The 60,902-nt window shown below is 46.3% G+C and overlaps 1 long non-coding RNA gene across 1 annotated transcript; it reads right to left on the minus strand.

The window, feature by feature from the left end:
• Positions 1-26,804: 26,804 nt before the first annotated feature.
• LOC105467819 (uncharacterized) lies at positions 26,805-46,211 on the minus strand. The gene is made up of 7 exons (XR_979155.3): positions 46,073-46,211; positions 41,427-41,557; positions 32,708-32,904; positions 32,035-32,150; positions 31,233-31,336; positions 28,160-28,290; positions 26,805-27,061 (listed from the first exon to the last, which is right to left on the minus strand). It is a non-coding gene; the product is annotated as an uncharacterized lncRNA (long non-coding RNA).
• Between the last annotated feature and the right edge of the window lie 14,691 nt (positions 46,212-60,902).

Genomic DNA, 60,902 nt, shown 5'->3' on the forward strand with positions numbered 1-60,902 from the left:
ACAAGGACCTCCTGGTGGGGGTAGGGGGAGGGGAGGCTTCCCTGGGGAAGTGATGGCTGGGCTGAGACTGAAGGATGAACAGCAACCAGACGGGGCCAGGAAGAAGACGGTCCCGTGTGAGCTAAACAGTATCCCTGCGAGGGCAGTTGGGGGAAGAGTAGAGCTTCTAGGGCTGTGGCATGGGCAGTGGGTGAGGGGCGGAGAGAAGAGGAAGAAATGAGGCTGGAGGTAAGAGTGGTGGGGATGTTGTAGATTAAATCGTGTCCCCCTGAGACACATGTTCAGGTCCTAATCCCTGTACTCATGCATGTGACCGGATTCAGGAATCAGGTCTTTGCAGATGCACTCAAGTTAAGATGAGGTCATACTCACGTGAAACAAGTTCATGGATTGGGATGGCCCTAAATGTGATGATGGGTGCCTTTATAAGGCAAAGAAGAGGGAGACTTTTTAAAATTTAAATTGTAATAGTTTGGGGTCCAAGTGGTTTTTGGCTACATGGATGTTTTTTAGCGGGGATTTCTGAGAGTTTATTGCACCTGTCACCCAAGCGGTGTACGCGGTACCCAGTATGTAGTCTTTTATCCCTCACCCCCATCCCAACCTATTCCTGCCACTTAGTCCCCAAAGTCCATTATATCATTCTTTTTCTTTTTCTTTTTTTTTTTTTTTTTAAGACAGAGTCTTACTCTGTCACCCAGGCTGGAGTGCAGTGGTGTGATCTTGGCTCACTGCAACCTCTGCCTCCCGGTTCAAGCAATTCCCCTACCTCAGCCTCCCCTGTAATCAGCTGGGATTACACGCATGAGCCACCATGCCCAACTAATTTTTGTATTTTTAGTAGAGACAGGGTTTCGCCATGTTGGCCAGGCTGGTCTTGAACTCCTGACCTCACGTGATCTGCCTGGATCGACCTCCCAAAGTGCTGGGATTATAGGTGTGAGCCACCACACCCTGCCAGCCTCTTCATTTCCAACAAGCTCCCGAGTTGCCGATGCTGCTGGCCTGAGGGCCTCACTTTGAGCAGCAAGGTGTCCAAGGATCTGTGATACCTCTGAGCACATCAGAATAAAATTTACCCAGTCCTGACACTGATTGCACCCAGCCTATCTGTCCAGTATCTGGGGATGGATGGGGGAAGCTAAAAAGGAGAGCTGGGAGCCCCACTGACCTTCACCTTTAGAAGCTGGAAACAGAGAGCCCCACTCCAGGGCACAGAAGGATTTGGGAAAGGTCCCTCTTGAAGTCTTTGGCTCAGTGCGGAGTGGGAAAATGACTGAAAGGAAACAAAGGCTTCTGAAGAACCAGCTGCTCTCTCCCCACCAAATTATAAGCTCCACCTGGTAGAGCCCTGCCATCTCTCCTCACCCAGGCCCGCGGCATCTGGCCTCCCATCTCGTGCACACAGTTTTCTTTGCACTCCTGGAAAAATTGGACCCATAAATTGAATCTACCTTCAGGCAGTTTAACTTGCATGGCCAGCACTTACTCAGCAGATAACCACCAGCCTCATTAACCTTGGCTCATTCTCAAGAGTTTTTTTTAAATTTTTTTTTTGGTCAGGGGAGGGAGCTGGTTGTGGTGGTGGTAGAGGTTATGAATTATTCTTGGATGATTTCTGGAGTATGTTAGAGACACAGTCATTTATTTCATTGTGTAAACATAGTTGATGTTCCAAGCCCTCCTTGTTGGTATTGTTACGTGCGTGTGTGTGTATTGTGTGAGTGTTCATGTGCACCCATTTTAAATGCTGACTTGTTCCAAAACCTCTCCTTGAGGGTGTCTCTTACCCACCTAGTGTTGCCAAAAGACCTGCAAAACCAGTGTCTTGGGTTTTGTAAGACCCATGTTTTTCAGTGTGTGATCTTTTGGTCACCTACATCAAATCACGTGGAGAACTTGTTAAAATGCAGCTCTCTGGCTCCCGCCGTGCACTTGCTTTATTAGAATCCCTGGAACTGGGGCCCAGGATCCTGTGTTTTCATTAACTCTCCATGGTGACCCTGATGCTTAGGAACATGAGGAGCCATTGCTGTGGACGTGGCTCACAGAGTCCTTTCTGCTTGTTAACTGGGCCATCCCGCCTGTCTTTGAGTTGTTGCGTTGTTGATAGAATCTAGTTGAATTTATATCACAAAGTACTCCTGCTTCTCCGGCACCACTGGTTGACATTTTATTTTCATTTATTTATCTTTTAAAGATAGGGTCTCGCTCTATTGCCCAGGCTGGAGTGCAGTGGTGCAATCATAGCTCACTGCAGTCTCAAACTCCTGGGATCAAGCAACTCTCCTGCCTCAGCCTCCTGAGGAGCTGGGACTTCAGGTATGCCGCACCACACCTGGCTAATTTTTATACTTTTTTGTAGAGATGGGTGTCTTGCTATGTTGCCCAGACTGGTCTCGAAACCCTGGTCTCAAGCAATTCTCCCACCTTCCAAGTAGCTGGGATTACAGGTATGAGCCAACACACCTGGCCCGGGCTGGCATTTTAAATGATGATCATGGCCCAGTGCGGTGATGTTTGCTGCTCACCTGTTTCCCCATTGATATGGTTTGGCTGTGTCCCCTCTCAAATCTCATCTTGAATTCCCACATGTTGTGGGAGGGACCCGGTGGGAGGCAATTGAATCATGGGGCCAGATTTTTCCTGTGCTCTTCTTGTGATAGTGAATAAGTCTCACAAGATCTGATGGTTTTATAAAGGGGAGTTTCCCTGCACAAGCTCTGTCCTTGCCTTGCCATGATTGTGAGGCTTCCCCAGTCATGTGGAACTGTTAAGTCCATTATACATATCTTTTGTAAATTGCCCAGCGTTGGGTATGTTTTTATCAGCAGCGTGAAAATGGTGCACTCATGTACTCATGTTCTGCCAACAGCCCCCATTTTCATCTGGGGCTCCTGGGCTGAGACATGCTCTGTGTGATCTCTCTGTGTTTCCCTGTGGGGTTGAGCCCCAGTCGCCCAGAGCACAGACCTCCCTATCCCGCCTCTGGTACTGGGTTCCTCTTGTCACTGTTTCACTGCTCCTCTCCCCTGTTGGAGCCTCTTAGGATCCCCTCCCAAGTCCACGTGTACCCAAACCCTTATCTCAGGGGCTCTCCTGGGACATAACATGTTTAACTTCTCTGGAGCTCATCTCATTCAATCTTCGCATCAGCCTGGCCCCGTAGGAAACCTCAACAGCCCCATTGTATAGATTTAAAAAGGGAGCCTTGGAGAATAGAAGACATTTGGCCAAACTTAAGAGCCAAAAAAAGACTAGAACCTAGGTCTGCTGGTGCCAGTGCCCAAGATCTTAGCCTCTGCTTTCTATGCTGAGCCAGAGCGCACACCTCCAGGCCTGGCTGGCTTGTGAACAAGACTTGACAGCAACCTCAGATAAACTTGGCAAGGTGAACCCCAGCCAGGAGAGATGCTTTTGGATGGAGCCTCCTTGCCCCACCGCCCGTCCCCCACTGGCCCAGACCTAAGCAAAGCCCCATGTAAGCCGACCTCTCAGTCCCAGCAAAATGCCTTTTTCTTGGACTTTTCCTGATGGGAAAGCCTTCCAGGGTTTTTTTTTTTTTTTTTTTTTTTTTTTGAGACGGAGTCTGGCTCTGTCACCCGGGCTGGAGTGCAGTGGCCGGATCTCAGCTCACTGCAAGCTCCGACTCCCGGGTTCACGCCATTCTCCTGCCTCAGCCTCCCGAGTAGCTGGGACTACAGGCGCCCGCCACCTCGCCCGGCTAGTTTTTTGTATTTTTTAGTAGAGACGGGGTTTCACCATGTTAACCAGGATGGTCTCGATCTCCTGACCTCGTGATCCACCCACCTCGGCCTCCCAAAGTGCTGGGATTACAGGCGTGAGCCACCGCGCCCGGCCTTCCAGGGTTTTTATGTTGATTAATTTCAAGTCTGTGATCTAGTTTGCGTTGCCTTAATGTTATAGAGTTGCACTTGTACCCACAGGCCATTCTGCCAAGAGCAGAATTTATCTTTTAAAAGAAGAAGTCGTAAACCACTCTGGAACAGTGATAACTTCGTAGTCTCCTTAGGTCCAGTCTCTCACTTGTTCATCTGGTAAATGCAGAGAGTTCTTGGGTTCTGTAGGCAGGAAGAAGTGAAGTCTAACGTGTGCCTGGCAAATATTTACTGAGTGATTAATATGCACAGGCCCGTGAATGTGTGATTGCAAGTGTGGGAAGTGTATTGTGAATAATAAATGGGGATAGGAGAGAAGAACAGCAGGCCAAATCTTATAATCATGCTTTTGGTTTGTTGTACAGTCTTCTAGATTATTCTCTGTACTTACATTCATATATTAATTAAAATACATGTGTGAGGCCAGGCGTGGTGGCTCACGCCTGTAATCCCAGCACTTTGGGAGGCCGAGACGGGCAGATCACAAGGTCAGGAGATCGAGACTATCCTGGCTAACCCGGTGAAACCCCGTCTCTACTAAAAATACAAAAAAATTAGCCGGGCATGGTGGCGGGTGCCTGTAGTCCCAGCTACTCGGGAGACTGAGGCAGGAGAATGGCGTGAACCCGGGAGGCAATGGAGCTTGCAGTGAGCGGAGATCGTGCCACTGCATTCCAGCCTGGGCGACAGAGCGAGACTCTGTCTCAAAAAAAAAAAAAAAAATATATATATATGTATATATATATACACACACACAGACACACACACACACATATATATGTGTATATATATACACACACACACACATATATATATGTGTATATATATATATGGGTAAAGATGGCACTTCCTAACTGTAAAGGCAGAACTAAATTGAAGATTTTTTTTTCTCCCTCAAGGAGACCTTTGTACTGAGGACACCAACTCTCTAGACTTGAGTGAAATGAAAGCCTGCTTCATTGCCGCTGTCTGTCACTTCTAGTCCCAGTGGGAAGAAAGGGATGGGTCTCTGGACCAGGCAGGAGGGGGATGGGATTTGCTGTCCATAGGTTGGGGTAGGGTGGTCATCTCCGCAGCCCGAGAGGCCCCAGAAGGAGGGCAAGTCAGACTGTCTGGTCAGGGAGGCACAGTTGTTTTATAGGAGGGTTTCAGCAAGCCTAAGGGCCACAGAACAGGCTGGAATGATGACTTCATTTCCTAGGGGTGTTGTGACAATGATCACAACTTGATGGCTTAAAACAACAGAAATACATTCTCATTGTTTTGGAGACAAGGAGTCTGAAGTCAAGATGTTGGTGAGGTTATACACCCCCTGATGGCTCTAGGGGAGGAGGCTTCCTTGCCCCTTCCAGCTCCTGGCATTCCTTGACTTGTGGCAGTATGATGCCAACCTCTGCCTCTACCTTGACGTGGCTTTCTGCCCTGTGTCTCTGTGGTTGCCTTTCTGTCTCTTACAAGGATACTCGTCATTGGACTTAGGACCCACCTAATCCAGCATGATCCCATCTCCATCCTTAACTAATTACATTTACAAAGACCCTGTTTTCAAATAAGGCCACATTCCGAGGCTAGAGGTGGACATAGATTTTTGGAGGACACTATTCAACCCACACTGGGAGCGTCCTGGTACTTCCAGTTGCCCCAGGCAAAAGGCCAGGGCTTCCTTTCTTTTTCTGAGGCTGAATGTGTGTAGCTGTGGCAGCCAGGCAGTCACCATGTAGGCCATGGAGAAGTTACAGCACATTCACCTGTAAGTGACTGGGAACACAACTCTCAGTGGGTGAAGAATGGGATGGTCCACAGGAAGCCTGAAGAGCGGGTGGTGTTTCTGGGGTTGGTTCAGTAACTGCATGGGATCAGGGCTCTGGGTTGTGGACTCTACAATTCTCTTGGTTTTTCCTTCATGGTTGCAAAATGGCTGCTCAGATCTAAGCAGCGAATCATTACCCATCTCTAGCCAAAGGCGTCTGGAGATGGCCAGGGTGTTTGTTGTCATTGGTTGTGGTGGTGTTTGTGTGTGTGTGTGTGTGTGTGTGTGTGTGTGTGTGTGTGAGAGAGAGAGAGAGAGAGAGAGAGAGAGAGAGAGAGAAAGAGAGAGAGATTCCTATGAGGAAGGAGACATATTTCCCAGAAGTTCCCAGGAGTCCTTCCTCTGTGTCTCACTGGTCAAGACTAGGTCACATGGCCACCCCTAGCTGCAAGGGAGGCTGGGAAAACAAGCATCTCTTTTGTTCAGCCTCTGTACAGGCTGATGAGAGGGAATGAAAGAGCTCAGGAGGAAGGGGCTTCAATCACCCATGGACAAATAGCCCTCCAACTCTCCCCCATCCATCCCAAATGATCCATTATGCTCTTCCATTTCATTTCATTCAAACCCTTGCACTGCCAAGTCTCATTATCTCGTTTATCATTCAAGACCTAAGTGCATCAACTAATGCCAGGGACAGTCTCATTTCGAGGCAGCATTTGTTTGGAGGGCTTGTGCCCCATGAGAGACTTTTCTAGAGAAACCCTATTAAATCCTTTATCCCTCCCCAGTCCCAGTCCCCACTGCACAATTACAGCAATGCTGAAATGAACAACCTGGTCCATAACTATTTGTACATCCACGTCTATACTCTGGTAGGTTGGACTTTCTGGATGTGGGATGGCTGTGTTTGAAAACCCCATATATGCTTGTTGGGAGCTTTCTCTAGGATGGTGTGAAGATCCCACTTGCTGATCTTCAAGCTGACTGTAGCTTACAGTTTTCAGGCAAAATTGGGCAGGAATGTGCATTTCTTTCCCTTCCCCCTGTAATCCAATATCTCGTCCCGCCGCGCCATCCCTGTTTTGGCAGTGAGGTTCTCTGATGACTCTTGGGCTGTTGTATACATTATTCATATGTCTTTTTATATCACCTACTGGGGCACCAGCTGGGGCCAACAAATACTACAAACATGGCACCAATAAAAAAGAATGTGTAATCAGTCTTTAAAAATTCCTTCTCGTCTGCCAAGAGCAGCACGTGGGGGTGGGGAATGAGCAGCTGGCCGGTCCTGCTAATTTAGAGGCGGCTTTGCTCCGAAAATCATGGCTGCTTCACCACCAGCCTCTCCCCAACCCCTGGAAAGAGCAGATCCCAGCAGCCCTGGCAGATTTTGTGAGGGAAGGAGTGTGTATCTAATGCCACAAGGGAGAGAAAAAAATTTTTTAATGCATTATACTGCTTCAATAAGTTGGGGGGAATTATTTCTGGCTCTGTCTTTTAGAAGCTGAAAAGAGGAGGAACTTGGTGGTTATTGCTTATTTATCTTTTCCTCCCATTTTGTTTTATTTTTTGTTTCAGGTATAACCTTTATTCAGTAAAATATATTCATCTTAAAGGTGCAATTTGATTTTTTTTTTTAACCTCTGTATACACCTGTTGTTGTGGGTGGAATTTGTCCCCCCAAAACATGTTGAAGTCCTAACCCAGTGCTTCAGAATGTGACTTATTCCAAAATAGGATCATTGCAGACATAATTAGTTAAGATGAGGTCATCCAGGCTTGGTGGCTCACGTCTGTAATCCCAGCACTTTGGGAGGCTAAGTCAGGATGATCGCCTGAGACCAGCCTGGGCAACAAAGTGAGACCCCATCTCTACAAAAAATTAGCCAGGTGTGGTGATGCACATCTGTAGTCCCAGCTACTTGAGAGGCTGAGGCAGGAGGATCACTTGAGCCCAGGAGTTTGAGGCTGCAATGAGCTATGATCTTGCCGCTGCACTCCAGTCTGGATGACAGAGCAAGACCATGAAAAATGAAAAGATGAAAAAAGAATGAAAAAAAAAAAGAAAAAAGAAAAGAAAAATGAGATCATACTGCATTAGGGTGGACCCCTGGCTTAGTAAAACTGGTGTCCTTATACGAAGAGGAGAGTAAGACACAGTCACATGCACAGGGAGAATGCGCTGTGAAGATGAAGGCAGAGATAGAGGTCACGCATTTACAAGTCCAGAAACCCTAAAGGTTGCTGGACATCATCACCAGAAGCTAGAAGACGCCAGGAAGAACTTCTCCCCTAGAGCCCTCTGAGTCAGCATGCCTTTGCCAATGCCTTGACTTCAGACTTTTAGCTTCTAGAACTGTGAGATCGTAAATGTCTGTTGGCTTCAGCCACCTCTCTTGTAGTACTTTGTTACCTGTGTGAATACGCCCATGTAACCAGTGCTGAGATGCACACGTGGAACCTTTCAGAAGCTGGACAGCTCCCTTGGGCCCCTTCCCCCATGACAGCTCCTTTCCCACCCGAAGTCACTAACTGTTCTGGTTTCTATCTTCACTGATGGCTCTTGTGTAATCTTGAGCACCACATAACTGAAATCATCCAGTGGGAACTCCTCTGTCCCTGGCATCTTTGATCAATATCCCAGATGAGATTCCTTCCTTGTGTTGCCTGTGCCAGATTACTGTTGACTTTTTTCCATAAACATTGATTAATCACCTGGTTGTGTAGGTATGGTGCCAGGCCCTGGGGACACAGAGGATCTAGGGGTCCCCTGTCCAGTTTGGAAGAGAAGATGATAAAATGAGACAGGAATACTACAGGGAGGTTGCAGGAGAATAGAAAATTCCAGGCAGCAGTTTCACATGACTAGAGGCTATGGGCTAAAACCCTGAAAACCAGGTTGTGGGCCAAGCTGGCTGAGACCAAATGGACCCAACATGGTGTTGGATTCGGCCTAGGTTTTACCCGGGACCTCATGATGCATGCATTAGCATCCTAAAGCACAAGCCCACCAGCACCATGACAGTTCCGAGAACGCCCATATGTGGTATAAAAATGGGTGGCACTACAGTTTCAAGAAATCTCCATTTCTTTCCAGGAATTTCCATGAATATCCCACCCGTGGGTTAAATAAACCCCTAAAGATGAAAACCCCAAACCTCATGGCACATCTCTCTTGAGTGCACCTGCTCTCCTCTTTCTGGAGTGTGTACTTTTTGCTTTGTAATAAATCTCTGTACTTTCACTATTTTCTGCCTCATCCTTGAATTCCTTCTCACAATGGTGGTAAGAACCTGGACACCGGCATGTTTGGGACCTTCCACAGCCCACTGGTATCAAAACCACTCACCACGAGATGGTGTAGACATGAACTGATACAGCTGCAGGCTGTGGGAGCCTGCAGAGCCTGGGGAAGTCAGGCCAGTCTTCACAAATGAGGCAGGATGTTCGTGCTGGCAGTTCTGGGAGAATAGACTAGCTTGAGTCTAGCTATAGACTCAAGTCATGGTAGCTATACACTAGCCTGGAGGTGTGGGGGTGCAAGGTTGTCTGCAGGGGAGCCACAAGGAGTCTGTGTGGCTTGGGAATAAGCCCACAGGCCAAATCTGGCTCACTACCTGTTTTTATACATAAAGTTTTATTGGAATACAACCATGCACATTCCTTTATATGTGCTCTTTTTGTTCAGGCTATCGTGCGATGGAGCAATCTCAGCTCACTGCAATCTCCGCCTCCTGGATTCAAGTGATTCTCCTGCCTCAGTCTCCTCAGTAGCTGAGACTACAGGCGAGCGCCACCGCACCCAGCTAGTTTTTGTATTTTTAGTAGAGGCGGGGTTTTGCCATGTTGTCCAGGCTGGTCTCAAACTCCTGACCTCAGGTGATCTGCCCACCTCAGCCTCCCAAAGTGCTGGGATTACAGGCGTGAGCCACTGAGCCTGGCACACCTGTGGTTGCTTTTTAATGACAGTGTTGAGTAATTGTGACAGAGACCCTATGGCTCACAAAGCCCAAAACATTTACTATTTGGCTATCTTAGTCCGTTTGAGCTGCTATAATAAAGTACTGTAGACTGGGGAGCTTACGAACAACAGAAATGTGTCTCTCACAGTTCTGGAGGCTGAAAGTTTGAGATCATGGTTGTGTTCTGGAGATGGTCCTCTTCTGGGTCACAAACCGCCATCTTCTCATCATATCCTCACATGGTGGGAAGAGGAGGAGAAAGCTCTTTGGGGTCCCTTTTATAGGGGTACTAATCCCATTCATGAGAACACCTCCCTTATGACCAAATTGTCTCTTGAAAGCCGCACTTTTGAATACCATCACACGGGAGGTCAAGATTTTAATGAATGAATCTTGGGGGAATACAATTATTTAGTCCATTGCACCTGCCTTTATGCAAAAGTCTATTGACTGCTGGTCCAGCGTATTTCAAGAAGCTATGCTGGGTGCTCTTCAGTTATATTCCCAGGTAATAACCACAGCAACCCTGCAGGGAGCCATGATTGCCCCTGCTTTACAGACAAGGATCTTCAGGCTCAGAGAGGTGAACATTTGCCAAGGTCACACAGTCAATGAGAGGAGTGAGGTCTGTCTGAGTTGAAAGGACTTTCTCCAGACTAACTGCAGTTACTCTAACAATGGTACAAATAGGCCGAAGCCAGATGGTGGAGAATCATGCAAACATTTTTCATCTTTGGAGAACAGGGAGCCACCAAAGGCTCTTAAGAAAGGCAGTGGCATGATCAGACTTGTTGGAGGCTGCTCCATCCAAGCTCTTTGCTGGATGTGGGATTGAAGTGGAGTTTTTACTCACCCACAGAATTCCTTTAAAAATCGTTGCTTAGGCCAGGCGCGGTGGCTCACACCTGTAATCCCAGCAGTTTGAGAGGCCGAGGCAGGTGGATCACTTGAGGTCAGGAGTTTGAGACCAGCCTGGCCAACATGGAGAAACCCCATCTGTACTAAAAATACAAAAATTAGCTGGGCAGAGTGGCACGCACCTATAGTCCCAGCTACTCAGGGGGCTGAGGCAGGAGAATCGCTTGAACCCAGGAGGTGGAGGTTGCAGTGAGCCAAGATCGTGCCATTGCACCATTCCAGCCTGTGCAACAAAGCGAAACTCCTCAAAAAAAAAAAAAAATTGTCATTTATTTGGGAAAGGAGAGAGAGTTTAGACCGATCTCCTATGAAAGGAAAATATATTGGGCCCCTCAAATCACTAAACTAAAGGGAAAAGTCAAGCTGGGAACTGCGAAGGGCCAAACTGCCTCCCATTCTATTCAAAGTCATCTCTCTGCTCACTGAGATAAATGCACACCTGATTGCCTCCTTTGGAGAGGCTCATCAGAAATTCAAAAGAATGCAATCTCTCACCTACCTGTGACCTGGAAGCCCCTCACCCTGCTTTGAGTTGTCCCATTTTTCTGCTTCGAGTTGTCTTGTCTTTCTGGACCGAACCAATGTTCAGTTTACATATGTTGATGGATGTCTCATGTCTCCCTAAAATGTATAAAACCAAGCTGTGCTCTGACTACCTTGGGCCCATGTTATCAGGGCCTCCTGAGGCTGTGTCTCCAGTGCGCATCCTCAACCTTGGCAAAATAAACTTTCTCAATTAACTGAGTCTCAAATTTTCAGGGTTCACGCTCCCATATTTCAGCTACGGCTGGGGAGCTGGGGTCTCTCTTGATGCAACTCTGAGGATGAGGAGTAGAGAGGAGGGGTGCCTATAAGCCCCCTGCCTAAATTTAGATCTGAGTACCTAGTGTGTACCAGTGTGTATCATACAAACATAGCACATACATATGGAAATACATATATGCATAGTGTGTGCCACTGCAAGTTTATAGACATGATCTCATCTCGTTCTCACCCAACCCAGTGAGGCAGGCACTACTATCAGCTCCTCTCTGCAGGCGAGGAAGGTAAGATAAGAATCTTGTCTATCCCAGCCGGGCGCGGTGGCTCACGCCTGTAATCCCAGCACTTTGGGAGGCCGAGGCGGGCAGGTCACCTGAGGTCGGAAGTTCAAGACTAGCCCGACCAACATGGAGAAACCCCCTGTCTACTAAAATACAAAAAAAATTAGCTGGGCATGGTGGCACCTGCCTGTAATCCCAGCTACTCGGGAGGCTGAGGCAGGAGAATCGCTTGAACCCAGGAGGCGGAGATTGTGATGAGCCAAGATTGCACCATTGTACTTCAGCCTTGGCACCAAGAGCAAAACTTAGTCTCAAAAAAAAAAAAAAAAAAAAAGGATCTCGTCCATCCCAAGGTAGGTCAGCAGTTTCCAGGGGATGCAGAAAGGGTGGATGGGGAGTGACTAAAATAGACATGGGGTTTATTTGTGGGGGGAGTAAATATTCTGGAATTAGATAGGGGTAATGGTTACACAACTTGTGAATATTCTTAAAAAAAGTACTATTTCATGCCCATGAGGATGACTGTAGTCAAAACACAGACAATAACAAGTGTTGGCGATAGTGTCGAGAAATCAGAACGCTTATGCACTGCTGGTGGGAATGTAAAATAGTGCAGCCCCTATGGAAAACAGTCCTGCAGTTCCTCAAAAAGTTAGCCATATGGCTGGGCGCGGTGGCTCACACCTGTAATCCCAGCACTTTGGGAGGCCAAGGTGGGTGGATCACTTGGGGTCAGGAATTTGAGATCAGCCTGGTCAACATGGTGAAATCCTGTCTCAACTAAAAATACAAAAATTAGCCAGGCGTGGTGGTGGGCACCTGTAATCCCAGCTACTCAGGAGGATGAGGCTGGAGAATACCTTGAACTGGGGAGGTGGAGGTGGTAGTGAACCAAGATTGTGCCGTTGTACTCCAGCCTGGGTGACTGAGCAAGACTCTGTCTCAAAAAAAAAAAAAAAAAAAAAGAAAAAGAAAAAGTTAGCCATGGAGTTACCATATGACCCATAATTTCACTCCTAGCTGTAAGTCCAAGAGAAGTGAAAACTTACATCCACAGAAAAACGTGCACACCCATGTTTATAGCAGCATTATTCATAATAGCCCAAAGTAGAGACACCTCAAAATGTTCATCAGCTGACAAATGGACAAATGAAATGTGGCCTATTCATACAATGGAATATTATTTGGCCATAAAAAGGAATGAAGGACAGCCAGCCCTACATATTCATGGGTTCTGCATGCTTGGATTCAACCAACCTTGGAATGAAAATATTCAGAAAAAAATTGTTTGCACCTGTATTGAACATGTACATACTTGTGTTTCTCGTCATTAATCCCTAAACAATACAGTGTAACAACTATTTACATAATACTTCTATTATATTAGGTATTCTAAGTAATCTAGAGATTTAAAGTATACAGGATGTTTGTAGGTTGTATACAAATACTGTGACATTTAATATCCTGGATTTGAGAGCAGTGATTTTTGATCTGAGGAGGGTCCTTGAACCAATCCCCCCGTGGATACCAAAGGACAACTATACTGACACATGCTACAACATGGATGAATCTTTAAAAGACAAGATCTTCAAGAAAGAAGGCAGGGACGAAAGGTGACATATTGTATGATTCCATTATTGTGAAAGATAAGCAAATCCATAGAGACAGAAAGTAGATCAGTGGTTGTTTGAGACTTGGGGGAAGGATTAGAAAGTGACTGCTAATGGGGATGGGATTTCTTTTTTGGGGTTAAAGAAATATTCTGAAATTAGATAGCGGTGACAGTTGTGCAACTTGGTGAATACACTAAAAACCACTGAGCTGTATACTTAGGAAGACAAATGGTACGGCATGGCATGTGAGTCCTATCTTAAAAATAATATAGGCCGGGTGCAGTGGCTCACGCCTGTAATCCCAGCACTTTGGGAGGCCAAGGCAGTCGGATCGCCTGAGGTTAGGAGTTCAAGACCAGCCTGGCCAACACAGCGAAATCCTGTCTCTACTAAAAGTACAAAAATTAGCCAGGCATGGTGATTTGACATAACTTGCCTTTCTATGTCTGCAGGTTGATTTGACAGGCAGCTCTTTGTTAGAAAAAAAAGGATTTTGGGGGCCAGGTGTAGTGACTCACGCCTGTAATCCTAGCACTTTGGGAGGCCAAGGCGGGTGGATCACCTGAGGTCAGGAGTTCGAGACCAGCCTGGACAACATGGCGAAACCCTGTCTGTACTAAAAATACAAAAATTAGCCGGCTGTGGTGACGCATACCTGTAATCCCAGCTACTCAGGAGGCTGAGACAGGAGAATCACTTGAACCGAGGAGGTGGAGGTTGCAGTGAGCTGAGATCATATGACTACACTCCAGCCTGGGCGACAGAGTAAGACTCCATCTCAAAAACAAAAACAAAAAACCAAAACAAACAAAAAAACCCAACAACAACAGCAATAACAAACCCCAATAATTTTTAGAGTCTCTCATCCATGACACAAGGACCACGGTCCAGTCCAAGGTCAAACCCAGGCTGTCTGCTACCCCCAGTGCCCAGGCTCTGGATCCCAACCTGTCTAGGTGCTTGCTCATTCATGGACCTCCTTGTCTATGTCCTTCCTAAGAAATCCGAAATTTCCAGTTTTCTATGCTTTAGAGGGGAAAGCATAGTGATCCCACAGGATCACACACTGATCCCACGTGGGTGTGACAATGTGATCGAATTGCTGGATGGAATCCCTTATCTGCCTCTCATTAGTTGTGCCTTGGTTTCCCAATTTGTCATCTGTGGTTGACCGTAATAGTATCTCTCTCGAAGGGTGGCTCTGAGGAGTAAATTAGTTAACACACGCAACATATTTTGAAGTGTGTCTAGCCGATAGCGAGAGCTCAGCAAGTGCTTTCCTGAGTCCTAATGTAACCTCCCAATGGGTTTACCTTGCCTGCTGCTTAGACAGAGCCAATTTATCAAGATGGGAGTTGCAATGGTGAAAGAGTAATTCACTCAGAGCCAGTTGTGCAGGAGACTGGGGTTTTATTATTATTCAAATCAGTCTCCCCAAGTATTTGAAGATCAAAGTTTTTAAAGATCATTTGGCCGGTAAAGGCTTGGGAAGTGGGGAGTGCTGATTGGTCAGGTTGGAGATGAAATCATAGGAGATTGAAGTGAGGTTTTCATGCTGTCTTTTGTTCCTGGGCACGATGACAGAACTGTTTGATCCAGATTACCTGTCTGGGTGCTATCAGCTGATCCATCCTGTGCAGGGTCTGCAAAATATCTCAAGCACTGATTTTAGTTTTTACAATAGTGATACTATGGCCAGGAGCAATCTGGGGAAGTTCAGACTCTTGGAGGCAAAGGCTGCATGACCCCTAAACTGTAATTTCTAATCTTGTAGCAAATTTGTTAGTCCTGCAAAGGCAGACTCGGCCCCAGGGAAGAAGGGGGTCTTTTCAGGAAAGGGCTATTATCAATTTTGTTTCAGAGTCAAACTATAAATTGAATTCTTTCCTATACCCAGAACTGAAGAAGGACAGCTTAAAGGTTAGAAGCAAGATGAGGTCAGTCAGGTCTGATCTCTTTAACTGTCGTAATTTCCTCAGTTATAATTTTTGAAAAGGTGGTTTTGAAGTGTGTCCTTGCCCAGGGCAAATTTTCAAGGTACGCTGTCTTGTGTCACAGAAACCGAGTACACGGACACATGAGAAGTGGGTTTAGGGCTGGATGGGTTTTTTTTTTGTTTTGTTTTTAAACTGAATCTCGCTGTGTCGCCCATGCTGGAGTGCAGTGGTGCAATCTCCACTCACTGCAACTTCCGCTTCTGGGGTTCAAGGAATTCTCCTGCCTCAGCCTCTCAGGTAGCTGGGACTACAGGCGGAGGTCACCACGCCTGGCTAATTTTTGTATTTTTAGTAGAGACAGGATTTCGCCATGTTGGCTGGGCTGGTCTTGAACTTCTGACCTCAGGTGATCCATCTGCCTCAGCCTCCCAGAGTGCTAGGATTACAGGCATGAGCCACCACGACTGGCAGAGGAGAGAAGGTTTAATAGGCAAAAGAGAGAGAGGCCGGGCAGTGGCTCATGCCTGTAATCCCATCACTTTGGGAGGCCGAGGCGGGTTGATCACGAGGTCAAGAGATCAAGACCATCTTGGCCAACATGGTGAAACCCCATGTCTACTAAAGATACAAAAATTAGCTGGGTGTGGTGGCACGTGCCTGTAGTCCCAGCTATTTGTGAGGCTGAGGCAGAAGAGTTGCTTGAACCTGGGAGGTGGAGGTTGCAGTGAGCCGAGGTCGTGCCATTCCACTCCAGTTTGGGCAACAGAGCGCGTCTCCATCTCAAAAAATAAAAATAAAATAAAATAAAAGAAAAAGAAAGGAGAATAGCCCTATCTCCTGCAAGAGAGAGGGGGTGCCCTAGCGGGACTTCCGGTTTTGTGGTGCAGGGCACCGGTTTTTATAGACCAGTTGGAGGAGGTGGCGTCTCATTTACATAGGGCCCGAAGATTGGTTGGACCAGATGTGATATTTGCATAGCACTTGAGGAAGCTGGCCGCCTCACCCTGATCTTCTGTTATGCAGATGGGGTCTTTGCCGGGCCACAGCCATGTTGCCTGCTCCTTACTGTGTACACGTGGTTTACAAAGAAAAGGGAAAATGGAGCCGCCATTTTGAACATGCCTAGTCCCCAGGTAACCTCTTCCCTGTTGGCACAACTGCCGGCATTCACCCGCACAAGCTTCTAGCTTGCCTTTCTATGTCTGTACCCTGATTTTACAGGCTGCTCTTTGTTAGAAAAGAAAATGATTTTGGGGCCGAGCGCGGTGGCTCACGCCGGTAATCCCAGCATTTTGGGAGGCCAAGGCGGATGGATCACCTGAGGTCAAGAGTGCGAGACTAGCCGCCAACATGGTGAAACCGACTCTACTAAAAATACAAAAATTAGCCAGACGTGAGGCTGAGGCAGGAGAATGACTTGAACCCCGGGGGCAGAGGTTGCAGTGAGCCGAGATTGTGCCACTGCACTCCAGCCTGGGCGACAGAGGGAGACTCTGTCTCAAAAAACAAAAAAAAACAAAAACAAAACAAAACAAAAAAAAAAACGGAAAAAGAAAAAAGAAAAAAAAATGATTTTAGGACTGCTTTTTATTAAAAGGGAAACGTTACCAAGGACTTTGTTACCCTTACTATCTGCCTAAATAATTTCTAAACTTCTGTAATAGTGGTGTTGGTAATAATGTTCAAAATCCTAAGGAAATTTGAACACTCCAAGGATTTTTTCGCAAAGGGATTTTCTGCGCAAATGGATGCTTCTCCTTGGCCAGTCGCAATGAGAGCACACCTGAACAGAGGCAGGAAAGCCTTCATTCCTGACGCAAGTCCTGCCCCGTACCCTTTCCCCACTGGCCGGGGTCGGGTTGTACAGTCTAAACTAATCCCGGTTGGCTGAACATTTAAACTTTTTTAGATAAGGTGGGCACGCAAGGGAGAGAGGGAACGGGAAGGGGTGGCTGCAATGAGCTGGAGAGCTAGTCTTCTTTCCAAATAAGGAAAGGAATGTGAGCTGGTACTGATAACGCCTGGTACTGTGGCGTGTCTAGGCATATAACAAAACCAGAAAGGAAGAGAAAAAGGAAAAAGGGGTGGAGGGGGTACTATGAATTAAAAAATAAAGAATCGGTCAGGCTATTTAAAGAGAAACCTCATCCTATCCCACAACCGTTTCACTAGTTCTCAGTGGCCTGGATGTGGACCCTGGTTCACCCCCTTTGAGCTCAGGTGAGTCTGGGCTCCTTCACCTGGTTATCCTGGAGATAAGTGGTGAGACCTGGCTGATGCTGTGCTCTGCGTTCAAAGGTGAGAAAAGAAAACGCTTCCCTGGACTGATGACACTGAGATCAGCCTTTGTTCCTCCTGCCGGTGTTTTGAATTCTTTACACCCCTGATTTTGGGCAAAGTGTAACTAAAGCTTTAAAAGGTGTGATGGTATACGGGCCACATAGTAATCACTGTGAGTTTTAATATTCAAATTAGAATCTGAGTGAACTTGGATAATCAAAAACTTTTGAATTCTACTCTCCATTCTCTGCTTGGTCTCCTCAAGGCTGAATAGCTTTGAAATGGCCATAAATTTGCATAATGGCTTGCATAAAGCTAATCACTTTAGGTCTGGGAGCATTTTTGCCTGGGGCTGTTCTAGTCCTCTTCTGCTTCCTTAGGCGATACATAAAATGGAATAATTGAGAGGTTTTTTTTGGTAGAGGAAGGACTGTTGAAGAGTCTAGCCCTGGCCTATTTGGAGAATTACAGGACAGACCAGGCTTCAGAATGAGGCTGCGTTGGAACCTGTTCCTCCTGCCGTTTTGGGATGTGCTGGGTGAGGGGGTGGAATCCAGAGAGGACTAGAGAGGCTTCCATATTGGTGGGGAGAAGCTTCCCCTCTGAGTCTGCCTTGAAAGGGGGCACTGGCTGAAGCCCTTTGGGTTGGTGAACGCCACGTAGCTAGTGAAATCCAGGAAGGTTTTCTAGACAATTTTTGTTTCTCCTTCCCAGGTGCCCCAAGTTTCCCAGGAGCCCAACCACTGGAGAGCAGTCGTATTGACAACTCTATTTCCATGCTACTCCAGTTTAGACATTTTATTTTAATTAATTAATTAATTAATTAATTTTTTGAGACAGGGTCATGCTGTGTCCTCCAGGCTGGAGTGCAGTGGTATGAACACAGCTTGCTCTAACCTTGACCTCCTGAGCTCAAGCGATCCTCCTGCCTCAGTGTCCTGAGTAGCTAGGACCCCAGGTGCATGCCACCACACCTGGCTATTTATTTATTTATTGAGATGGAGTTTCGCTCTTGTTGCCCAGGCCAGAGTGCCATGGTGTGATCTTGGCTCACTACAACCTCCACCTCCTGGGTTTCAGCTGCCAAATTCTCCTGCCTCAGCCTCCTGGGTAGCTGGGATTACAGGCACACACCACCACGCCCGGATAAGTTTTGTATTTTTAGTAGAGACGGGGTTTCACCATGTTGGCCAAACTGGTCTCCAACTCCTGACCTCAGGTGATCCACCCTCTTTGGCCTACCAAAGTGCTGGGATTACAGGTGTGAGCCACCGCACCTGGCCTACACCTGGTTATTTTTTGATTTTTGTAGAGTTGAGGGTCTTGCTTTGTTGTTCAGGTTGATCTTGAACACCTGGACTCAAGTGATCCTCCTGCCTCGGTCTCCCAGAGTGCTGGTATTACAGGCATGAGCCCCTGCATCCAGACCTATACATTGTTTTTGTTGTTTTTTTTTTGAGACAGAATCTGTCTCTGAGACCCAGGCTAGAGTGCAGTGGCATGACCTTGGCTCGCTATAACCTCTGCCTCCTGAGTTCAAGTGCTTCTCCTGCCTCAGCCTCCCAAGTAGCTGGGATTACAGATGTCTGCCACCATGCCCAGCTAATTTGTCTTTTTGTATTTTTAGTAGAGATAGGGTTTAACCATATTGGCCAGGCTGGTCTTGAACTCCTGACCTCAAGTGATCCACCTGCCTCAACCTCCCAAAGTGCTAGGATTACACACATAAGCTAACACGTCTGGCCAAAGGCCTATGCATTTTAAATAAGAGTCTTGAAAATATGTATGTCATGGTAATGGAGGAAGGAATATTGTCATTGGAATTTTACTGTTTTCACTAGCCAGAATATTCACATGATGCAAAAATCAAAAGATGCGAAGAGGTACACATTGGAAAAGACATTCTTACACTCCTTTACTCCCTCTGCCAGCTCTCGTCTCTGCAGGTCACCAGTGTTGCCAGTTTCTTGTCTCCTTCTGCAGAGTATATTCATACATCTACATCTGTATCTGTAGCAGCATCTATATCTGTGTTTATATCTATCCATCTCCTGTAAATGATAGCTTATGATAAACACTTTTTAAACAAACTTTTGGCTGGGCATGGCGGCTCATGCCTGTAATCCCAGCACTTTGGGAGGCTGAGGTGGGTGGATCATCTGAGGTCAGGAGTTCGAGACCAGCCTGGCCAATATGGTGAAACCCTGTCTCTACTAAAAATACAAAAAATAGCCAAGAGTGGTGGTGGGGACCTGTAATCCCAGCTACCCAGGAGGCTGAGGCAGGAAAATTGCTTGAACCCAGGAGGTGGAAGTTGCAGTGAGCCGGGATTACGCCATTGTACTCCAGCCTGGGTGACAGAGCGAGACTCTCTGTCTCAGGAAAAAAAGAAAAAATCATTTGTGACAGAGTCTCACTCTGTCACCCAGGCTGGAGTGCAGTGATGCCATCACAGTTGATATAGTTTGGCTCAATCTCACCTTGAATTGTAATAATTCCCACGTGTCCAGGGTGGGGCCAGGTGGAAACTGAATCATGGGGGCAGTTTCCTCCATACTGTTCTCATGATAGTGAATACATCTCAGGAGATCTAATGGTTTTATAAATGGGAGTTCCCCTGCACAAGCTGTCTTGCCTGCCGCCATGTAAGACGTGTCTTTGCTTTTCTTTTACAGTCTGCTACAATTGTGAGGCCTCCCTAGCCATGTGGAACTGTAAGTCCGTGAAACCTCTATCCTTTATGAATGACTCAGTCTCTGGTAGGTCTTTATTTGCATTGTGAGAACAGACTAACACAACAGTTCACCACAGCCTCAACCTCCTGAGGTCAATCAGTCCTCCCATCTCAGCCTCCCAAAGTGCTGGGATTATAGGCATGAAGTACCACACCCAGCTGATAAAGATTTTTGCATACTGCTTTTTCTTTTTAATTACGTGTCAGTTTCTTATTCCTGCAATAACAAGTTACTACAAATGTAATGTCTTAAAACAATGCAAATTAATTTTTTCTCCACAGTTCTGGAGGCCAGAAGTCTAAAATAGGTCTCACTCTGACATCAAGATGTTCCCTTGCCTTTTACAGTCCTGGAGGCTGCCTGCATTGCTTGACTCATGGCCTCTTCTCTCTGAAGCCAGTAGGGTGACATCTTCAAGTCTCTCTCTGATTCTGATCCTTCTCCCTTTTTAGAGACTCTTGTGATTACATTGGGTTAAACTGGATAATCAAGGGTGATGTCCTCATCTTAACACCCTTGACTTGATCACATCTGCAGAGTCCCTTTTGTAACATAAGGTGACATATTCACAGGAATACAGAGATCTTTAGGGGACCAGGATTCTGCCCACTTCAGTCTACCTTGGAGGTTGTCCCATGTCAGGCCATAGAGTGTCCTTTTCCTTTTATCAGCGGCACACACGCGTTTCCTCTGTGCCATCGTTTACTTAGCCAATCCCCCCTTGTTGAACATTTAGCTTGTTTCCAGCCTATTGCTCTTATGAGTGTGGTAGGAACAATGCTTCATGTGGCACTTTTGCTGGTGTGTCTGCAGGATGAATCTGAAGAAGTGGAATTGCTGAGCCCAAGGGTATGCACACTTGTCATTTTTTTTTTTTTTTTTTTTTTTGAGACGGAGTCTCACGCTGTTGCCCAGGCTGGAGTGCAGTGGCGCGATCTCGGCTCACTGCAAGCTCCGCCTCCCGGGTTCCCGCCATTCTCCTGCCTCAGCCTCCTGAGTAGCTGGGACTACAGGCACCCGCCACTGCGCCTGGCTAATTTTTTGTATTTTTAGTAGAGACGGGGTTTCACTGTGGTCTCGATCTCCTGACCTTGTGATCCGCCAGCCTCGGCCTCCCAAAGTGCTGGGATTACAGGCTTGAGCCACCGCGCCCGGCCCACACTTGTCATTTTATTAGCTATTGCGAACTTGCTCTGAGGATGGTTTAATATATATGTGTATATATATGTGTGTGTGTGTGCATGTGTGTGTGTGTGTATATATATTATATATATTTTATATATATATATATTACACCACGTTGGTCAGGCTGGTCTCGAACTCCTGACCCCAGGTGATCCACCTGCCTTGGCCTCCCAAAGTGCTAGGATTACAGGCGTGAGCCACTGCACCCGGCCTAAATGTTTTTTAATTATAGAAAATTTCAAATATGGGCGGGCGTGGTGGCTCATGCCTGCAATCCCAGCACTTTGGGAGGCTGAGGCGGGTGGATCACGAGGTCAGGAGATCGAGACCATCCTGGCTAACATGATGAAACCCCGTCTCTACTAAAAATACAAAAAATTATCTGAGTGTGGTGGTTGGCGCCTGTAGTCCCACCTACTTGGGAGGCTGAGGCAGGAGAATGGTGTGAACCCGGGAGGTGGAGCTTGCAGTGAGCCTAGATTTCACCACTGCACTCCAGCCTGAGCAACAGAGTGAGACTCCATCTCAAAAAAAAAAAAAGAAAAAAAATTTCAAATATTTGAAAAACAGAGACTCATTCGATGCATGCTGTGTACCCATCATTCAGCTCCAGTGAGGACGACAACCAACTCATGGGTATCGTGTTTCATCTACGTCTCCATGGGTTCTTTGCAGTACCTTGGCTACTGAGGAAGAAAACTCAGACATCCTATGTTCCAAGGGAGAGACTTAAAATTTTTAAACATGGCAGCATCTGTGAACGACATTCCTGGTGCAGGAGTGAACAAAGAGAAGAATCCTTCCCAGAGTGTTGCATTTGGAACACTTGTGTTCCTTGGGGGACAGCAACCCTGCACCCAGGAGAGCCTGAGCACCTGCTGTTTGCCACCATTCTTTTTTTCTTTTTTTGGTGGAGGTAGTGACCCACCCCACCCTGCCACCGGGAGACAGTTCGTTTTTACCCAGAGGATAATCTCAGAAATTAGCACTGCACTGCAGGTTTGCGGAGATGATGTTCTGGAAGGTTGAGTGGTTAGGAACGGGCTGACTCAGCCAGCAGTTGTGGAACTCTGGTACAAATTGAGAGCCCCAAAGCAATAAAAAAGTACTTTTCGACTTGCCGTATCTGCACGTTATCAGCAAGCGAGAGCCCTCTCTGTGACACGCCAGAACTTTGATATCTTGCCTTATCAAATTTTCACACCACCTTTCCGAGAGTAATAAAAAAGGATCCAAGTGGGGATGGGCTTTCTTGGAAGATGGGCTCTTTGGGGGAGGTGGTGATTTTTTCAACACTCATATCTTGATAAAGGATTTATTCTCTGTTATTGAATCTGAGGGTACAGCATTGATGACAGTATCACCTGGAAAGATAAACTGCCCTCCTCGTCAAGGTCACCAGAGTTAACTCCTCCTCTTTGAGTCTCACCTGCTTTTTAAGTCGTGGAATCTAACAACACATCCTAGGGAAGTGGGCAGCTGAGTGCACAGACCATCACCCAGGGGTGGCTCATGTTATGCTCCATTTCAAGATGGAGAAAAAGGAGGCACAGGGATGTGAAGGGACAAAGCAAAAATGTAAACATCACTCTAAAAATTCTAACGCCCTTCAGCCCCCATCTTAGCTGCAGTTTGCACCATTGTTTACTGAGGGCTTTACTGTGATGACCCAGCCTCCATAACCCAGTGCTCCTCCCGGCCTGGTGCCCCCTGGCTACACCCCGCTCTGACCCTCAGCTCTCCGTGAGGGATTATTGAGCCACTTCTGGCCAGCTTCCTGCTTCTGTGCTTCCTCTTCACGCAGCAATCAGGGTATGTCACTCGGGCGCTCAGATGCCACCAGTGGTTCCCGTCTCACTCTTTTTTTTTTTTCCCCCTGAGATAAGGTCTCACTCTGTTGCCCAGGCTGGAGTGCAGTGGCACAATCATAGCTCACTGCAGCCTCAAACTCCTAAGCTCAAGCGATCCTCCCATCTTGGTCTCCTGAGTAGCTGAGACTACAGGCATGTACTGTCACACTCAACTCATTTATTTTATTTTTATTTTGTAGAGACAGAGTCTTGCTGTATTGCCTAGGCTGATCTCAAACGCCTGGCCTCAGGGGGTCCTCCTACTTCTGCCCCTCAAAGTGCTGGGATTACAGGCATGAGCCACTGCACCCAGTCTGGTCTTCTTCAGTGTCACCTTTAAAGGCCACCCAGCTGGGACTGTAAACCACCCCTCGCTCCCCCACCTCGTTTTCCTTCCTTGCTTTACTTTCCCCGCTTAGCAGTTGTAACTAATAACCAACTAACATATATATGTAATGTGTTAATGTACAGTTATATATGTATATATACACATTACTGTATATTAATTAGCTGTAACAATATAGTAACACATTATAAAATGATATGTTAATATGTTTATATGTATTTAAAATAGATTTAAATATATAGATTGAAATACATGTGTATATATACTTTTTTGAGACAGGGTCTTATTCTATCATTGAAGCACAGTGTTGCAGTCACAGCTCACTGCAACCTTGACCTCCTGGGCTCAGGTGATCCTCACATCTCAGCCTCCTGAGTGGCCGGGATTGTAGATGTGTGCCACTACATCTGGCTAATCTTTTGTAGAGATAGGGTTTTGTTATGTTGCCCAGGCTGGTCTCAGTCTCCTGGGACTCAGTGCTCCTGCCTTGGCCTCCAAAGTGTTAGGATTACAGGTGTGAGCCACTGTGCCTGACTGACGTGTTTTAATATATTGCCTTGTTTTCCTTGTTTGTCATCTGTCTCCAACTATACCATAGGCTCCATGAGACCTGTGATTTTTGTCTTTTTGGCTCACTGCTGTATTCTGAGCGCATGAAGCCACACCCGGCACATGGTAGGTGCTTAATAACCATTTGTTGAGTAAGCTAATGACTAGTTTTAAGGCTGGAATGATAGTACTTGCCTTGAAAGATTCCAAATTCAGGTTGAAATCTGTGATGAACTTTGGAGTTTCAGATGTCAGAGGGGAAGGTTCTTGAGCTTTTCTGATGTCCAAGAAGGATCAGAGATTGGCTCTGCTAATTTCCAGGGTTGATACAAGGATAGGGGCTTCAGGCATGCTCCCCGCAACCCAGGATGAAACAGGGGTGGGTGGAGGTGTGCAGAGGGCCTCCCTCAGGGTGCCGTTATTCCAGGGCAGCTGCGTGTGCCTGGCATCCTGCAGTGGGGCACAGTGAAGCTGCTGTCGTCCTTCTGGGTCCATATTTCATCTCCCTTTTGTGCTTCATATGAGAAGAACCTTTGGTTGTATCATGAGTCACGGAATTTAAAAACACATATCAAACCAGACCCTCCAGACTTCACCTCTATTCTAGAGTTTAACTCTTGGCCAGATGTGGGAGCCATGGGCACTGGGTGTACCTGCAGCAGGACAGGTGGGGCTGCATAAGGTGTCTCCGTGGAAGCCTCTTCTTTGAGGAGTTCTTAGTCTAATTTTCAGCTGCGTTCCCAGTGGGGTGCGCTTTTAGCTTTTCAGTAATGTCAAAATCAGACCGGATGTTGCCTTGAAGGAGGTTTAGGTGTTCTGTAAGTGTTTCCCTGGTAATTTATTAGTTTCTTTTTGATTGTGCAATATTTCAAACCTATAGAAAAGGACTGGCTGGGTGTAATGGCTCATGCCTGTAATCCCCGCACTTTGAGAGGTGAAGGCAGGAGGATCCCCTGAGGATCAGGGGAGTTCAGGACCAGCCTATGCAACAAAGCAGGACCCCATCTCTTAAATTTTTTTTTTTTTTAATGAGCAGAAAATAAGAAAAGACCCCACCCTCCCAATTAGCAACATAATTGTGCAGTATTTGCTTCAGACCTTTTTGGGTTTCTTAAGAAACATCATCACAGATACCGCTAAACCACCGCTCTCCATCACATTCACATCTCCCTACTTCCTTACCTCCCTCCTGGGAGAACCACTGCCCACAGCTCCTTCCTGCACACCTCTGTCTGAGGGCATGAGTGCCGCACAGGGCTAACCCTCTGACAGTGGCTTCTAGGAAGGGTCTGGAGTTAGAAACCACATCTGGGACACTGGACCCCGGAATGAGTTTGCGCTTTGCCTCTTGGCATACGATAAGACATGTGCTGTTTGCTGTAGAGGCAGATGTTAACTTCACCTCCAGTCATAGCCAAGAAGCCATATGGAGCTGTATGGAGACACCTCTGGAGAAGCCCGTCCTGCTCAGAATGATCTGTGTTCTCTGTGCCCTCTCTCCCCTCCCTGCCTCTTGCACAGATGGACTGTGGCAGGTGTATTTGGACTCAGCCTTCACAGTGCAGGCTTGTTCCAGGGTCTCTGTTCAAGTATTACCTTGTAGTAGGTGATGTAATGCCCTTCTCCCCTGAAGATGTCCACATCCTAATCTCTAGAACCTGTGGCTATGTTACGGTGCTTGGCAAAGAGAACTCATATTGCACATGGATTAAAGTTGCTAATCAGCTGACTTTGAAATAGGGTTATTCTGGTGGGCCCAGTGTAATCACAGGACGCTTGAAAGATGGAAGAGGGAGACAGAGGAGTCAGAATCAGAGAGATGCAATGTGAGAAAGACTCAACCCATGACTGCTGGCTTGAAGGTGGAAGAAGGGACCATGAGCCAAGGAATGTGGGTGGCCTCTAGAAGATGTAAAAGGCAAGGAAAGGGCTTCTCCCCAGAGCAGAGTCCTGCCTCTTGATTTTAGCCCATCTTGGATTTCTAGCCTACAGAACTACAAGGAAATAAATGTGCGTTGTTTAAGCCACCCAGTTTGTGATAATTGTCACAGCAGCCATAGGAAACTAACATATGCCTCCTTGGAAAGGCTGTCCTTGACTGTCACATCCCATCTTTCTGTATCTCTCTGTCTTGGTCAGTTTAGGCTGCTATGACAAAAATACTGTACACTGACTGGCTGAAACAATAAATTATTGCTGATGGTTCTAGAGGCTGGAAATTCTAATATCAAGGCACCAGCTGATTTGGTATCTGGTGAGGGCTGGCTTCCTGGTTCACAGATGGTGCCTTCTCACCATGCTCTCAAGTAGTGAAAGGGGCAAGGCAGCTTTCTCAGGTCCCTTTGACAAGTGCACTAATCCCATTCATGAGAGCCCCACCCTCGTGACCTAATCCCCTAGCAAAGGCTCCACCTCCTACCATCACCTTGGGGTTAGGATTTCAACATATAAAATTGGAGTGGGGGCCGGGCGCAGTGGCTCACGCCTGTAGTCCCAGCACTTTGGGAGGCTGAGGTGGGCGGATCACGAGGTCAGGAGATCAAGACCATCCTGGCTAACATGGTGAAACCCCATCTCTACTAAATATACAAAAAATTAGTGGGGATAGGTGGCGGGCACCTGGGAGGCTGAGGCAGGAGAATGGCATGAACCTGGGAGGCAGAGCTTGCAGTGAGCCGAGATCATGCCACTGCACTCCAGCCTGGGTGACAGAGCGTGACTCCGTTTCAAAAAAAAAAAAAAAATGGAGTGGGGATACAAACATTCAATTTATGGCACCATTTATTCTGTTTCATTTTTTTGGTAGCATTTCTTATGTTTTCTGGAGCAGTGTTCAGCAGGTAATAGGTGCTGCAGTTCCCACCATAGGGTCCTCTTCTTGGCCACAGTGGATGAAGATCTGGGTGGATACCTGGCCTGGCTTGGCCGATCCGCTTCCCTCCTCTGGAAATCTGGTGTTAGGGGTGAGAGATTCTCAGCCTGTCTTGGCAGTGCCTGCGGGAAAGGGAAAGGCTCAAAGCCTGGGGCTGCCACCTTGCACCACATGTGAGAGGAGGCTGGGCAGGGTGGATGCTTGGGGGCAAAAGAGAAGAGGCATGCAAAGGGAAGCAGGGAGGAGAGACGTGGTGAGAATCCCACAGGGGTCCCACTTCTGTGGCACCTGATTCCAGGGCCGCCAACAGCTTCAGTCTGCCTGGGACTGAGGGGCTTCCGAAAATGCAAGAATAAAACAGAGAGTCCTGGGCAAGCTGGGATGGTTGGTTACCCTACTGTCACTCTTAGGTTTCATGAGACACTCTGATGTTTATCCAGTAAACATCCTTTTTATCTGGCATGAGCTACCTTCAGCCAGTTTCTATGACCTGCAGTGAAAGTTACTCTAGCACCTGCTCATCTCTGTTTAGTTTTCACCTGATCTGGCTCCAAGAGCTCCTCACTGGCTCTGGATCTGTGAACCGGGTCATAGGTGTCATCGTCTCATAGGCAATGGGCCTCTTGGCACTGGTCAGGGCAAAGGGGTGAGATGTCTCTGTATCAGTTATTCTTGATCCAAGAGCTCTCAGCCAGAGCTGGGCAAAGGCCGTTCCTCTGTTCCCCCATCCTTTGATGGGGGGAGCCACTGCGCACTCATAGGAGTGCCTGACATGCCATAGGAACTCAATGCATTTAGCTGCTCTTTTTACTGTTTTTCCTGACCCAGCCCGATCTTGTAGAAAGCTGGCTTCTAAGCGCCAATTCATCTGAATAGAAATGAGTAGAAGTTGATTATTTTGATCCTAGCAAAAACCAACAGCTAGCAGCCTTTATTTTGCACTTAGAATGAGCCAGACTCTGTGCTAGATGTCTACATGAGTTAGCTCATTTAGCCTTACAATAAACCTGTGAGGGACGCACCACCATTCCCATTCTACAGATGAGAACACTGAGGCCGAGAGAGGGTACAGAATTTACCCCAGGTCAAAGAGTGGGATAAATGGGTGACTTGTGCCTTGTACATTTTCATGAAAAGCTGTATACAAGCACCACAGAACACTTGAAAAAGAAAAACAACCCACTCGTCACACCCCTCCAGACCATCACAGTAGAAATTACCATGTGTTCAGGACGTGTGGATCCAATCCAAAGATAGGTGGGCCTCCTGCATTCCCTTTAATTCTCAAGGAGCCCATAGGCAGGACTGTTGTCTTAGTCCATTTTTTGCTTCTATAACCGAAGACCTAAGACTGGGTAATATATAATAGACAGAAATTTTTCTGGAAACTGGGAAGCCCAAGATTGAGGTGCTAGTGTCTGGCAAGGGCCTTCTTGCTGCATCATCACATGATGGAAGACATGAGGACAAAAGCACCTGAGAGTGAACCCACTTCTGCAAGCCCTTTTTATAATGGCATTAATCCATTCATGAGGGTGGGGCCATCACAACCTCAACACCTCCCATTAGGCCCCACCTCCTAACATGGTTGCCTTGGGGGTTGTTTCTAACATTCTAGAGGACACATTTTGACCATAGTGACTGTGATACTTGCTGTGCAGATGGAGAAATAGAGGCCCAGGGAGACAGGTGAGCTCTCCTGCCTGGGTGACTCAGCCAGTGGGTGATGGAGCCTGATGTCTCATCTGGACACTAGTCCCTGGCTCCCCTGCCTGTACCATTTTCAGCATGAGCCCTGCAGGCTGAGACCAGGCTGTGACAGCCTGAGTGTGAGTCAGTCCATTTCCACCTGTAACATCCCCACCTGTCCCCATGATTTGACAGGCTGGGTCACCCTGTCCAGTGTTGCTAATGATCTCAAACTGGATTTCAGTGACTCACAAGTGCAAATGTACACATGTGGTTTTAAGATTTTGGAGGAATTTAGTGATAAATACTGTCTTTGAACCATCTTTGGAAAAATGGATGAGGCAAATGGCATTTTCCTCAAGGTTTTACGCACACACACATACACAGTGTATAGCAGGAGCCTCACACTTGGGTGTGTGCATATCACCCTGGTGCTCATCTATAGGGACTGACCCAGTGCATCCTGGTGATTCCTTTACTTATATGTTAAAACAATGCCACCTTGTATTCTAAAACATTATTTAAAGGTAATATGGTGCCAGTGTGGTGGCTCATGCCTGTAATCCCAGCACTTTGGGAGGCCGAGGTGGGTGGATCACCTGAGGTCAGAAGTTTGAGACCAGCCTGGCCAACATGGTGAAACCCCGTCTCTACTAAAAATACAAAAAATTAACTGGGCTTGGTGGCATGTGCCTGTAGTCCCAGCTACTTGGGAGGCTGAGGCATAAGAATTGCTTGAACCCAGGAGGTAGAGGTTGCAGTGAGCCGAGATCATACCTCTGCACTCCAGCCTGGGTGACAGAACAAGACTCCACCTCAAAATAAAATAAAATAAAATAAAATAAAATAAAATAAAATAAAATAAAATAAAATAATAAAATAAAAGTAATATGAAACCATTACAAATATTTGAAAGATAGTAAGACTTTCCATCTCACTGTAAATAATTTTGTTGTTGTTTATCTGATGTAATCACAATCCAAGGCTACTCATAATTCTCAGTTCTTTTTTTGCTTAACACTACACTTATTTTTTCCATATTCTCCCTCGTTTTCATACTTACGACTTTTCATAACTGCATTAGATTTAATTTAATGAATGTGCCATTATTTATTCAACCATTCCCCCATAGTTGGACATATAAATTGCTTCCATGTTTTGCTATTTTAAATAATGCAGTAATAAATATTTTTACTTACCAGGTCCAGCAAGTAACATGAAGGTAATTTTTTTTAACTGCCTACTTTTATAGAAGCCAACTTTAAAACTTGGTCTGTGAAATTTAATTTAGAACTGAACTGTGACCTATTAAATAAATTCAGGAAACACTTGTCATCTACAAAAAATGATTCATATAATTTTTCATAGAAAATCTAGTCTGCAGATTTTCTTTGCTATTATCTTGTAGAAATTTTAATGACAAAAATTCTAGAACTAAAATTCAGGGCATCACAACAATTTTCAAGGATCAATGTGATAATTAAATCATTAGCAATGAAAATTTTTTCAATACTTTTTTATCTAACATTATTATTATTATTATTTTTTAGAGACGGAGTCTCGCTCTGTCGCCCAGGCTGGAGTGCAGTGGCGCGATCTCGGCTCACTGCAAGCTCCGCCTCCCAGGTTCACATCATTCTCCTGCCTCAGCCTCCCGAGTAGCTGCGACTACAGGCACCCGCCACCACGCCCGGCTAATTTTTGTATTTTTACTAGAGACAGGGTTTCACCGTGTTAGCCAGGATGGTCTTGATCTCCTGACCTCAGGTGATCAGCCCGTCTCTGCCTCCCAAAGTGCTGGGATTGGAGGGGTGAGTCACTGAAACAGAGTTCTCGCTCGGTCACTGAAGCTGGAGTGCAGTGCTATGATCTCCGCTCACTGCAACCTCTGCTTCCTGGGTTCAAGCGATTCTTGTGCCTCAGCCTCCTGAGTAGCTGGAATGACAGGCACCCACCACCATGCCTGGATAATTTTGGTATTTTTAGTAGAGATGGGGTTTTACCATGTTGGCCAGGCTGGTCTCAAACTTCTGACCTCAAGTGATCTGTCTGCCTCGGTCTCCCAAAGTGCTGGGATTACAGGCGTGAGCCACTGCACATGGCCCAGGATGACTTTCTGTAAGAGTTGTATTATTTTACATAATCATAAGCCATGTATGAGTATATCGGCTTCACCTCACCCTGGGGAGAAATTTTGTATTAGCATTTAAACATATTTTAAAACCAATACATGAAAAGGTTATCTCTTGTTTCATGGAGATTTCTTCTATTATTCCTCTAGATGATTTTGGATGTTCTATTGGTTTAGGGTAATTCTCATGTGTTTCAGAAATGTGTATTCTGTCTTTTCAAGTAAATCATAAATTTTTACATACAGAGATTTGCTTAAAGTTCCTGCATGGTGCCTAATATTGTGTTGGGCATATGGTGAACACTGAATACATTTTCTTGCTGTAGTGGGAAGAGGTCGAGTGTGCCAAATCTGTTTCATTTTGCTCCTGGGCCATCAGCTAGATTATATATCCCAGTCCTCTTGTGTTCAGTCTGGGGCCGTGGGATTATATTTTGGCTAGTGGAATATGAGTGAGAAGCAATAAATGCTACCTTTAAACTTGACCATAAAAAAAATCTCTCCTCCAGGATCCTCTGCACTTTATTCTTCCATACCAGCCTCAGAAGCCACGTGTTGAAGACGGTGAAGTCCTGTCCTGGAAGAAGCATTGATCCCTAAATGACTGCATGGAGCAGAGCAGAGGTCCCCTGCCCCTCCCCCGTGCATACCACCCATGACATCAGCAATCAACAGATCTCGATTAAGTTAGGCCTCTGAAATTTTGGGGTCATTTTTTACAGCATCTTGTTTTTGTTATTCACCCTATTTATTAGCCTGTTCCCACACTGCTAATAAGGACATACTGGAGACTGGGTAATTTATAAAGAAAAGGAGGTTTAGTGGCATTTTCAGGATGGGTTCCACATAGCTGGGGAGGCCTCACAATCATGGCAGAAGATGAAGGAAGAGCAAAGGGGCTTCTTACACGGTGGTGGGTAAGAGATGAATTGTGCAAAGGAACTCCTCTTTATAAATCTGTCAGACCTCGTGAGACTTATTCACTATCATGAGAACAGCATGGGAAAGACCCACCCCATGATCCAGTTACCTCCCGCCGAGTCCTTCCCATGACACATGGGAATTGTGGGAGCTACAAGATGAGATTCGGGCAGGGACACAGCCAACCCATATCACCTTAATACGTGTACTAACCCATAGCCGTTGGGGAGCTCTAAGTCTCTATTTCCACTTTCAAATTACACTTTCAAGCACACATATTTACAAGTATACCCAGTTTGATACTCCCTTAATATATCATTGAAAGTTTTTTGGACGTAGACAATAGAAAAATACCTGCGTATTTGAAGCAAAAGAGACTTTATTGGAAGGCTGTTGGGGAACTTGTAGAAATAAGGTTCTCCTGAAGAAGTAGGCTTGCAGCAGACAGGAGTCAGGCAGTTCCAGAGGACCTTGATGGAAGTGCAATGTGGAGGTTAGGTGCAGGAGTTGGCCTGGGTTCATATCTTTGACTCTGCTACATAGGGAAGGCTTTTAACAGCTTTCTGCCTCAGTTTTCTGATCTGTAAGATGGCGATGATATCACTCATCTCAGTATTACTGTGAAGTTTAAATGAGTTGACGTGTAACAAGTACTTGGGGCCGGGCACAGTGGCTCACACGTGTAATCCCAGCACTTTGGGAGGCCGAGGCAGGTGGATTCCTTGAGGCCAGAAGTTCGAGACCAGCCTGGCCAACATGGTGAAACCCCATCTCTACTAAAAATACAAAAAAATTAGCCAGACATGGTGGCGTATGTATGCCTGTTATCTCAGCTACTGGGGAGGCTGAGGCAGGAGAATCCCTTGAACCCGGGAGGTGGAAGTTGTAGTGAACCAAGATCATGCCACTGCACTCCAGCCTAGGCAACAGAGCGGAGACTCTGTCTCAAAAAATAAACAAATAAATAAAAATTAAGAAAAAAAGTGCTTGGCAGGGCTAGGTAAACTTTAGTCATTTGCTCACATACCACTTTGGAAGGACAGACCTTCAGTCCCTTCACCCTCGAATCCCTTTGCTCAAGACCAAAGTTCTGAGGGGGAGTTTAATCGGCCGAGTTGTGACCATGTGGGCAATGCAGGAAAGGATGCAGCTGGAGGTGGCTTCAGGGACGTCTTTGGCTCCATCATGGGGGAGCAGGTGCCTGGATTATCTGCCCTAACGAATCTGGACAAAGGCAAACGAGGTTCTCTGAGGAGGGAGACATGCAGCCCAAGGAGCTAACCAAGAGAAGACAAGTCATCCAGTCTTGTCATTTTCTTTTACACATGGGTGTACATTATCTTACACTCTTACCACTTTGTTTTCTTTCTCTCCTTTAATTGCAACCTGCTACCAAAAGTTAAAATAAAATGAAAGTATTGAGATAGCTCCGTGACTGACTTTTGGTCAATTGACTTTTCATGTAGTGAACAGCTGCCCAAACAATTGCCTCTGTCACTGTGCAAATTTGCAAGAGTTTGCATGATCACTCCCAATTCCCCAACACAGGGCTGTGTGACAGCACAATTTAGTTCAGTGTTTAGCTCTCTGGAACAGGGAGGTTCTCATCCATTACAGGCTGCAGTACAAGCAGGGGTACAATAAGCAACCACCGCTTTCCTCAATGATGTGATGAAAGCAGAAGCCAAGTAGCTCGATGTATTGAACTTAAAAATATAAAAAGTTTTGTTTTCATTCAGTTGTAAATATTTAGTAATTTATATTCTGATTTCTCCTTTAACTCATGATAAGATATTTTTAATTTCCAAATGTATGCTTGTATTTAGCTATCTTCTTGCTGTTCTAATTTTGTTGCATTATGGTCAGGAAAATGTGGTCTGGACAGTGTCAATCGTATAGTGGATTTTGTTGAGACTTCTTTGTGGCCTAATATGTGGCCAGTTGTTTTTTTTTTTTTTTTGCAAATGTGCCACACGTGGTTAAAAGGAATGTGGATTATTTGTTTTTTAGGAGAGTTTTTATTTTTAAATAGATAATCAAGGTTCTCAATGTCATTGAAATCTAGCTTCAATTAACAATATGCTAGATCTCTCAAACCTTAGGATGTTAGTCAGTGTAACACTAGACAATGCTGCTGAAACAAATAAACCCTGAACTCTCAGTGTGTTGGCATCCGTATCATAGTCTGGTGCAGGGCAGGGGTTCTCCTTGGGGGCCCTTGTCCAACAGTGATTCAGAGATCCTGGAGGTTTCCATCTTTTAATTCTGCCATCTCAGAGTTTTTCCACTTGTAGCCATGTGGATGAGAAGAGAGGGAACGTAGCTTGCACCTGCCTTTGATAACCTTGGCCTGGAAGTGATTTCTTACATTCCTATTGGTGGAAATGCAGTCCCATGGTTCCAAACTAACTGCAAGGGAGGCTGGGAAATGTAGTCTTTCTGCATGTCCAGGAAGAGGAATGGTGTGAACACAGCATTGTCTCTGACACACTAAACATGTGCTAAAGAGTTCTTACACTTATAGGAGGTTTGTCTGTCCTGTGTAACTTTCTCAGTTTTTGCTTAGATAGTTTTAAGCAATGTCGTTTGGTGCATTCAGCTTGATGATTATTATGTCCTCTTGGCAAAGTAGTTAAGATTCCCATCAGTATGAATGAAAGTGTTTTACAGATAGGTCAGAGAATGTTAATACTTTAAAGGGCCTTTCTATTCCTCCACTTTACAGATAAGAACCACTGAGTCCTAGAGAGAGGAAGTCATGGGTCTCACTCATGACTGACAGGATTGAAACCAACATTGCAGTAACTTTGCCTTTCCCTGATCATGTTGTTCCCCCTCTGTCTTCACTCTGCTGATTTCTTCACTTGCTTCATACAGACCTCCCAGTGCCAAGTATATAAGGAGTGATTAATCTGAGCTTCTCCAGAAAGTCCATTCCTGGTTGGCACTGGGAATAAGAAATCTCAGAGTATAAAATAACATCAAGTGGTAGCACTTTTGTGAATGGCTCCCAAATTAGTTCCTTTACCATTTTTTTTTTCATGAAGCACAGTTGCACAACACACGCTTAACCTGAGATGAAGCACATATTAGAGAAAGGTTCTCTCTATAGCATTATCTATTACTCTAATGAGCATGAAAAAGAGGAGAGGGGACATGCTCTCTCTAGCTATTATTACCTCCACCATAGAGTTGACATACACAAGCTCATTATTGCATTATGTTTTATTCAACAAAATAACTTTAATGTTGTAGCTTAAATTGAATTCTCTAAAACATCTTTATCTCCAGCATAATGTGCCTCAAGTGTCTTCTTGGTGCCTGCATTTTCTCCAGAATTATAGTGCTGAAGCTATGGAAATGGTGAAATTATATGCAATCTGCAAAACAATGTGGCTATAACGTGGTAATTGGCCTTCCACATAATTAAAGGAACATTTCCTCATCAGAGCTGTTCCATCCGAGACCCAAAGGCTATCGTTGTACAAATCACCCACTTAGGAAAACCTTTATTCCCAGTAGCCTATAAAAATCTGGTTATGCAAACAGATTTGCTTATTCAGTAACATTAATGGCTCCTCATAGTTAAAAAGTCATCAAGGTGATTGACCTATAATCTGTGTCCTCTATGACCAAATGTCATTTTTATTTTGACAGTTGGGAGCCTTTTGACTCTTTCACAGCTGGTATGAAGACACAGGGAGAGAAATCTCAAAAACCAACAACCTGTGTATTCCCAGCCTATTAATCAATAGAGAATCACTTCAACTGGATTAGGGTCTTGTACCTGGCGGAAAGGCTCTTACGGACATTGGAATTGGATTTTTACACTTGATATGACACCTCCTTGAGTCAGATCAGATTCGTGTTTGATAGACTCTTGCCGAAAAATTGCTCCAGGGTCTGTGCAGTAGCTAAAACCTTTTTGTTGTTGTTGTTGTTGCTTTAAAAGCAGCATTAAGTGTTTTCATTAAGACCTTCCCAGCAGTTATTTTATTGTGAATATAGTCTTTAGTTCTGGTCCTAGATAACTCATACCGAGGAAACCTCTAACAAGTGTTTTATTGGAAGACGTCTGACGGATGGTTGGTTTTAATCACAAATCTCTTCACTTTTTCTGTCCCCTGTGTTCTATCCTCCTTTGTCTACACATTATTCAGGGAGGATTCACCTATTCCCAAAGTCCTTTCCTATTTATTTCCATTCCAGAGCTCTCTGTGTAACTTTAGGCTGATGAATCCAACTACCCACTGGTTATCTCCACTTCGCTGTCTGTCTTGCATTGACCTCACCTTACCTTTCCTCTCCTGATTTCTCTTCTGCCTGGGCTCACTACGTCAGATTCACACCACCATCCACCCAGCTTCTAAAACACCTGGGCCTCATCCTGCATTCCTCCCTCTTTCTTAGTCAAGTTAGTCTACCCTCTCCTCTCCATCCACACTGCCACAGCCTTGGTCCAGCCAACCATCTTGTCTCACTTGGTGTATTGCAGCCTCCTATCCGGTCTACTCACCTCCCACTCTCCTACAGCCAGACTGCTGTTTTTTATAGCACAAAGTGGATCATTACTCCCCCACCTAAAAACATCTACTGTCTCCCTTTGTCTTCAGGATAAACATGACAAAGAGCCTTTAAGATTTGGCTCCAACTTACCTCTACATTAGTCACTTTTTACAATTATATGAACATCTCTCAGCTCCTCACCCTCTCACTTTTCGATTTTTGCACATGCTCTTCCCTCTGTTGGGAATGATCTTCCACACCTCTCCTAATGACCTGGCTAATTCCTACCATTTTCTAGTCTTCAACTTAGGAGTCCTCTGATGGGGAAGTATTTCTGACCACCTGAAATAGATTGGATGCCCACCCACCCTCCGGCTTTTTTTTTTTTTTTTTTTTTTTTTTGAGATGGAGTTTCGCTCTGACCACCCAGGCTGGAGTGCAGTGGCGCTATCTAGGTTCACTGCAATCTCCCCTTCCTGGGTTCAAGAAATTCTCCCACCTCAGCCTTCCGAGTAGCTGGAATTACAGGCGCCCACTACCATGCCCGGCTAATTTCTTTGTATTTTTAGTAAAGGCAGGATTTCACCATGTTGGCCAGGCTGGTTTTGAACTCCTGGCCTCAAGAGATCCACCCACCTTGGCGTCCCAAAGTGCTGGGATTACAGGCGTGAGCCACCACACCTGGCCAATTGCGCGCCCCTTCTATGTGCTCCCACTGCCCCAGCCATACTGTCACCATAACTCTTACCATTTTGAGTTGAAAATGATTTTTTTTTTTTTTTTGCTTTTTATTTCCCTCATCAAGTCCAAAGCTCATTGAAAAGAGGATGGTGGTTGTTCACTGTTGTACTCCCTGCCCCTAACCTTTGACTCAGTGTCCTGAGGTCTGCTCTAGAGCTGTGCACACATGTTCAGACGTTGGAGCACATCTTGTCTAGCACCTCTTTTGAGGCGACTTGGAGAAAAGTCAGTAGGTACTTCCCCAAGGATGAAACAGGAGCTTCACCTGAATCAGGAGTTCTTCAACTTCAGACTGCATTGGAATCCTCTGAGAGGCTGTAAAAAATACAGTCTCCTAAAGCCCACTCTTTAAGAGTCAGTGAGTTACTACCTTGTCAAAATATATATAGAATCAAGCCGGTCTTCAGCGCCAGCCTGGTCTGAGCCAGTGTGGACTCCCACCAGCAGAATCTCCCTGCTGGTCTCCTTGCTTCTGCTCTTACCTTCTTATCATCCATTCAAGTAGGCAGGGTGATCCTTTTCCAAAATTTAAAAAAGTTTTTTTGAGATGAAGTCTCGTTCTGTTGCCCACGCTAGAGTGCAGTGGTGCTATCTCAGCTCACTGCAGCCTCTACCTCCTGGGTTCAAGCCATCCTCCCACCTCAGCCTCCTGGGTAGCTGGGACCACAGGCATGCACCACCACACCCAGCTAATTTTTGTACTTTTTGTAAAGACAGGGTCTCGCTATGTTGCCCAGGCTAGTCTTGAACTTCTTTGTGTGCCCACCTCAGCCTCCTGCATTGTTAGGAAGCCTCTCTTCTAGGGATTTTGGTGCAGAGGCCTGGGTGCCTCATGTCTCCTCCTATCTCTCTCTCTCTCTCTCTCTCTCTCTCTCTCTCTCTCTTTTTTGTCTTTCTCTTTGCCTTATAGCTGCCCCGGGGGCTAGACTCTGCCTTAGGCTTCCCTCTGACTCCTGTTTGCTTTTACACTGAGGCTGTTTTAAGTTGCACCTTGATCTGAAGCCTTGGGCTTCTGTTCCTATTGCTTGCTTTTGTTGGAAGGGCTGTGCAGCTTCTCCACAAATTGCAAAGGCGCCCATGAGTTTCCAAGCCCCCAACAACGAAACCAGATGACAAACAAGGATGCAGGCCACAGCGGGGGAGACAGATTTCATGTCCACACAGAGACTCCAAGATGCTGAACTGAAATCCACCCTGAAGCCTGTTTTCTCTCTCATTTAAGTTCAGTGTCACCGGGGGGCTTGCAGGGCAGGGCTGGTTACCATTCACAGGGCAAAGATGCTTTGAAATGTCAACTGAGAGTGGTGTGGTGGTTGACAGATGGCGTGTCAGAACATAGACGAACGTGGAAAGAGAAACTCACCCGTTGAGGGGAGTGCGTGAGGCTGGCAGCCACACAGAGGGCTTTTCCCGCGAGCTCTCACATAGATGCAAACAGCCAGGAGGTTTTGCTTTCTGAGCCTGAGTGGAACCATGTTCCTCCCTGCACATTGCCGCTCTGCAGAAAATGTTTATTCCTGTTGCATTGATTAAAAGTGCTTACCAAAGGGGTTTGAGGGGAGTGGTGACAGTGTGAGTTATGGCTCTGCCGGCTGCCGGTGGGGCCAGCCGCTCTGCACAGCTGTACAAGGGTGTTTTGAAAAGTGGCTCAGCCGGCCAGGAGTGACTGGGTGTAAATGTTGCTGCCACAACATCTTGTAGCCTGATTGGGGCCATATTTGCAGAGCCCCTAAACCACTACACTTGTTCAGGCTTAAAAATAAGCTTACTTTTTTTTTTTTCTTTATGAGATGGAGTCTTGCTCTGTCGCTGGGTTGGAATGCAGTGGCATGATCTCGGCCCACTGCAACCTCTGCCTCCCGGGTTCAAGTGATTTTCCTGCCTCAGGCTCCAGAGTAGCTGGGACTACAGGTGTGAATCATGCCCAGCTAATTCTTGAAGTTTTACTAGAGACGGGGTTTCGCCATGTTGGCCAGGATGGTCCGACCTCTTGACCTCGTGATCTGCCCGACTCGGCCTCCCAAAGTGCTGGGATTACAGGTGTGAGCCACGGTGCCTGGCCAAACATAAACTTACTTTCTTACCTCTTCTGCTGAACTCTATTTGCTTCTTTTCCCAAATGTCTCTTCCAGAAGAGGTTTTACCAACAAAGTTACCCAATGCCCTTCCCTAGTCTTTCCTTGCAACTGGCTCTCAGCAGGGGGTGGTAGGAAATCCTTGACAGAACCAATTTACATGACTGTTTGGAGGACTCTGGCTAGCCCTAGGAGGTGTTTGCATTTTTAAATTGGTAACTAGTTATCTCAAATGAGTTTCTAATTAGTAGAGCTTCAGGCATTGTAAGGAAATGAAGTGAAAATATGCAAATATTGTGGGGGAAGACTCCCCCGACCTTGCCTGCCCCTCTAGTGGCGTTTACTTTTCCTAGCATCTTTTCTTTGAGTCCGGTGATTTCTTTCTTTCTTTCTTTTTTTTTTGAGAAGGAATTTCACTCTGTCACCCAGGCTGGAGTGCAGTGGCACAGTCTCCGCTCACTGCAACTTCCTCCTCCTGGGTTCAAGTGATTCTCCTGCTTCAGCCTCTCGAGTAGCTGAGACTACAGGTGCTTGCCACCATACCCGGCTAATTTTTTGCAGTTTTAATAGAGGCAGGGTTTCACCCTATTAGCCGGGATGGTCTTGATCTCTTGATCTCGTGAGTCCAGAGATTTTTCTAAACTTGCAGTGGGGTTCCCAGGGGTGGTAATTTTGAAGTGGGGTTTGTAAGTTAGGACAGACTGGCGAAGTCATACAATATGCTGTTTGCTGAGGCAGATTGTATTCTCTGAAGATGGCCAAAATATCATCTCCCATCCTGTGGGTCCTTTTAGAAGCTTGTCTCACACCCATCAAGAGGCAAAGTACCAATCTCCTCTTGAACCTGAGCAGGATTGAGACCGTTTGCACAAATAGGATGTAGTGGCAGTGGCTTTATGAGACTTCAAAGGCCAGGTTAGAAGAGATTGTGCAATGTTTTCCTGGTTCTCTCATTCTTGGCACATAGCCACCATGCTGTGAGGAAGCCCAAGCAGCACAAGGCAAGACCCAGGTGGAGAGGAACCAAGGCCCTCTGGTGCACAGCCCTGGCTAAGCTTTCAGCTGACACCAGCATCAACTCTCCAGCCCATATGAAAGATTCACCTTGGCTGGGCGTGGTGGCTCACACCCATAATCCCAGCACTTTGGGAGGCCAACGTTGGTGGATCACTTGAGGTCGGGAGTTTGAGACCAGCCTGGCCAATATGGTGAAACCCTGTCTCTACAAAAATACAAAAATTAGCCAGGCTTGGTGGCAGGCACCTGTAATCCCAGCTAACCAGGAGGCTGAGGCACAGAAGTATCCAGTATTGCTTGAACCTGGCAGGTGGAGGCTGCAATGAGCCAAGATCGCTCCACTGCACTCCAGCCTGGGTGACAGAGCGAGACTCCATCTCAAAAAAAAAGATTCAGGCCGGGCGCGGTGGCTCAAGCCTGTAATCCCAGCACTTTGGGAGGCCGAGGCGGGCGGATCACAAGGTCAGGAGATCGAGACCACAGTGAAACCCCGTCTCTACTAAAAATACAAAAAATTAGCCGGGCGCGGTGGCGGGCGCCTGTAGTCCTAGCTACTCAGGAGGCTGAGGCAGGAGAATGGCGTGAACCCGGGAGGCGGAGCTTGCAGTGAGCCGAGATCGCGCCACTGCACTCCAGCCTGGGCAACAGCGTGAGACTCCGTCTCAAAAAAAAAAAAAAAAAAAAAAAAGATTCACCTTCACCTTGAGAGTGGTTCCTCCAAGCCCTGGGAAGAACAGAAATGAACCCTTTCCTTTGAACCCTGTCCAAAGTACAGATTTATTAGCAGAACGAATGATGTATTTTTTAAACCACTAAATTTTGTTTTGTTTTGCAACAGTAGAGGATCAGAACCTCTACTTTGCATAAAGCCCCCGCTCCATGGAGCAGCTAAGAGGGCTCTGGAGTCAGTATGCTCAGGTTCAAATCCCTTCTTCACCCTGCCTTCTCTGGGTGACTTATGGCAAATTCCTTAAACTCCTTGTTTCTCACATTCTTACCTGTAAAACAGGGATGATAATAATAGTGTCCACCTCATGGGTGCCATGAAGATACTCACTGGATGGGTGGTTGCGTCCCCTGGATTGTGAATTCCTTTACAAATACTTATGGAATGCCAATTACATGCCAGGCTATGCCAGGCACTGCGGAGTGACAAGTGAGCAAAACAGCCCTGTTCCCTCCCTCCTGGTGCTTACAGTGTAATGGGGGTATAAGGACATTAAACAAATAGACAAATCAATGTATCATGATCCATTATGATAACTGTTCAGAGGAAGTGACATTTAGACTGAGACCTGGATGATGGGTGGGGTTTAGTCCAGTGAAAAGACCAGGGAAAAATATATGCAAAGGCCCTGAGGTATGAAATACAGGACTTAGATCCCAAATCTGGGCTTCAGGCGATACCTTGCTATCTTACATCTTTCCTCAAACATCTGGAAGTGCTTCTTCCTGACACACATTTAAATGGTTTCTGGTTTCTTTTTATAGAATTGCACCAATGCCCACTGTTTGAAGTATCCTTGGGGCTGCTGGCTCTGAAAACAAAACACAAAGAATAAAAGGAAGTGTATATCAGTCAGGATTCTTGGCTGAAAGCCACAGCAGCTAATCCTATTTATGAAGGAAGGAGAGAGTTTCCTAGAAGGTTTTTGGGGGGTCACAGATGATCAGCTGCAAGATCAGGCTTGAGGAATGGGCAGGAGGAATGTGGGAGGGTTGGAACCAGCTGGTGGGAGCCATCCAAGCAGGGACAGAGCTGACTCCATCTTTGCAACTGTCTTTTGAGAGTCAAAACCCTGGTAGCAAACATCTGACTGGCTGAGCCCAGGTCTTCTGTGCCCTCCTGCGGTACCAGGAAAGATCTGGTCCCTTTGGTTCTCGAATATCTGGGGAGTAGAGTTGGCGATGGAGAATGGGCTTTGGATTTGCACCCTGCCAAAGACTTCTCCAAGACGGATCAGGATGCTAATGGGGATGTCAGTCCTAGACCAACACATGCCACCGTGGCTTCCTCGTGTTCCCCGGCCACCCTGATTTCCTTGAGAGAAGCAGGGACTCTGGAGCTCATTTTTGCTTTGTTCTCCGTCTTCTTTTCCCAGTGGGAGGCTCCATCAGGGTCTGAGATCTCTGGCTGTCCAGGACACAAGTTCCAGCCCCATTCCCAGGCAGTGACGCTATGTGAAGATGTTCTCACATGACATCACCACTTTGGACTCCATCCTAATTCACTTGTGGCTTTTATAGCCTTGGCTTCCTGACATGAGTGTACAGCATTTGTCATTTATGGGACCTGGTGCAGCCTTAGGGTTGGCCCTCCTCATTTCTCCTCTGCTGTGTATTTACATTTTGTTGGAAGGAAGCCAAAGCGTGCTCCTTTTGGTGCCCAGCACACAGACCTTGGCTCCGAGCTCAAGATGGGCGACTCTGACTCTCTGTCAATATGTGGGTGGGTTTGGCCACGAGGCATTTTGGGCCTCCTTGGGACGGGCTGAAGGGGAAAGGCAGGGAGACTAAGCAGAGTAGGGTTGGGGAAACTGAGATATCAGCTTTAATGAGATGATGGTGAATCCCGGCATTCTGAATTACTGTGCACAGAGCACATGGAGGATGAGAGCAAGCTTGGGGCTGGGGATCATCTCCAAGGTGTTCCAATCTTGTGGGTGGGACCGGCAGTCACAATTTCAGACAGCGCTTATCTCTGACCTTTGGTAGTCTGAGAATTGGGGAAATGTTTCCATCAGGGCCTGAAGATGTGGGTGTGGATGACAGAGTCCAGTCTCTTGGGGGAAGCTGAGAAAATCTGGGAAGAGGAGCATCCTGGCTTTGGAGTCAGGAAGAACTCATTTGGATTCTGGCTGTGCTGCTGACTTGATAAAAGTGACTTTATTTCTCTGAATCTTAGTTGTATCTGTAATATGGAGATACAAATAGAATCCATACTTCACAGGGTTATTGCAAGAATTAGACACTGTGATGCCTGCTGAGCTCTCAGCACAGTTCCTGGCACCCAGAAAGAACTCCAAGCATGATAGCCACTGTTAATAGAGACTGGGGAGGCTGTGGCTTGGTGGCCATGCAGGTGGATCCCCGGGCTGATCCCAGGATCATTACAAATCATTCTTTAGCAGTGAGGTGGGGTCTGGGAACCACATCTGGTACACCTGGGATTGTTTGTCCCCAAAGGTTGGATATTTTTAATGCCTAGCCAGAGGCTGCACGTTCCTTCTACAATGGCTGCAGTGACAGCTTATCTTCATCGGCAGCACCCTCAGACTCTCCCCGTTCTTCTTTGAAATTTCCCTTCTTTGGGATCCTCAGATGCTTTCCTTTTGCCTAGAGTCTTTGGACAACACCCAGGTTGTTTTCCTGACTCCCAGGGGGCTGCTTCTCTTTAGGTAGCCCATTGGCTAATGGCACCCACCATCAATGCTAAGCTGATGTTTCCAGACACCTAACCCCAGGCAGACCAAGAGGGGTGATCACGTGCTCCCAATGGCCTGGTTTCCTGGGCTGGGGTTGGCTTAGACCTCTAAGGAGTGGGGACAGAGGCTTCCTCAGTGCCTGCAACTGGGGAGGATGGGTGGCCGCAGGGTCTGACAGCCTTTTTTCTTGGCTGGTGAGATTCTTGGTTGTTTAAATTATAGCAAGTTCTTTGGAAAGTCTGGTTTTTACAGAGGAAAACTCTAGGAGAGAAGGGAGGTCTGTCAGCTAGGTAGGGTGTAGAGAGTCAGTTAAATCAGTTAAAACATGTGAACGCTGACTTCAGTGAAGGCCAGAGTGATGAGTATCTTGTCTTCATCTCTTCTTGGGGTGTTCTTCCAGGGTCCTGTGTCTAACTCATTGCATCAGAAAAGGGGAATATGTGGGCTGACATAACTAGACATTGGGGTGGCTTTCTTTTGCCCGTTTTCTCTTCCTCTCATCTCTATAACCTGGATTCTTTCCTCCTACTGTAGATGGAATTTTTGTACATGGTGAGAATCTTGGCAGAAATCTCCTGGCCTTTCATCCCTATGGCTTTGTTGCCAGAAAGGAAATGGACTTCCCTGTCCTCGCTTTTGTTTGAAAACTCCCGGGAAAGAGTCGTAATTGGCTCTCTTGGGTTATCTGTCTACCCTTAGACTGGGGGTTTGAGATACTACGACGGACTCAACTTGAGTCCTTCTACCGCTAAGAGTGGGGTTCGGTGCATCTATTACCTGAAGAAGTGACACGGCCACTGGAAGAAATCACCGTGAACTGAATCCATAAAACGGGTAATTCTGACAAAGCTATTTCCAATGTACTATTTTCCTAGCCATTTCAAGTCCTCTTTGGAATAAGTCGGGGTACAGAAACATTTATCAATAAAATATATGCTTTTGTTATGGCAGAAATGAGTGTGAAGTTAAAATAAAGAGACTCACTAAGAGTTACCAGCAACCCAGGAGATGCTAAATAAATCAGTTCTGCCTGATTGTTCTTGATTGTAGTTTTGAAGGCATGAGTGAAGATGAGATCAGGGTGAGGGTGAGTTCACAGGCTCTCAGCCTGGAGAAAATTTGAAAATGGAAACGCAGTACTTCAAATCACCATGAGAGCATCTCCACAAACCTTAACTGTGCAGAGGATACAGGCCGCATGGTCAAGGAGGTACTGATTCCAAGACTGGGAAGATCTGTGTACCAAATGAGGCGTGTATTGGTCAGGGTTCTTCAGAGAGGCAGAACCCATCATGTGTAAACAGATACACAAAAATGGACTTACTGGGGGAACTGGCTCATGTGAGTATGAAGGCTGAGAAGTCCCACGACAAACTGTCTACAAGCTGGAGACCTTGGGATGTTGGTAGCCTGGCTTGCGTCTAACGGCCTCAGAACTTGGGAAGATGATGGTGTAACTCTCAGTCCAAGGCCAAAAGCCTGAGAACCCAGGGGGCTGCTGGTGTTAAGTCCCAGAGTCCGGAAATCAGGAAGCCTGATGTTCTGATGTCCAAGGGCAGGAGAAGGAGAGTATGTCCCAGCTCCAGGAGATAGAGACACGTTCGCTTTTCCTCGGTTTTTGTCCTGTCAGGGTCCTCAACTGATTGGATGGTACCCACCCACGCTGAGAGTGGATCTTCCCTCCTTAGTCCAAGCAGACTCACACACGAATCACCTCTGGAAACACCTCCAGAGTGCTCATAGGCACACCCCCAAATAATGCTTTCTGTAGGTGTTCCTTAATACAGTCAAACTGACACCTAAAATGAGCCGTTGCAAGGTGGCTTCTCTGGGATGACCCCAAGTTACAAGTATAGTCAAACATTACATTTGAGGTCCTTACATAGAAATATTTTGGAAATATGTTTATTTTCTTGTCTGGACAATTCTATGTTGCTTTAGAGGATGGCCAGCATGGCTTTTAACTTAGTGATATACAAGATGGGTCACGTTTGCATAGGGGTGAGGTAGTGCCACATTTTTAATTAACTATTGATTAGTATGATTTGTGTATTGAGGTTAATCAGGTACAACAAGAACAGATAACTTTACTTGGCTTCTTTTAAGCTCAAGTACATAAATCTAATGCAGGGTGACTGTATATTAGAAACAACTTTTTTTTTTTGTCTAGAAGTAATCAATGCAGTCTCAAAGCTGAGAATAACAAGCAGAATTCAACCTTCTTCTATTTGTGCGAATCTGGGTTTTGTTTTCTTCTTAGGTTATGGAGCAAATGGGACATGTTTCTCTTTCTTGGAAAAACCTCACTATATACGATGAGCAACAGCCCTTTACCGTGGAAGGGACAAATGCAGTATTTTCCCAACAAGGAGTCACCTTGCATTCCCAGAGATAACTGGAGCTGAAGTACAGGGATTTGTCAGGGAAGAAATATTGTTGAGCTTCCTACTAACTCAGGAGTGTCTTCGGATTAAATTGGAAGGTCTTGTGACAAGGCTGAGAAAAATACACCAAGTGAGAGTTTTTGCTGAAAGATTACTGTTTCTTGATGCCAGATATATGAAGCCATGATTGCATTTATCATGAGCGTAGGCTCCAAGAGTGAATTTTAACCACATGGTTTCTTACCTGGCAGCCTCTCAAGAGATCCTGGAGTTCGCATCTTTCTGAAATCAAAGCAAACAAATAAACAAACAAATAACTCCCCTAGCTATCCTTTTAGAACTTGGAAATGGCTGTAGTTCTTCAAGCCTGGACAGAGGAAAACTGAGGAGAGGGCACCTGAGTGATCCAGGTATTTTTTCACTTGACACTCCTGTGGAAGTTTTGGGGCCTGATGGCATCAATCTTTGTGACCTCTTAGAATCCTTTGTGAGTTCCTGGATTCTTCAGATTATGCTTGTTGACCACGAGGTACACAAGGTAGGCCAACACCTCATCTTTTTTGCAATCCACTTTCTCCTATTTTCAGAACAATATGATTCAGTTTTATGTGGTTCAGGGAGGTCACATGACTCAGCCTCATCCAATCAGAGGACTCAATCCTTCTGGCCACATTGATTGGTCCAGGAATGGATAACTCTTAAGAATGGGCTAATCACAGCTTTCCATGAGTCTTTTCTCAGAGGTTGTGGGAAAGATGCGTTTTACAAAGTTGGCATTGAGGGCTTTGTCTAGGACACAGCCTTGAGACCGTGAGCTGTCGTCTTATGTCCATCTGGATAAAGCTTGTCTGATAATAAGGCAAAGTGGAGCTGAGGGATAAAGAGAGAGACATACAGCGGACCCTGATGACAGTATTTGAACCTAGAGGCAGCTAAGCCTGAAGCTAGGACCATCCCCTCAAACTTGCGGGGTACATAAGTCGCCAGCATTTTAACGTAAACTGGTTTAGAATTGTGTTTCTTCTGTTTGCAAGTTAACTTATTGGTTAAATCTGGAAAGCTTCAATGTATTACTCAATCCGGAGAAAGAGGGTGGTTTCAACACATAAGGCAGAAACACGGCCTTGAATTGTTTTCATGAAAACAGAAATACCCAACGGCTCCAGTTAGAACATTCCTCAGCAAAACTAAGAGGGTGGTGGAAGGAGTTTGGTGGAAGCCTTAAAAAGACCTCATCTTATTGAGAAGAGGCGGGCAGAAAAAGAAGGAATGAAAACATTTGGTGAGGGCAGGGGTTGGCATCTTTTTCCCATAGAATGATAGAGAAACATGTTTATGAATGCTTGGAAAGGGAAAGTCAATTCCTAAAGAGAAAAGGGAGCAAACAATAGCTTGTTCTAACCAGGGAAAAATGAAAATAGGAAATAAAGGAAAATAAATAACAAGCATGAAGCAGTATCAAAGGATCAAAATCAAGCATATCACTTACACTAAATATAAGTAGATTGTATTTTTTTTTTTTTTTTTTTGAGACGGAGTCTCGCTGTGTGGCCCAGGCTAGAGTGCAGTGGCCCGATCTCGGCTCACTGCAAGCTCCACCTCCCGGGTTCGCCATTCTCCCACCTCAGCCTCCGAGTAGCTGGGACTACAGGCGCCCGCTACCACGCCCGGCTAGTTTTTTGTATTTTTTTTTTTAGTAGAGACGGGGTTTCACCATGTTAGCCAGGATGGTCTTGATCTCCTGACCTCGTGATCCACCCGCCTCGGCCTCCCAAAGTGCTGGGATTACAGGCTTGAGCCACCGCGCCCGGCCTTTTTTTTTTTTTTTTTTTTTTGAGAGAAGTCTCGCTCTTATCCCCCAGGTTTGAGTGTAATGGCTGGATCTCAACTCACTGAAACCTCCGCCTCCGGGATTCAAACGATTCTTCTGTCTCTGCCTCCCAAGTAGCTGGGGATTAAGTCTCCTGCCACCACACCTGGCTAATTTTTGTATATTTCAGTAGAGACGGGGTTTCACCATGTTGGCCAGGCTGGTTTCGAACTCCTGACCTCAAGTTATCTGCCCGCCTCCACCTCCCAAAATGCTGAGATTACAGGCATGAGCCACTGTGCTCGGCCGTACTTTTTTTTTTTTTTTTTTTTTTTTTTTAAATTAAAAGACAGTGACTGTCAGTTGGGGTTAAAAAAACAAAATCCAAAATCTAGGTCTTAGTGTCTTCATCTGTAAAATGTAGATATAATGACCGTGGTACGTATCTGTGTGTGCATGTGTACATATGTGTATGGGTTTAAGTATGAGTACACATATATTTAGAAGCACAAATGAGTCATGCTCTATACAACATTGGGCAGCTTCTTTTTTTCAGAAGCCATATGTCCTAAGGATCTCTCTATGTTGGTGCATAAAAGCTTGCTCCAGTGTTTAGTAGCTGCGCATATCCTGCTTTATGACTATGTCATAAATTCATTTAGCTGAACCCCCATCATGGACACGTCGGTTGTTTTGGTTGTTTGCTTTTCTAAACGGTGCTGCAGTAAAATTTCCTCGTGTACCATTTGGGCTCACTCATGTGGATGTGTCTCGAGGATCAGTCCCCAGAAGTGAGATTGCTGGGCAGAGGGCGTGTGCACTTAACGTGTTGAAAGATATCACCAAATTAGACAGTTTAATTTGCAAATGTGTCTTATTAGGAGAAAATCTGTTAGATTAAGTCCACCCTGTAAATGTTATATTTGAGAAGTTCATTTATTAAATTGATTTGTGTTCTGCTTCTTCCCCAGAAGGGCTCAAGGAAGCTTATAGCAAGAGGCAAATCAAATAAGGCTGAAAATAATAAACATACGGACAAAAGCCAGTATGGCAACAGTAACAGCTAGCACATATTTTGAGCACTTACTACATGCCAGACACTGTTGCAAGTAATTTATATATAAACTCAACTAAACCGCACAATTCCATTAGGAAGGGATTAGCCTCTCCATTTTGCAGGTGGGGAAACCAAGGCACAGAAGGGTTAGATAACTTGTTCAATGTCACATAGTGAGTGGTGAAGCTTGGATTTGAACTCGGGCAGGCTGGATTCAAAGTCTACCCTGTTAGCCATTATGATATACTACTCCCAAAATCAGGATTCTGATGAGGAGGAAGGATGAAGCTGGACACAGATAGGTTTTTTTTTTTTTTTTTTTTGAGACAGAGTCTCGCTCTGTCATTCAGGCTGGAGTGCAGTGGTGAGATCTCAGCTCACTGTAACCTCTGCATCCCAGGCTTAAGCGATTCTCGTGTCTCAGCCTCCCAAGTACCTGGGATTACAGGTGGGTGCCCGGCTAATTTTTGTATTTTTAATAGAGATGGGGTTTTGCCATGTTGCCCAGGCTGGTCTGAAACTCCTGGGCTCAAGCGATCCACCTGCCTTGGCCTCCCAAAGTGCTGAGATTACAGGCGTGAGCCACCATGTCTGGCCAACAGATAGGTTTTTTATTATTGCTGTGATCCATGTATTCAACCCTTGATTCATTCAACCACCAGTGTATTCGTGCAGTCATTCAAGAGATGGCTATCAAGGGCAGCCCTTTGCCAAGAACACTGGGATAATAGTGCACAAAAGTCTCTGTGGTCCCCACCTCTACTTGCCTATGGGGGTCAAGCTGCTTCCTGAGTGCCCTCCTCAGGATGCAATGCTGTCCTTCCTTTGTGGGTAATGGGTCCCTCTGGTCAATATGTTCATTCTTGCTGCAGGGAGAGAGGACTCTTCGAGCTCTTGGTCCTCAGCCTCAGCATCACTGACTTCGTGGCCCTCACCTCATGCATTGTCAGCCAGAGCTTTTAGTTTAGTTGCTCATTGCAACCCATCAAGATCCCCTGGGAGGGCAGGTGGGGCAAGTTTGCAGACAGCCCTAGAAGCCTCATTCCCCAGACACTGGGCTGAACTGTAACCTCTTCACTGCTGAGGTGCGGTGGCCTCAGCCAAGCTGGCAGTGACCTCAGCGGAGTCCCAGTGGTCCCTGAGGGTGAAGGGGCAGTTTGAGGTTTCTATTTCTTGTCCCCTGGTGGGAAAAGCACTGCGCATGGGTTTTTGCCTTTTGGCTTGGACACATTGAGGTTTCCAGACTCAGTGTTTTTCATCTATAAAATGATAAAAATCAATGCCATTTCCACTTGGTCTCTTTGAAGTGCGTATGAAGCGAACATAACAAAACAAAGGAAATTTCCATTCATTCAACATGCATTTTTTTTTTTAGTACCTATGTGTGCCAGGCACTGAACTCGGCCCTGGGGTTGTTTTGATGAACAGAAGGATCCGGCTGTCAGCTCATGATGTGCACAGGCTGGTGGGGAGTAGAGGTAAATCAAACAGTCGCAGCAGAAATAATAACAAACGTTTACTGAGGACTTTCTACATGCCAGGTACGTTTCTGGGCCCTTGACAGGGTGTCAGCTCAGTTAATCCTTACTGCAGCCCCAAGACATGGGTGCTTTTATAATCCCCATTTTACAGCTGAGTAAACTAAGGCACAGAAAAATTAAGTATGTGTCCAAGGTCCTCAGCTAATAAGAGGAGTGGCAGGGGCTCCACAGGCCTGTGGCTCCCAAACCTGTGTCTCTGAATAAAACACCATCTTGCCTCTGTGCTATAAAGTGGTTCAGGAGCAAAAGAACAGGATTGAGAGAATAATAGTGAGAACCTCATTTATACTGGAGTGTTTGGGAAATGCCCTTAGGAGGAAGTGGAATTGGAAGAGGTATGAAGGAGGAGGAGCCAGGCTTACAGACACGGGCACATGTGTAGGAGTTGGAGAGAGGCAGAGGGAACAGGGCTCGCAAAGGCCCTGGGGTAAGCAAAACATTGAGGGCATTTGCAGAGTGGAAAGAAAACCCTTGTGTTTGGGATCGTTAGATTGGAGGTGCCCTTGAGACTTGGCACAGTGCCTGGAGCGTCAGAAAAGCTCAGGAGAGTTTAGCTCTTGCTGTGTCTTGAGAGAGGAAGAAGCGGGGAACAGACGTTGTCAGGGACGACTTGCTTCCCTAAGCCTGCAGCTGACCATAGTAGGTATCGGTATTAGCATCAGGCGCAGATAAATCCCATTTGGTCACCTCTGGCCTCTTTCTCCAGGCGTGGGTCCTGCAAGTGTGGGTTCCCTTTGCTGGGGAATCCTTGGGTGGGGGGCTTTGGCTCCCTCCCACCCCTTTCGAGGAATTCTCCTTTGTCAAATTCACTGAGTGTGCTTCCTTTTTCTCCATCAGTCTTGCAGTGGGAAGAAGGCAGCTCCAACCTGCTTTCAAAGCTGAGCAAATAAAGCTCTTTTACAATTGGTTCCATTGTAGAGAGAGCATTAGACTGATTTATTCAAATCAATTCTGGGTAAAAGCCATAAAAGAGAGCTTAAGAATGAGCTCTGTTTCCCCAGGAAACCCAGCTGATGGATGGGCACCTGAAGTGGGGCGGTGCGTGGCTGGCTTCCGAAGGGATTGGGGGCCGCTTGCACTCTGGGCAGGCTCAGACAGCATTTTCCTGGGGGACTGAGGTTAGACGTGGCCTCCAACGTCCCTTAAGCTCCTGGTGGAGATGAAATGGTCCAGTATGTCTTTTGTTTTGGCTCCTGAAGGGCAGGAGGCCTCATCGCACAGCAGCTTTTGGGAACATAAGCTGATGTCATAGCTGGAAGGATCATCAGATAACCTGCTCAGAGCCCCTCCTTTTTGGCAGTAGAAGGATGGGTGGCTAGAACCCAAGAAACTGGAGCAGCTTGCCCAAGGTCACCCTCAAATTAGCGGAAGACTCAGAATTCAAATTTAAGTCTCCCAACTTCCTTCTCCTGTGCTGCTTTCATCACAGGAGCCATATCCCAGCTTATAAACAAAATGAACCAACGGACTAACCCCAAATGACCCTGATGGTAAGGCCTGACATTTATCCAACTAAAGTCATGTATGCTTTAATTTTCTTTTTTTCTTCAGACAGAGTCTCCCTCTGTCACCCAAGCTGGAATGCAATGGCGTGATCTCGGCTCACTGCAACCTCCGCCTCCAGGGTTCAATCAATTCTCCTGCTTCAGCCTCCCCAGTAGCTGGGATTACAGATGCATTCTACCACACCTGGCTAATTTTTATGTTTTTAGTAGAGACAGGGTTTTGCCATATTGGCCAGGCTTGTCTCAAACTCCTGACATCAGGTGATCCGCCCACCTCGGCCTCCCAAAGTGCTGGGATTACAGGTGTGAGCCACCATGCCCGGCCCATGTATGGTTTAATTGAAGTCACTTTCCTTTACTTTGGTACTTCGTACTCATAGAGAATAAACAATCAGCACTGTCTTCATAAAAATTCTTTGTTGAGATCAGAAGAGAGGGGAAAAATAATCTCTACATTTGCTGCACTCGAATTCATGTAACTTCTCAAACAGGATGAGTTTCTTTTCTTTATGTTGCGCTTGCCTTCTGTACCCTCATGTATATGTCTGCCACTTAGTAGCTGTGTGATCCTGATCCCTGGTCACGTTGCTCAGTCACTCTGAGCCTCAGCATTCTCATCTGTGTAATGAGAACAGTGCCTGCCTCATCAAGGTGTCACGACTGGATGGCATGAGGCATACAAAGCAATCAACAGTGCCTGGCTATATCAGTTGCTCACAAATGTTAGTTCTTTTTTCATTATTTGCACAGAAGAAATGAATGAGCCTCTTCCCCATTGGATAAATGTCTGCTGCTCTGTATTCCGCTTGCAGACTGACCTGGCCTGCCTCTCATTTTGCTACTAGGATTGTTCATGGACACCTCTCTCTGTCTAACCCCCACCCCTCACCTTCAGCATATATGCACACACAGCACAGTATGCACATTTGGGTGTACAAAACACAGACTCTCCTTTTCAAGTTGCAAGTAGGAGTAAGAGAGAGAAGTAAAATGTGGGCAGTAAGAAAGAATGTGAATCCTTACTTTTTTTTTTCTTTTTTTTTTGGTGAGACAGGGTCTCCCTCTGTCACTCAAGCTGGAGTATAGTGGTGCAGCCATGGCTCACTGCAGCCTCGACCTCCCTGGCTCAAGTGATCCTCCCCACTCAGCCTCCCGAGTAGCTGGGACTATAAGCACATGCCATCACATCTGGCTAATTTTTGTATTATGTTAACCAGGCTTGTCTGGAAATCCTGGGTCATATGATCTTCCCACCTTGGCCGCCCCCGCAAAGTTCTGGGGTTACAGGCATGAGCCAGTGCACCCAACCACGTCCTTATTTCCTAGCCTTTTTGTTCTCCAGTGTTTTCCCTGCCCTGGACTAGGATAGGACATGTCATGTTTTGAGTTAGTGCAGCCTGGGACCAATGTGTACAGTGTGGACTTCAGTATTGAACCCTTTTGGTTCTTTGTCTCTTTTCCAGGGGCTTGGTGCCCAAATCAGTCAGACATCAGAACCCAGACAAGATGTTCCCAGGTGGTGCTTGTGCCTAGGACCCGCATAAGCTGTATTTTCTTGGCCAGCTGGGTGGTGTCCCTGTATCTGTCATAGAAGCTTCCCGCCTTGGGCACACCTTTGTCATCACTACAGGTGTGTTCAACAGCACCAAAGCAAGAGGAGGAAAAGAGAGAAAGGAAGAAGGGGTACAGAGGAGGGAGCAAGTGGGAGTGAGAGGGATGGAGGGGGAGGAGGGGAAGTCTCAGAAATCTGCAATCATCCACTGCCTGGGAGGGAAAGGGGAAATGTGCTCTGGCCGTGGTGCTGAAGTACAAGTGCCCTGCAAAGGACTTGGAGGCAGCAACACAGCCAGCAAGAAATATGACACACACACACACACACACACACACACACAGAGAGAGAGAGAAAGAGAGAGAGAGAGAGAGAGAGAGAGAGAGAGAGAGAGAGGTGGGGGAGAGGGAGGGAGAGAGAAACAGAGAGAGAGAAACAGAGAGAAAGAGAAAGGAGGGAGAGAGGGAGGGAAAAAGGGATAGAGAGAGGAAGAGAGAGAGGAATGGAGGGAGGGAGACAAAGAGAGGGAGGGAGGAAAGGAGAAAGAAAAAAGGAGGGAGTAAGAGAGAGGGAGGGAGGGAGAGAAAGGGGGGGAGGAAGAGAGAAACAGAGGGAGAGTGAGAGAAAAAGAGAAAGGGAGGGAGAGAGAAACAGAGATGCAGAGGCAGGGAGAGAGAGAGAAAGACGAGGGAGGGAGGAAGGAAGAGAGAAACAGAGGGAGAGAGAGAGAGAAAGAGAAAGGGAGGGAGAGAGAAACAGATGCAGAGGCAGGGAGAGAGAGAGAAAGAGATGAGGGAGGGAGGGAGGAAGAGAAAGCGAGAGAAAGAGAAGGAGAGAGAGAGAGAGAGAGAAGAGAGAAGGAGAGAGAAGGGGGGGTGGCTGATAGGATGCTAACTCCTGCCTAGATTAGGGGTCAAATGCCAATGCCACAGGTTCATGTTGGGGAGACACACAGCTTTTTTTTTTTTTTTTTTGCCAGCATTTTTGTTCACTTCCCGAGGAGGCTTAAATTATGTGTGCATGTGTGTGTGTGTATGTGTATGCATAAGAACAGGGATTATTACTACATGAATTTTACTCCATGTTGGAGGGATTGCTTGGGATATCATCTTACTTGTGCCTATAAAACAGCAGGGCAGCGTAGCTGGGGCACAGACATAGGCAGCCTTGCCCATGGGGACACCATAGCTTTGCTCGCAGTGCAGGAGGCTGGTAGCTCTGTGGGAGGGACAATGAAAGATGCTTCTGTCCTGTCTTCTGAGGCCTTGGCTTCTAGCTCAGCCCAAGGGGATGGGGGATGTTTTACTCTGTTTTGATGATCAAGGGTGTTCCTGAATCCCCGTGGTTGCCTATTTGGTTTGCTCTAGTTTAATCTTCTGGGGGTAACCAAGGGTTTGCTGTCTGCCTTCTGTGCTTCACAGGGACTTCTGGGATCTTGCTGGCTTCCATGAAGCTCAGGGATTTCCATGCAGGAGTAGAAGATGATGGGCATGTGGCTGCATGGTGCCTCAGAGCTCAGGCTCAGGAGCCAGACATGCCTGCATTGAAGTCATTTCTGACCCTCACTGTGGTCTTGGGTGAGGTTTCTTCTTGTTTTGTTACTGATGCAGATGTAGAGGACCCTGGGTTGTGACTGGTATTGGAAGATGACAGAATGAAGGGTAAGGCTTTTTGTTAATCTCCACCCTGAAATTATTACACAATGCACCATGGTCCTTGCTGGTCCTAAGCAGTCAACTTGATCTTATAGTGATTCCCCAGAAAGTTCTGGAAGGTAAGTGTCTTTGAGAGGTTATGAGCGTGGGCTTGAGGCAGACCAGTGAGATGCGAGTCCCAGCTCTATCCTTTACTAGCTGGGTGACCTTGGACCAGTTGTTGAACTTCTCAGAGCTTCATCTTCCTTATATGTAAAATGGGAATAATAACAATATCCACCTTAATGGGTTGTAAAAAAGATTATTTATTTTTATTTCTTACTGAGACAGGGTCTCACTGTCGTCAAGGCTGGAGTGTATTGATGCAATCAGCACTCACTGCAACCTCCACCTCCAAGGTTCAAGTGATCTTCCTGCCTCAGCCTCCCTAGTAGCTGGGACCAGAGGTGTGTGCCACCACTCCTGTGTAATTTTTGTATTTTTTAGATATGAGGTCTCATTATATTGCCCAGGCTGGTCTCAAACTCCAACTCCTGGGCTTATGTCATCCACTTGCCTTGGCCTCCCAAAGTTCTGGGATTACAGGCATGAGCCACTGTGCCTGGCCTATAAGGATGATTAAATGAACTAATATACATAGACTGTTTAGAACAGTGCCTGACACAGAGTAAGATTTAAAAAATATCAGCTATTATTTTTTCTTCAACTTTTATTTGAAGTTTAGAGGTACATGTGCAACACATGCAGGTTTGTTATATAGGTAAATGTGTGCAATGGTGGTTTGTTGCACAGATCATTCCATTACCTTTGTATCAAGTCCAGCAGCCATTAGCTATTCTTCCTGATGCTCTGCCTCTTCCACCAACAGGCCCCAGTGTGTGTTGTTCCCCCCAAGTGTTCATGTGTCCTCATGATTCAGTTCCCACTCATAAGTGAGAACATGTGGAGTTTGGTTTTCTCTTCCTGTGTTAGTTTGCTGAGGATAACAGCTTCCAGCTCCAACCATGTCCCTGCAAATGACATAATCTCATTCCTTTTTATGGCTGCATAGTATTCCATGGTGGATATGTACCACATTTTCTTTATGTAATCTATCATTGATGGGCATTTAGGTTGATTCTATGTCTTTGCTATTGCAAATAGTGAATATCAGCTATTATTATTTTACTGATATTACTGTTGTGGCTCAGGAAATGATAACTCAAAATTTGGCACTTTGACGTACTGAATGCTTTGAACTGAAATAGGAAGGCCTCAGAAATAAGTCTCAGAACCAAGGTCTCTTTGACTTACCCCTGCTCCCCATCTCTGATCCTCTTTCTTTTCTCAAACACAGGGAGGGACTCTCTCTGAAATTTTATTTGACTAAAGAAACTTCTTTCCAAAAGAAATGCAATTGTCTTAAGACCCCCTCCCTGGGAATCTCATCGAATAACCACCAGAGAAGAGAAGAGACTAAAAGTCGTCACCATGCTGAGACAGATTTTCATCTATTCTTCTGAGGGCAGCTCTAAGAGATTACCTGGGAGACCTTATCTGCATAATAAGACAACCTTTGCTCACAGTGAACTTCTGCCCCTCACCTTCCCACCACCTCCCCTAGAGTTCTGAGGGATGTTGTCCCAGGCCATTGTTCTTTGGGCTCATTAATTTTCCTTAGAAATTACATACTGTCCCTAAAATTACCTCCAGGCCCTTTATTTCCCTTCCCCCTAAGAAAATAGTATTTAAGCCTCAATGACCTGGTCTCTCTTTGAGCCTCATATTTGCAGGACTCCCATGTCCATATACACACCAAGAAATATGTATGCCTTTTTTTTCTCCTGTGTATTGTTTATTTATCAGTCATTTCAGTGAGCCTTCCATGGGCAGAAAGGACACTTTTCCTCTGTCCCTACATTACCGTGGCTCTTGTCAACTAGAAAGCATTGGGAACTAATGTGTGCTTCCTGTCCTCAGTTTCATTATGTGAAAAATGGGGCTGTTGATAATAGTCACTTCAGTAGCTCAAGAAAGAAATAAGAGAGGTCACACAAAGTGCCCCCACACAGTGTAGGCACCCAAAATAGGACATTTTCCCTTTCCTCCTTTCTTTGGTCATATCCAAGATCAAGGTATATCAAATATTGGCATAAATGCACCGTTTGGTGGTTCTTGCCTTTTTGAGGGGTCATGGGTCCAGAATCACATCTCCCTCTCAGGGTTCAATAATTCAGTGAACTATAATGGGTTTTTATCTCATTGCCCAGAACAACCCATCTTAATGGCTTCTTCACACAATACATTAAATACAATTTTCTAGGAAAAAATGTGACCCACAAAAGTGGGTTCTTAAAAGTCAAGCTCCCAGCCAGGCACAGTGACTCATGTCTGTAGTTCTAGCACTTTGGGAGGCCAAGGCGGGAGGATCGCTTGAGCCCAGGAGTCCAAGGCTTCAGTAAGCTACATTTGCACCACTGCACTCCATCCTGGGTGACAGAGTGAGAACCTGACTCTTACAAATAAATAAAAAAAAAATTGAACTCTGGTGATGGTGAGATGTGGAGAGTCTGAGAGTCCCAAGAGTGCTTTGTTGTGGATCCGTACAGAAGCTTCTGAGCCCAGAATCTCTGCCTGTTCTGGGACTCACTGTTCTCATCCCATGGCTGTCCTTGGCCCCATTTGAGGCTGTCTGATGGGTGAAGACAGGATGGTGTTGGGTTGAAGGGGCCTTCCTCCTTCCCCAGTGCTGTCTCATACACACACTGGCTGTGTGGGCATTGCCTTTAACGCTCTCTTCTCTAAACTGCAATTTACAGTGCAGCGACATCAGAGAGAAGGCAGGGATTTGTCTTTGTTGGAAGAGCTGTTGCATGTATTAAAAGGCTCCTGCAGCAATCAGCACCCACGGCAGGAAACAATGAGACACAGCCCATGCCCATTCCCTCCCCCTCCCCCTCCTTCTCCCCCTCCCCCTCCTCCTCCTCCTCCTCCTCCTCCTCCTCCTCCTCCTCCTTCTTCTTCTTCTTCTTCTTCTTCTTCTTCTTCTTCTTCTTCTTCTTCTTCTTCTTCTTCTTCTCCTCCTTCCTCTTCCCCCTCCTCTTCCCCCTCCTCCTTCTCCTCCTCCTCCTCCTCCTCCTCCTCCTCCTCCTCCTCCTCCTCCTCCTCCTCCTCCTTCTTCTTCTTCTTCTTCTTCTTCTTCTTCTTCTTCTTCTTCTTCTTCTTCTTCTTCTTCTTCTTCTTCTTCTTTTTATTAAGACAGTTTCACGCTAGTTGCTCAGGCTGGAGTACAATGGCGGGGTCTTGGCTCACTGCAACCTCTGCCTCCTGGATTCAAGCAATTCTCCTGCCTCAGCCTCCTGAGTAGCTGGGACTACAGGCGTGTGCCACCACGCCCAGCTAATTTTTGTATTTTTAGTAGAGACGGGGTTTTACCAGGTTGGCCAGGCTGGTCTCGAACTCCTGACCTCGTGTGATCTGCCCGCCTCGGCCTCCCCAAGTGCTGGGATTACAGGCGTGAACCACCGCACCCGGCCTGATCGTGCCCATTTCAGGAGAACAAGGAGGGGAGATTCAGATAATCAAGACAAATATCCATGTGCCCAAATACCCAAGATGCCTCTCAGAAGGGCTCGCAGCCATGGTTTAGATAAATGCTGATGTCTGATGTTTGTTCTCTTGTCCCTGCAGATGTCTGCTCACTAAGTAGGTTTAAAGCTGAGGAGGAAAAAAATTAGGTGCTAGGATGCTGGAGAGACCCTCAGATATCCCTTTACATGAATCATTTAAGTAGATGAAGAGCTAGATTGCAATAATCATTGGGAAGAGAAGAATAAAACATGAGATTCTAGTCACATCCCAGATTTAAAGGTAAAATGGGTAAAAAGTGACATTTTCAAACCTGGAATCACACTGGAGTGTTATTTGCATCTTGATAGTTAACAATAAAATTTAACATTAAAAATAGGGCCAGGTGTGGTGGCTCATGCCTGTAATCCCAGAACTTTGGGAGGCTGAAGCAGGAGGATTGCTCAAGCCCAGAAGTTTCAGACTAGCCTGGGCAACGCAGGGAGGGACCCTGTCTTTACAAAAAATAAAAAAAAAATTAGTCAGGCATCTTGGCATGCCTCTGTGGTCCCAGCTACTTGGGAGACTAAGGCAGGAGGATCACTTAAACCTTAGGAAGCAGAGACTGCAGGGCTGCAGTGAGCTGAGATTGCACCACTGCACACTCCAGCCTGGGCACAGGGCGACAGACAGAGTGAGACCCTGTCTCTAAAAAAAAAAAAAAAAAAAAAAAAAATCAATCAATCAATCAATTTCCAGCAGCACCATGGTTGGGCTGACAGAAAGCTTGTTGATGACCCTGCGGAAGCTGTAATCCCTGTGTAATTTACAGGTGCTGGCCACATAGAGACAAACATGTTCCAAATCAGGTGAAAGCTGAGAAACTATAAGCAGAGATAGGCAGGCATCTGGGAGTATGGGCTGGGAAGAGTGAGGCACCCTGGCCCCAGTAAGATGGAAAGTAAGATGGGACTCATGGAATTCTCAGCAGCCATGCAGGGCCACAGAAATGCTGACTTGTCAGTTCAGTATTTTGGGGGTACGGCTGGCTTTGGGGTCATGGCCAGCCGCTAATGACCACTCAGGAGGTGGTTCGCAGATGGTATCAGGAGTCAATTGTGGGCAGTTGCCTGAAGAAATTATGGGCGTGTGTGTGTGGGGTAAATCATTACCCCCACTGGGATTTCTCATTGGAGAGGAAGCAGCTACACTTTGAGTTCAGGGGTCTACTCTTATGGGGTCACCTGTGTAGGGTGGACGGGCGGGAGCTCTGGGAGAGCAACTGTCTCATCTGGATAGAGTCTTGGGGACTCAACTGAGAATCTAAGGCAGGCGTTTGTGGGAAGAGGGTAGTTCTAACTGCTGGGTTTCTCCCCTCACCTCCTAAACGACTAAAAGTTTTCAAGAGGGATTTCAGCGGGGAAGCCAAGCCTTGGGGTTTATTTTCCTCACGCCCTAATTCATGACTAGCTTAAGATATGGGTCTCGAAGCTTCTAATGGCCGATCTGGCTGCACAGTGAGCTGCAGCTGTTCCCCGGCCCTTGCCTCCAACTTCCCAACCTTGACGCACAGTCTCATCAGCAGTCTCCCTCCTCCTCTTCACCAGGATCTCATCCAACTTCAGGATGAGCCTCACCTTCTTTGTAAGCAAGGTACGTGGGCTGGCCGGGCGCGGTGGCTCATGCCTGTAATCCTAGCACTGTGGGAGGCCGAGGCGGACAGATCACAAGGTCAGAAGTTCAAGACCAGCCTGGCCAACATGGTGAAACCCTATCTCTACTAAAGATACAAAAAATTAGCCGGGTGTGGTGGCGCAAACCTGTAATCCCAGCTACTCGGGAGGCTGAGGCAGGAGAATCTCTTGAACCCAGGAGGCAGAGGTTACAGTGAGCCGAGATTGCACCATTGCACTCCAGCCTGGGTGACAGGGTGAGACTCTGTCTCAAAAAAAAAAAAAAAAAAAAGGACGTGGGTTAATGATACTTAAAAACAAACAATTTTTGAACCTTTATTAGGTGTCAGGATTAGAGTTTTACATGCATAATTTTGTTAAATTCTCGTAACAATCCTACCAGGTACTGTCGTGATGCCCATTTCACAGATGAAGAAACTGAGGTTTCTAGAGGTCCAGCCCCTGCCTGAGCTAATGCAGTTACAAAGGCTGAAGCCTAGACTCGATTGGAGTTCGGCCTGCAGTGCCCTGGCTGAGCTACCTGCCTTCTAGCTCCACGGTGGAAGGGGAGAATCCAGACGTCCTCGAGACCTGCCCAAGAAGTGTCCCTGTCACTGCTCTGCCATCCTTCTGATGCCACCCTGCTCCGTGTCTGGCTGTAGCCAGCCTGGTTATGTCTGGGTTTGGGTCCATAGCAGATGTTCTCAGTGGCCTTACTATTCCTGTGCACACCGGCCA

Source organism: Macaca nemestrina, chromosome 18 (assembly GCF_043159975.1).
Source record: "Macaca nemestrina isolate mMacNem1 chromosome 18, mMacNem.hap1, whole genome shotgun sequence".
In the NCBI taxonomy this organism is placed as follows: Eukaryota; Metazoa; Chordata; class Mammalia; order Primates; family Cercopithecidae; genus Macaca; species Macaca nemestrina.